This window comes from Polypterus senegalus, chromosome 9 (genome assembly GCF_016835505.1).
Source record: "Polypterus senegalus isolate Bchr_013 chromosome 9, ASM1683550v1, whole genome shotgun sequence".
Classification (NCBI taxonomy): domain Eukaryota; kingdom Metazoa; phylum Chordata; class Cladistia; order Polypteriformes; family Polypteridae; genus Polypterus; species Polypterus senegalus.
Window position 1 is genome coordinate 41,710,031 of NC_053162.1, and position 60,948 is coordinate 41,770,978.

General features: G+C 37.0%; 1 protein-coding gene across 1 annotated transcript; it reads right to left on the reverse strand.

The window, feature by feature from the left end:
* Positions 1-15,600: 15,600 nt before the first annotated feature.
* On the reverse strand, positions 15,601-60,119 carry slc12a3 (solute carrier family 12 member 3). Its single transcript, XM_039762984.1, has 26 exons — positions 59,796-60,119; positions 58,016-58,150; positions 52,551-52,626; positions 51,522-51,617; positions 48,549-48,688; positions 47,087-47,197; positions 45,068-45,179; positions 44,635-44,765; positions 43,278-43,362; positions 43,001-43,155; positions 41,102-41,209; positions 39,760-39,883; positions 39,449-39,550; positions 38,380-38,535; positions 35,500-35,599; positions 35,198-35,309; positions 30,969-31,106; positions 30,660-30,766; positions 30,128-30,210; positions 26,027-26,101; positions 24,568-24,675; positions 24,354-24,465; positions 23,774-23,860; positions 21,718-21,853; positions 21,068-21,135; positions 15,601-17,573 (listed from the first exon to the last, which is right to left on the reverse strand). The coding sequence occupies exons 1-26, from the start codon at positions 60,096-60,098 to the stop codon at positions 17,432-17,434; spliced, it is 3,102 nt and encodes a 1,033-aa protein (XP_039618918.1). The 5' UTR covers positions 60,099-60,119; the 3' UTR covers positions 15,601-17,431.
* Positions 60,120-60,948: the final 829 nt, after the last annotated feature.

Here is a 60,948-nt window from a genome sequence, read left to right on the forward strand (position 1 = left end):
ATGTATCTGTGTCAGCTGCAAGTGCTACTTGTGCAAAGAATATAAAAAGTTGAATAATAGTGTCAATTGGGTTGATTATATATAGATATGTAGCACTTTATTTGTCCCCAGGGGGATATTTGTCAAAATAAATAAACAACATTATCATATTATAACAAACAACCGTCCCCTCTCAAATATACACTAGAATTACCGAAAAGAAAGAAAACAGTCTCAGGCATCATACAGGTGTATTGCTGTTAGTATAAAAGAGCTCCCATAGCGTTTCTTCACAAACGTATGCTGAATAATTCATTGGCTGAAAGTGCTCAACATTAGTTTGTCAAAGAGTGGATTTGGAGCATTGTTCATAATGGCCATCATTTGTGTGTTCATTCTCTCCTTCGCTGCTACCTCTAACAGGTTGGGAGTGAGTCCCATAACTGAGTCTGCATTTTTACTTTGCTTTTTAATTAACTTGAAGTGATATTACTAGTCCAGCACACCACACCGTAGAAAATCTCACTGGCCACCAAACATTTGTAGAATACATTAAGGATGTTACTACCCATATAACAGGTGTGCAAGAAAAAAAAGAGTCTGCTCTGCCATTTCTTATATGGTTCCTCTGTAGGCACTATAACAAAAACAGACAAGAGATTATAGATTTTTTGGGACACCTGAAGGCCAAACTCATATATTGTAAGTAAAATTTGGGTATTGATGCTTCAAAAAGAAAAGAAAAATGTGTTTAAGATGGCAGAGCTTCGGGTATTATAGGCTCCGGACAGGAAGAGGCTGATCTAGGTAGGCAGATATTAGAAGTGATATCAGAGGTGTCATGGTTGTCAATCTTCCGGTCTATTGAGAGACGAAGAGAAAAGACATCAATTGACAGCTCCCTCTGGCTTTCTAGAAATTACAATTATCTGAGCCCTTTTATTTCTTTATATAACAGGCATCATACGGTAGATAAACCGATATACCATGAAAAGATGGTAACAGATGTGTGAATTGCCAGTAGGTCATGATTTTAAAAGCCTTCTCCCTACATGTTGTGACTAGACACCAACCTTGCATCTGATAACATTTTAAATAACAGACACATTTTAATCTTTTCTAAGAACTGGTAGCACCTTTCACACTTCACACTTTGTTGCTGTACTACTCTTTAGCTGTACCTTGTGAATATCGTATCAGTCTGGCTTTTGCGATTAATATTTTCCTGGTATTTTTTGAAGTGTTTGTGCAATTGTGCTGTTATGATGTTGATTCTGAGTTGCTGGGATAAGAAAAATAACTAATTTGGTTGTGTACCAATAAACTTATACATGACTTCATCCTTGCATTACGTTTTGTGTTATTAAATAGGGTGCCTCTTTTTTTTTTGGCCAATTAATAGTTATTGATAAATGAAACGCTGTAGTCTGTCATTTAATAAGTGTGATAAAAATTTGCATGCCTAATTATGACTAATTAGGACACTCAGCAAACCAAAAGACAAGACTACATTGTAAATAATTTACTCCATACGCGCCAGATATTTTCATGGAGGTCAATTTCAATGCACATAGAGTCAGTTCTCAATACCCAGGTTTCTTAATTGTTCTCTTGGAAAAATTTAAATGACTAAATGGCCAGAGAATGATATGCTGTATGTCATTCATCAGAGGGTGTCCCTTTGCATTTCCAGTGTAGTTCTAACCTTCTCAGTGATTATAAACAAACTGCACTTCTTCTTTACTGGCAACTCCTTATACCTCTCAGAGCTTACATAACCAGAAAAAGCATTTATGTCACCTTCATTCTGAACTTCTTAAACAGTGCTTTCTCTCCAGGATATGCAGTTTTGCCTCTGTGGAGTGTCCCTCCAGATTCATTCAGGTCCCTTCCTGCAAGGATAGCAAAACAGCTCTCACTCATTGGATTTAATGACACCCCCTTTTTTTTCCCAGCTTGGTGTATCTGGGTGGGAAACTGTGGAACAAACTGTGACTATATATATTTACATTGTCAGTCAAAGTAAAGTTTTCATAATGTTTACTATTTTTCTGCATTTAAAGATAATAGTGAAGACATGAAAACTATGAAATAACACATTATTATATAGCAACCAAAAAAAGAAATGGAAACTATTATATTTTCACTTTTTGAAAGTAGTTACCCTTTGCCTTGATGACAGCTTGTCACACTTTTCGTATATTTTAAACCAATTTTATGAAGTAGCCACCTGGGATGTTTTTCCAACAGTCTTGAAGAAGTTCTGTCATATGCCAAGCTTATGTCGGCTGCTTTTCCATCACATCCTGGTCCAACTCATCCAAAGTCACCTGCTTGGGTTTAGGTAGTGTGACTGTGGCAACCAGCACATCTGCTGTAGCACTTCATCACTCTCCTTCTTTGTCAAGTAGCTCTTACACAGCCTCAAGGTATGTTTTGGGTCATTGTCCTGATGAAAACAAGTCCAGCTAAGTCCAGCTAAGCATAAACTGGAAGGGACAGCTTTTCACTGCAGAATGCTGGATCATTAACACTAATAACAGTTATTATCAGCAGATCTACTTAAGGTCCTCTGAGGTTAAAAATAAAAGCTTTATGTCAGTTATGTAGTTTTGACACTTAAGGAATTCAAACATCACATTTATTTATTTATTTATTTTTGAGGTGTCTTTAAGACAGTTGAAATTATTTTGTATCTTCCCAGTTATTATTTTGTTTTTCCCTGGACACTGCCATTTTGTGGCTTTGTGGCCATGATGTGCTTATCTATTGCTAGGGAGTATAGTTTAGGGTTCACTGTGTCAGGCAGACTGTATGATCTGGAGATCATGCACAGAGACACTGTTATCTGTACAAAATTATTGCAAGGATGAAGGATTATTATTTGTGTCTATTTCTGTGTGAATAGGAATATTAGCAGATTGACATCAGTTCCAGTTTCATTGGAACCCCACAGCTGAAGCAGATAGCAATGAAAAGAATGACTTCAAGTGCTGTGGTGTATCTCAGCAAAGTTATGTGATATATCTGTCTCATATTATAAGTTAAAGTGGCGGCAACACTAGTGGGAAATTGCAATATTTATGACCATATAATTTTATCATTAGTGCTCAGAAAAGTTTAATGGTAACTGGATGAAGTAAAAATGAGACTCAAACTCCCAAACATAGAAAAGCTCATACAGTATGTGCGGTGTCAGACTTCGGCATTGGAGATACAGGTGGAGGTGGTTGCCAGCTGTGCATCACCTCACATTTCGGTAGACACATACTTAAAGTATTTCATTTTAACTATATGCCATAACCAATATACCAGGTTTGCAAAGCTACCTTTTCTTTTGTAAATATCTGAAATGACTGTATAGTGAATCAATAAAGCAATGTCCATTTTGACAGTAAAATGCAGAGAGAGATTACCATGCAGAGGGTGGTGCTTTTGAAGTCTGTAGCCTCTTGAGTAGTAAAACACTTAGTTAAGCCAGTTATCTGGTGAATTTAACAATGAATCAAATGAAACCTTGCCCCCTTTGTTAGCAGCCAGTAATATCAGCTGTTTGATAGTCATTTGCCATTGCCACAGGTGAAAAATAAAATGGATATAATATAATAAAGTGCCTAGCAAACTCATTTTATTTTTTACACTCTGCTGTATATTGGGAAAAAAATATTTGAAAACCTGCTAAAGCATGTATAACACCACAGCCTTTCCATTGGTCTGTTGGGCCTAGAATAGCGGTGCAGCCAGGTCATTCTATCAGTAAAGAGTCAACACTTTCCAGGCGTGTTTCCAAGACTTGGCATACAGACAGGTTTATGTGATACTGTAAGTGCTACATTTCACTATGAACCAGACATTGGATTTGTATCTGGCCAGTCTGTTATTTCAACTATTTATTATATATTTATTATTCATTTTCTGTGTATGTGTTTTCTCTTACAGCGTCACAAGCAGCTGTAGCCTATGCTGAGTAGAAAGGAGTAATGAACCCTTGATGGAACACAAGTTAATTGTGTGGGATACATCACACATCTAATCACTTATACTTGGCTTAATCACCTGAACATGCAAGTCTGTGGGGTGATGTATGAAACAAGGCAAAGTCCAGAAACTGATCAGGTTAGTAACAGAAATCATATTTCATATAATACACACCTCACTACGTTTTTGGTAGATTGTTGGTTCTGAACCACTATGAATGCAGGTTTTTACTCCATTCAGTTAAGGGTCGGTTTTACAATTGATAATTGGGCACATCTTATATCTTAACATAACTTCTTATTTTAAATTTCTTATGTCAATTCATATGATATCATTAACAATATTAGAAAAATGCATTTGAGTTATATGAACAGTTTTCCTGTGTTTACTTTGTAAGTCATCCTTACTTCTGAAAATTATCTGTAACTTGAATATGCTTGTAAATTATTATTTTTTGAAGGACCTTGCATTGAGGCAATTAAAGGATACGTTCCTTTATAAACAAGGCTATTCGTCCATCCATTTTCAAACTCACTTAATGTAGTTCAGGATCATAGGAACTGCAATCTGTTCCTGCAGAACTGGGTGCAATGAAGGAACCAACCCTGGATAAGAACTCTATATAAGAAAATAAATTATGAAAATTATCATTAGGATGAAAAATACTTTGAATAAAATGTGTTAGAAATTACAATAACAGAGCACTGCTCCATCCATTTTCTGCAGGGGCACAAAAACAAGCTAGGTTTCTGTCTCTGCATAGGGCTTTCTTCTGAATCAACAATGTGAAAGATGTGTAAACAAAAATATCACAATTAAACTAGTTACCCTGCCACTTTAGACTCAGATTTGGAAAATTACTGTTTTATATCACAATACCTTAGTGTCAGATTAGTCTGGCTGTTTATTTTTGAACATAGTTTTTCTTTTCATAGTGTCTCAAACACTTCTATGTTGTTTTACACATCTTGTACATCACTCCATGCAAAAATATTCCAGCAATGTAAAACGAGTATCTAAAAAGCAATCTTAACAAAGGTGTAGCAATACTGCCACCTTGTGGCTTTCGTGATAATTGCTTTCCTTTTTCTGGGCTCTTTTTTTTTGTTTGAGATTCCAGGGAGCTACAGTCTGTCCTGCATGAAAAATAGATTTCAAACCTTCATGGGATACCAGTCCATTGAATAAGTACTCACATTCATATCTACACTGGGAATTTTTAGGATAACCAGTTAACCTAACATGATTTTATTTAATGTAAGATGAAACTAGGGTGTCTTGAGAAAATAAAACATGCAAATTTACCCAAAGGGATGATGTTCAAACACAGATCTCTAAATCAAAATATCTTCTTTCTTTAGCAAAACCAGGTAAGATTTTAAAGGCTGGATGTCTGTTCTGTTGAAGGATGTGCTACAGTGGGTGCTAAAGAAAAACCTGATCTTAATGGCAATGTGAAGAAAGGTATCAACAAACTTTATGTTTTATAGCACCTTGCATAATGAATGCCATTCCAATGTGGTTTACGTGTACATCATATCCATATTTCAATTGCTGGGATCCTGATTCTTGAAGGTTCTGCTCAGAGTGTCACACTAAGACAGTGGGGACACTCAGAATGCAACATTTTGCCTTATAGTCCAAATCACTATCCATAACACTTCACTAAAAGCAAAGGATTTTGTTAACAGCTTGGGGAATGTATAGAAAAGAATAAATAACATTTCTTCACTCTCCTCATAATAACCAAACAATACCTTTTCATCCTGATTAGGTAAATGGATTTTCTTTTGGTTAAGTTGTTTGTAATGTTTGGCTTTGTATAATTATGTCACATGTAAAGTTTTGCAGAAGCACAGAGGTGAACTATATATCACCCTTCAACCTAAAAAATTCGTCAGTCAAAGAATTTCAAAGTGGGATCCAAATACTGGAAAGTAATAAACTTTTGTAAAACTTTGTAACAGCACTAATTTACATGATATAATATCCAGAGTTCTGATAAAAATGTTGTGATATTTATATGAGCAGTACATAGTTTACTTTGTACTGAATGAAGGTCATCAATGTGGCATTTTGTGCCAGGGTGTTTATTTTTGTATCAGTTTACCTTTGTTGCAGTGTCATCATCTGCAGCTGTCAGGAGACAACAGTGCTAGGCAACTCCAGATGTACAAGTTTGCTACTTAGAAATATCCCAGAGGCTCTCCTTTCTTTTGGATTTGATTGCAAACTTATTTATTAAGCTTTGAGATGGGAACAAAGATTAGACTAATTTTGTTTGCATACCAAAATAAATGAGATATGGAGCAATCAATGGCAGTCAATAATATAATAATTCAATCTGAACACTAAACAGTTTGTAAACAAAGCACTATAAGGTACATAAGTTCATAAGAAAACCTACAGAAATTCTGACAGGTTTGCTAAATGGATAAAGGATTTTGTCACCCGAACTGTAATTAACTAAATCATCAGATAAATTATGAGAGGTGGCACAATTGTGGGGATGTATTCACTATTGTTGAGTAATAAGTTAGTTAACTTTTTCATTGAATTTTGGTTATTAGTTTAAGGATAGCAAATGAGCTCCAACACTACAGAAGTGATGGCTGCTTAATGTTGGCAGCTTTTTACACCAGTCAAAATATTGTGGGTTAATAATTCTGGCAAAAATCTACAATTTAGTAACTCATTCTCATATTAGCAGAATTCCACTGGTGTAAAATGAAGTGGGAAATAACATCCCAAAACATAAGTAACACAAAGAGGGTAGGTATGTTCAATCCATTTCATGCAAGATAAACTCTCTTATACCTGTGTAAGGCACTGTTCACCCCTTGCATCAAAATGCTATCCCATCCTCACCAAATTCAAAAGCATTGTTCCAAAACATTACCACTTAGAACACAACTTTTTACAGGCTCAAAGCCTACTACATGCTTCCTGTATGGGTATTGTGTCATCCAAGATTAAATCTCTAGAAATAAACAACAGAGCACCATCTTTAAATTTTGCATATACCTGGATAAGCTTTTGGCATGTTTTTTTTTGGATACATGGATAAAGTGTTTTTTTTCTTTGAATATGGCTGCACCACCTTAGTTCCACAATATTTTTACAGTTCAATTAGTCCTTTATTTCAGAGTTGATTTTATTAACCCAGGGGAAATAATGTTTAGTATTCAAAGTTTATAAGTTGAAGAAGCTTGCTATTTCCTAGCATTTATAGCAAAAGTCTTTGAAGATGATAATCACCCAAATCATGTAAAGTTTCATGTTTGACATTGGAAGTTAATACTTTTCTAAACTGAGAAGTTAAGTTATGCCTCTTTGGGTTTTTGTTTGCTTTTCCGCTGTGGTGACTGCAGCATTACCACACTCCACACATCTGACTTCCACTATTAAAATGCTTACATCATAGCAGAGCTTAGATGTGTAGTTTTGTTTTGTTGTGCATTTGCTCTTGGGTGGGTGCTGATGTTTTTCTGGTTATTCTGACTCCTGGATTGTTCTTGAGCTTTTTCCCTTTGCTACTTTTGACCATTGATTGCTTAACTAAATTTACAACTTGCAGCTTACTTAAAAGAATCATCAGTGTCCATGAGAGTCACTGCAATATACAAGTTTCAAAATTAAGAATAGTTCACTATAAGACAAGGGTGCAAGCATAGTTTGCCACTTAGTGGTAAAAACAAGTTGATGAAAGTGGAAAACAGTGTTTTTATTCGTCATATTAGGATCTCCAATGAATGCTCAGTGGGTTCACATCTGATGAGAAGGACAGGGCATAGTATTTGCATAATATTATTGTCATGCTCAACAAAACAACTCACTGTGGTGAGTACCTAATCTTTTGATGAAATTCTTTTTTGCCAGGAGGCTAGGACTTGAAATTAGGGAAATTGGATGAAGGCTATTCCTTAAAGGTTGTAAGCAGCATTGGCTTTGTGTTACAATGATATCTAAATTATGCCAAAAACAATGTCTCCCACACCACTGCTAAACTGATGCAACTGCTGGCACCAAGTACACAGGACAGGAGGCTTCTTTTGTTATGCACTATATGCAGTTTTGCATGTACATATAAAAGAATAATTTATTTGACCATATCAGAATTATTCACCGTCCACCACTTGTTTTAGTCCAGCACATACATTTCCACTAGTAAACAAAAATGCATGAAAATGTGCCTTTTGTTTGCTTCTCTGTAAAGTTCTTAGTGAGGGATTCTTGATGAAACTGTTTGCTTGCACCTTAGCTTAAAATTGGAAGTCAGATTTTTTAGACTTTTATTTAGCTTAGTAACTCCGGGTCAGTACTGGATAACAAGAATGAGAACATGTTGTTTCAACAATAGTGGTCCTTTGCTGATGAAGTCCTTCCTGACAAGCTCAAAGTTAAAGTCACCTTAGACAATACTCCTCATTAATTATTAGCAACTTAGTAAAGGATGTGTTTATCAAAACTATGAATTTCAGTTTTCACATGCAGTAATTCTAAGTTTTCTGAGAGCGTGTGTGTGTGTGTGTGTGATAGTATATACGAACAATGTTGTCACATGTTCAGAGTGCAGTGATATCCTTACTTCCATGTGCTAATCAACGTGTAGCAAGCCACCACTCTCTGGTGCCATGATTTGTACCTTGAAACTTCTATTTACCTTACCTGAAAAATCTCAAAACACATTTGTCATAGCCTTTATTTTAGAGTGTGCATATGTCAAGGAGATGTGTAAGCCATATGTTCATAGTAATACAGTACCCCAATTTATTGAACATCATAATTCGAATAATACAAGACCTATAATAATTAATAAAAAGTGGTAGCACTGCTGCCTCACAGTATGGAGTTTGGGATTCACATCCCAGGTGCTCACTGCATGGAGTTGTGTTGTGTTGTGGTGTCTGTATGCTTTTCCTCCAGGTAGATTACGTGACGTTTCATTGTAAAATTAGCCATTGTGGGGAAGTGTGTGTGTGTGTGTGTGTGTGTTTGTATGTGTGTGTGTGTGTGTTTGTATGTGTGTGTGCTCACCCTGTGAAACTGTGAGGGACTGGAACCCTGTCCAGGTGTTGTTTCTGCCTTACACCCAGAGCTGGGGTAGGCTATGGCTGCTACCCAATCCTCCCCTGGATAAACGAGTTAAGAAGATGGATTGATGGTTAATTTAAGTAAAAATAAGGAATAATAATCAGATAGATTTTCTTGAACCCTTAATTAATTTCTGGCTGAGGAGCAATGCTCATGAGAGATTTCACGAGATTCTTCCCAAGACACTGAAGTTTTTCTCGCATGCCGTCAGTTTGCTGGTAATTTTCAAGTGACCCAGTGAGTATGAGTGCAGTGGTGTTAGTTATTGAGTGTCTGTTGCCTCCATGGTGGACTTTGGTTTCCAGTAGCTCGATCAAAAGCAGGTGTATAAAACGGGTGGATTATTATCCAATTATTTATGACAGACAAACGGATAACACTGTAGATGCTAAAATGACATAGTAACTATAGCTAAATACACTCACCTAAAGGATTATTAGGAACACCTGTTCAATTTCTCATTAATGCAATTATCTAATCAACCAATCACATGGCAGTTGCTTCAATGCATTTAGGGGTGTGGTCCTGGTCAAGACAATCTCCTGAACCCCAAACTGAATGTCAGAATAAGAAAGAAAGGTGATTTAAGCAATTTTGAGCGTGGCATGGTTGTTGGTGCCAGACGGGCCGGTCTGAGTATTTCACAATCTGCTCAGTTACTGGGATTTTCACGCACAACCATTTCTAGGGTTTACAAAGAATGGTGTGAAAAGGGAAAAACATCCAGTATGCGGCAGTCCTGTGGGCGAAAATGCCTTGTTGATGCTAGAGGTCAGAGGAGAATGGGCCGACTGATTCAAGCTGATAGAAGAGCAACTTTGACTGAAATAACCACTCGTTACAACCGAGGTATGCAGCAAAGCATTTGTGAAGCCACAGCATGCACAACCTTGAGGCGGATGGGCAGAAGACCCCACCGGGTACCACTCATCTCCACTACAAATAGGAAAAAGAGGCTACAATTTGCACGAGCTCACCAAAATTGGACAGTTGAAGACTGGAAAAATGTTGCCTGGTCTGATGAGTCTCGATTTCTGTTGAGACATTCAAATGGTAGAGTCAGAATTTGGCATAAACAGAATGAGAACATGGATCCATCATGCCTTGTTACCACTGTGCAGGCTGGTGGTGGTGGTGTAATGGTGTGGGGATGTTTTCTTGGCACACTTTAGGCCCCTTAGTGCCAATTGGGCATCGTTTAAATGCCACGGGCTACCTGAGCATTGTTTCTGACCATGTCCATCCCTTCATGACCACCATGTACCCATCCTCTGATGGCTACTTCCAGCAGGATAATGCACCATGTCACAAAGCTCGAATCATTTCAAATCGGTTTCTTGAACATGACAATGAGTTCACTGTACTAAAATGGCCCCCACAGTCACCAGATCTCAACCCAATAGAGCATCTTTGGGATGTGGTGGAACGGGAGCTTCGTGCCCTGGATGTGCATCCCACAAATCTCCATCAACTGCAAGATGCTGTCCTATCAATATGGGCCAACATTTCTAAAGAATGCTTTCAGCACCTTGTTGAATCAATGCCACGTAGAATTAAGGCAGTTCTGAAGGCGAAAGGGGGTCAAACACCGTATTAGTATGGCGTTCCAAATAATCCTTTAGGTGAGTGTATATTGCTCAGTGTATACTTAATTGTACTTACTTCTTGCACTAATATGCTTAAAATTTACCATTTAGAAAATCTTAGAAGTACAAGGCAATATGTTTTGAAGTACTGTGCCTACAGTTTTATATGCATATTGTAGTATTTGATTGCCATGCACTCTACTATAATACTGCATGCCACTTGCTTAGCAAGTTAAAAAAGAGAAAACAAATAATTGCTTTTCAAAGCCTAGAAGTGTGTAGAGTTCAGCCTTAATATTCTCCTTGCATGAAGTGCTTGTTGTAACATTTACTTCATGAAAAGGAAACCTGTTTGTATTTTGTTGTTTCTAAACCTATTCTAGGAGTAAACATGCAATCTTTGAGTCATTTAATTCAATTAAATTGAGAGCTGCCAGAAGCTAACCCCAGTTATAGTAGTGTACATGTGAGTTCCCAAGTGAATGAGGCGTGTTATGTACAACAGCTTTTATGAGGAATTTTATATGCAATTCTTTTAATCAGAGATTAGATCTCATCTATATTGAAATCTCTTCACCTCAGGGCTCAGGTTGTGAGCATTGACAGGTAAATAGTCCTGTAAATCATTGTTGAAAAATATGTGGCATCGTGTGTCTCAGTGTTTCAAGCTAGTGGCCTGGAAAAAGAGACCTTATCTTCTTTGACTATCGGCTGAATTAGTCACCAGTAATGGAACTGAAGTTAGTGGTTTAAGCTGAAGGACAGTAAATTTGCAATTTTAAAATGTGATTTCCTTCCTTCTGTGCTCCTAATCTGCCTACATAGCAGTGACAAATAAAAAAACAGACTAAACTAATTATGTTAGCATTTCAAATTCAGGCAAATTCATTTTGACACATTCTTTCTTATTTTAACATCTCCACCATAAGTGGAATCCTAATGGAAAATTCATAGTAGAAGATCTTACCTTCAATACCTCTTTTAATTTTTTATATTAAGTAACCGATTCAGCATTTCTCCAAAGCTGTCCAAATTATTGATATTTTTGCTGAATTTGCTTCAAGTTAGCCCTGATGTATATTTTCTTTCGTTGGTCAAATCTTGGGAAACTTGGATAGCACACCCTCAGGTATACCCTACTTTTATTACTATACATCCATCACACTATATCCTAACTACAGGGTCACGGGGGTCTGCTGGAGCCAGTCCCAGCCAACACAGGGTGCAAGGCAGGAAACAAATCCCGGGCAGCGTACACACACACACTAGGGACAATTTTAGAATCGCCAATGCACCTAACCTGCATGTCTTTGGACTGTGGGAGGAAACCCACACAGACACGGGGAGAACATGCAAACTCCACGCAGGGTGGACCCGGAAAGTGAACCTGGGTCTCCTAACTGCAAGGCGGCAGCGCTACCCACTGCACCACCATGTTGCCCTATTACTATACAATTAATTTATGTTAATATTATTTTTTCTTATATAATCCAGATAATAAAAAATATTAACATGCAGCATGCGTTTTACTCATTATTGTTGTAACTTGTAATATTGATATTATATTTAGCATCAAATTTAACAAAAGCAAAAAAACTGAGATACATGCACACTTTCTAATTAAATGTTAAACAGATCTCTTACTGCTGCGCGTCACCTGCTCCTGGTGTAGAAATACCTATTCTCAGCTGATTGCCATTTTCAAACGATTTTTTAAATTGCGTTCTTCTTCCATTGATATCTGCATGTTCAAATTCCAAAACTATACCTAAGATGCTTGGGGCACCCTCTTTCCACCTGCTAGCCAGATTAGTTCATCACCAGCACTCTCTCCAAACCATCCTGCCATTCTCCACCACATACTCTGTTTGTCTGGAGCACCATACTTATTGTGAGAGATCTGAGCTGTTGCCGGATACCACAGCTGGTGTGTCCAAGGTTAACAGCAGCACAAAATAAGTAAAGACCATCCACTCCCTGCTGCTGAACTGAGAAATTCTATGTGTTTCATTGTCCTTGTTTATATGCAGCATTAGTTTGATTGTAATGTATAGTTAGAGAGAATTTTGTACAGTGATTGATTTTTCTTGTGTGCATTTGTTTTTCTGGGGTGGTTGTGGCCGAAAGTTGAGAATGGATTTAAGTAGCATGACCTTTTTAAAATCTGTATTCACATTCAGTTTAACGGGTTATAGATGGTCATTTTTATTTCAAAAATTGCTGGGATCATGCTTAATATTTTCACCATTCTTTAACATATGGCAGACCATCTTAAAGTTTAAATCCTATGGTGCAGTGTCTGGAAAAAATAGACTCCAATGTGAATTAAATTAGGTTTTCATAATGAAATTTTGACAAGGCTGTTAGCAAACAATTGTATAACACTGCAATGATTAAGTCAACAGACATTATTTCTGATTAGATTAGATTAGATAAACATTATCATTCTCATGGTGAAATTCAAAATTCTATGGGATGGACTACCATCCCAAACTGGATGAAGGATGGTACTTTTCCTGGATGGATGGCCATAAGGAAAGGACAGAGTTGGACTGGCATCTCATTCAGATTTGGGTCTAGTACCTTTCCCAGAGGTGAGGTTTGGTTAGAGGATCAGAAGATGTCTGCTGATCAGGGTTATGTGTTCCCCCTGTACACATGGTAGCAACATCCCATTTAGGGCTCTCCCAAACAAATACCCTCAGGGCAAGCTGGGAATTGCAGTCCCTTGGGACATCCCTGTCAGGGTTTCTTGGTGCTGCCAGGGGGAACTGCAGGGGAGTGTTGCACCTTCTTTGAGGGGTTTCCACATGCTTTGGGAGCGCTTTCAAAGTGCAGTGGATGAGACTACATGGAGGTGTGGAAGGAGGAAATGAAACCTGTAATTGTATTATATTACCTTGGAAGAGGATTTGAATTTTTGTGGAGGTATTACATAAAATAAAACATCTTGTGTTTGAACCCAGGACTGTGCTGTCTAGTTGTCTCTTAGTTTGGGGTGCTGCTATCCCCCCTTGAGGTCACAGTGTATTTTACTACTTTAGTAAGGCAAAAACTTGGACAATTATAAAAGTAAGAATAAAACAGGTTTTAATAACAGAAAGGCATATGTTACCAATACAAATATATAAATTATTTTTAAATAATTTTATAAAGCCTTATGAACAGACATTTACTGGCATTACAAAAAAAAAAACTTTAGTTTCAGTTTAAGATTCCTTGAGAACATTTTCAATATCCTTTCTGAAACAATTATTTCACTTACAGCAGAACATGTACAATATCTTGGCATTATAATTAACATAAAATTCTCAAGCATGCCTAGTGTGAGAGTGTTTCTTATAATTAGTACTCTCTTAATATTTTAACACACTCAAACATCTTTCTCTGCTTGAAACACTTTGTTTTACTTCAAATATTAAAGTGTTCTCTGCTTTCATCTTATGATTAAAATGAAAACTTCCATTCCTTGACTTCATACTATGTAGACCAATTTTCTAATTTCAGCGAATACAGAATGCCCTAGCAATCTCAATTCAGCTACAGCGGTGTCAAGTTTAGATATATCTCCTCCTTTGTGTGCCAGTCATTATCAGATGTGACAGTACTTAGTTAAGTAGTGTCTTGTATATTAGGAAAATACTGTACATGTCCATCTATCTAAAACAATGTCATTTTTTCCACTATAGCTTGAGTTTTTCTCATTTTTATCTTTGCCCATTAACTATATTGTATTTGTGCTACCTAAACTTGGAACATATGATCAACAACCTGGGATAAACATCTCCCTTAAAAGTGTGCTCTGACATTTTCTATGCTCTTCTATTTTCCTTTTTTATTTTTTTGCTATTTTTTTTTATTTTGAGTTATTTCTTTGAATGTGCTGTGATAAACCTAAGAAATCAAATAAATATATATGGCTGATTTTAACCTTTCATAATGATTCACCCAATAGGTTGTCTTATTAATTGTTGCAAGCCTGCACCACACATTTTTCATTCACTGTGATGTTTATGTGATATTTATAACTCCCATAATCCTGAAATGGATTATGATTGTCAGATGATGGACAGATGCATAGGTGAACGTCACAAATTAATATATAAGCAGATGATTACCTTGTTGCTTTAAATATTTGGAATTAATGTTAAATCTCTACTGGTCTGTACTGCAAAGTTTTAGAAAAATATCCTTTGCATAATTCACAGAACAAATTTATTTCATAGAAGCACCATGATTTCCATATCTCTATTTCTTTCTCTTAATTTTACTTATACATAAATCCTAGCATGAACAAAATGAATGTGTTGTCAAAAGCACAAATCACGATTTGAATGCCATATAAATATGAGATAAATTGTTGAAATAAAATATAGGTCATATAACAAATACAGTAAGCAACTATAAACATTAAGCAGCGACACATTGATTACAGGAGGGTCCTATGGGTGGATTGCAATAAAATGGATAACATATAAATTCAGTCTGCTTAGGATCAAGTGGATCTTTCCCTTGTTAAATATTTGAGATATTAAAAATATTGCAGTGAAGAGGATCATCCCTGAAGTGACACTTTTATTTTTATTATCAAAACATTAGTCCATTAAGGTAAAAAAGTGGGCATTAAGATATATGTATGCTAGATCGGTCTGTAATTGTGCAATTGTTACCCTCTTTCATTTTGACTAAAATAGGCTAGCTGTGAAGTGTGAAAAAGAGCCCAGCAAGAAAAATAACATCAGTATTGTCAGTTGTGCTATATACTGTATATTTCACAAGGTATTGACTGCACTAACTAGAAATATTTACAAACACCTTCATTGCCTGTTTCTGTCATTTCATTTTCAGTACTACCTTAAAAAAAAGATCACATTTTGAAAAATAATGTATATGGATAGGAGTCATATACTGTATGTGTATATATATATATATATATATATATATATATATATATATATGTGTGTATGTATGTATGTATGTGTCTGTGTATTGTATAAAAATCATGTTTAGGCACCAAGAACTATGAAAAATCCCCATTTCTAGGACCCTGAGTGGGTGTATGATTTATCTGACTTTAAACATTTGAGAGCCCTTCTCCATGTTACTATAGGGATAAACAGACATTTGAACTTGTAAATTAATTTCTTCTTAACCTCTTCATTTAACTAATTTGAAAATCCAAAAATTATACATTTTGAATTTTAATTAGTTGAGGTGTGGTATGAATTGAATGATGTCATTTTAGACAATGAATCAGATTAAAACTTTGAATTGGCTGTTATTTTCCAGGTAAATGTCTGAAAAGCAGACTCAAAAATATCAAGGCTTTTTTGAGTAAACACAATCTTAATAAAAAGGGTAATATGTTTTGGAAAGTTGTTTTTCTATACAAAGGTACAATGTAAAATCATAAAATTAATGTACTAAAATGTTTCTTCCTGTAGATACTGTATATGTTTATTGTCTATTTAAGTCACTAATCCAGCTTTTAAGTTACATCATTATGCTAACAAATTTAGTAAAAAATAAAAACTATTAAGGAGTATTGATTGTAAAGTTAAGATAAAAAAAGATTTAAAAAAATACAAGTTGTGCTACAGAGATACATTTTATATCAATATTTATAAAGGTGGCATTCCATATGAGTTCAGCTTGACTGCATCCATAAAACTATACAGAGGTTTAAGCTAATGGAGAGATGACAAGCAAACTGAACCGAGTTACCTTTAGATGGTTTCATTTATTAAATTAACAATACAAATTATGTGTGACTTTCAGAAAGAAGTTAGAAAGAAATATGTTTGTGGTGTCAAAAGGATGGGGATCATTATTTCCTGGAACTTCAGAACTTAATACACCTAGGGGTTTTTTTTATAAATTGAAAGACCAAGGAATCTAAATAATCAAGGTGTTAATTTGCAAGCATGTAGCTCCTGGAGCTGTTGAAGTTGTGACTTTCACAATCACTTTTATATCCCTATTATACTGAACCATTACCAGTTTGAAGCAGTGTTTGAATTTAAAGCATTTTACTGAAACATGAAGATCCTTCTTCTTTCTCTAAATATCAATGTACTGCTTGTGGCACCCCTTTAAAAAAATAATTCAGGTTGAATCCAGACCATTGCATATCTGTACATTCTGTACAAAAAACTCTATCCATTGAAGTGTCACACTTTCATAACAAAGACTACCTGAGCCTGTAAATCGGATTTGGATTTGACAAAAATTTTGGAGAGCAGTATCTGTTCAATTCAGACATAGATCCAAAGATGTATTTTTTTTAATTCATCCAAAAGGAATTCCTAATCCCTTTTATATAAGTGCATTTTAATCCCACCCTTAGCCTCTGCATATGGCATGCAGCACGGTATCCGGCGCCTCACCCATAGTTAATAACATGCCAGGGAGCAACCTACCAAAATAATTAACTGTTCTCAGAGTTTCATGTGCTTTAAAATGCAATATGTGCAGTATATAATGCAGTGTAATTTTTCTGATAATCAGGAATATGCCACAATGATTTATTTAATACTTAGCAATGGGAATGAATATAACTGCCCTTTGAGATTATCTTCCGAGGTTATTACACTTACTGTAAATCTTTGGGTTATATAGTATTTGCAGTTAAGAAAGTTTGTTCTTATTCTCAAGAGGAAACACATTTCTCTTCAGTAACTTTATTCCAGGTTCAGTTCTTTGACAGTCCCATGTCAAGATTTTGCAGCTCCCATGAGGCTTCCTTCAAGTACTGTTTTTGTTTGAAGCTTAAAGTTGAAATTCTTTAATGGTTTCTATTGACAGTAGAAAGTTAGAACATTCTCCTGGTTTCCTCGAATTAGGAGAATTGGTGGTCTGAGATCTTGGGATAGAGTCTCAAGCCATGCCATATATAAAGTACTTGGGCATTTTCCTCTTCTACCAATGGGCATGGTTCTGCCAAAAAAAAAAAAGACTGAGGTTAAAGACTACTGAAGTCAAATAATCTTGGCAACACTAAATTCTGATAACAATTTACCATGAATGATGTAAATTGCAGGCATTTTTTGTAGTAAAGCAAGATACTGTATATGCTATGTCTATTTTTATCTCACCAGCTTACTCCAGCAAAGAAACTTTTGCATTAAAGGGTTATTCTGCTCCAGAAAACTGTCAAACTAAACAGATGCTCTTTGTCATGTCCACAGTGAACCTCTCAGTGTTACGTACAGCAAGAGACTACTCACAGTGAAGAAATATCTCATGTTACTTATTTGATAGGCAACATTCTTTACTTGCAGCAATGGCCCTTCTTCCTATTTCTGAACATGCTTTTCCTAGTATAAGGTAGTGGGTAGCTGAAATTTATCTTGGCAGTTTTGGGCAAAAAGCAGGTGCCAACAATGATATTAGACACAGAACTTAACATTGTACAGTATATGTATATATAGTACTTTATTTCCTTTATTTGCTTGTTTGCCATTGATACTAAATAAAATACTGTAAATGCTCCAGAAGGGTGAAGTACCAAGTGTGTTTTATCAAAAAGTAACATATTAACATATTTTCAGATAACTCAAACTTCCATAACACTCAGCATTTCCTCAAACCTTTGCATGACTAAGATTTATGCATTTCCATTATAGCTATATTTCTTTCTGATTAAAAAGTGAATATTGTTTTTATGAAACGGGTATAAAACTACTTAACATATTATTTCCTTTCATTATATTTGTAGGTGCATTAAAAGTCATAGTAGATAAAACCATGAGGATACCAGCATTGTTAATAGCCCATTTTCTTTTGTTTTTATTTTTGCTTGGTAGTTACTCCTTCCTGTAACAGGACATCAGACAGTCATGGACAATGGCTTTGATAGTGACTAACCTTAAGCCATCATATGAATCCACCACAATCATGGTCACCTGCCTTTAATGCTGTGCAACACAGAATGCTCATGAAAGGGCATGGCAGTCAGCTGGTCTACTAGGTAAGCCAGACTTTTAATTTAACTTTTATAAAAGACTGTTGTTATCTAAAGGTTTATTTTATCTGAGATCTGTATCAGATTGAGTTCTCCTCTATTTTATTGTCAACTGCCATTACTGTAATTTAAATACTGTTAAATACTTATACTTGTTATAAAAATGAAAAACATGAAAATCTTCTTATGATTGTATATTTAGTTTTGTTTACATACATACAGTATGTAGCTGTTTATTGGTGTTTTGTATATTACTGGTTATACTGTAAATCTGAGCATGCCTTCATAGAAAAATACTATATGCATGAGGAATGAATTGAAATGAAACAGACATGAATAATGGTTGCCAATGCAGAATAAAATGACAGATACAAAGAGTAGTATCAAGACATAAAAAATTATATGAATATATAAAAACAAAGAAAATAAAAACCTTAAGCACTGAGTGATAAGCACATACTGAATAAAAATTGTCTCTCCTCTGCTGCACCACTCACAAGAGAGTTCCAAACTGCCTGTAGAAGTAACATCAGTCCAAGAACTGTGCATTGCGAACTTCATGAAATGGATGTCCGTGGCTAAGCAGCTGTACACTATACAGCATGCCAGCTGTTGGCTGGAGTGGAGTAAAGCAAGATATCGTTGAACTCTTGAGCAGTGGAAATGTGTTCACTGGAACGATGAATCATGCTCCACAATCTGGCCCTCAGAATTTGGGTTTGGTTGATGCCAAAAAAAACGCTACCCACTCCACTGCATAGTGCCTACTGTAAAGTTTGGTAGAGCAGGGCTAATGGTCTGTGGCTGTTTTTCAGGGTTAGGGCCATGGCCCATGGTTCCAGTGAAAGATACTCTTAATGCTACAACATACAAAGACATTTTTGACTATTTTGCGCTTCCAACTTTGTGACACCAGATTGGGGAAGGCCTTTTTCTGTTCCAGCATGACTGTACTCCTGTGTACAAAGCCAAGTCTATAAAGAACTGCCAAGTCAGTGTTTCAGAGTGAAAGGCACTCATTGCAACAAGCATGATGCAACAAAATACATATAACATAAATAAAAATTTATTTAAAAAAATCCAGATGAGAAAAAATACCCAAAACACCACTAGATACGTGGAGATCGCAATACACATATGAACAGAAATTAAGTCTAATATTGAATGAACAATGAAATATAATATTTTCCTTTCTACACAGTAACACTATTTAATCCTCCACTTTCATTCAGTCAATGACAGGCTTGTGCTGGACCTCCCACCTTGATGCTCTCTCAGGGCTGCCAGCTCCTTTATGGCTCCTTAATTTTAAATAGATAGATGCCTACTGGGTCTAAACAAACACTCCCAATCTTATGCATTCTTTCTTTCTGTCTTTCAGATTAAACCTAACAGTCAGCGGTCTAAGGTATAACTTTACCAGGAAATACAAATATATGCAAGTAATGGCAATCTGTGAAGCAGACACATTTTGCACATACTTTTTAGCCAATTATCTTAAACCTCATAACATGCGGTTTTGAAAGCCCCATGAAATACCTTGCCCATAGGCAACAGATGGAATTGCAATCAGCTGTTCATAAAAAAGCATGGCCATTAGTACCTTGTATAATTCACTAGTGGCCACCTCTGTCAATAAGCACCCCTTGGACTGGAACTAATTCCTCATGCTTATGAGAGCTGTGACTCAGGACGCAGGCCATAACTAGCTGAGATCATAATCAGGACTGTTCCCGAGCACAAGCATGGGTCATTGTAGATATGAAGCTTGACCGATAACTAGAAAGCTTTCCTGAAGTAAGCTAAAGAAATAGCAAATACAGTAGGTCCCCCAAAACCAAACTGTTCAAACTGCCATATTGTATATGGCCCAATATTATATGTGCATGGACAAGGATTGTTAGAAGTATGCCTAAAAAACAGTAGTGTAGACTTATTTACTTAGAAAAACTCAGTAAAAACTAGTGTGGGTCTCATTTCTTCAATATAACAATCAGTTTTTGTGAGCACACTTTCAGTCCTTTATAAAAAAACAGCATTTCTTACTAACCTAATCTTCTAACTTCCTTCTAAGAAACTCACAGGACTACCATTTACATATATTGAAGCAGTAAAATCTTTCATCAAACAAAAAAAAAGCTATATTTCTTATTTCATTAACAGAATTCTATACAGAGACTGCAGGCACATGAAAAATTGCCCTGAGACATAGTTAGGAACAGGCACAGAATTTGTTATATAGCCTATCAAAGGGTCAAGAGAACCCAATAGGTACTAATAAATACTAGTATTATAAGGAAACTGAACAGCAAGTATTAGCAAAGGTGGTTTGTAAAATTACTTTTAAATATTAGTATTAAAAGATAGTAGCAGTATAGTACTGTTACGTGGACAGAATACAGTGAAATTCTCACTTGCATGTCTGTTATATTACTATAACAAGCTTTACATGTTTAATCATACTCACATTGCAATAACGGCCGCATCCCGAGAGTAGTCCAGCAAGATCTCATTTAGTCTTATTTGCCGAAGTGACTGGAGAAGTAAAAGCACAGTAAGTTACTCATGCCCTCACTTTTGCACAACAGTCTTTAACAAAGTCAATATTTTGCTGGGGTTACAGGGGTTCACATTTTATTAGGTATATGTTGTGAAAAGTCAAACAAAAGGAGACCTTTTATTGGCTAATTAAGCTATGCAAGCTTTCGAGGCAGCTCAGACCCCTTCTTCAGGCATTAGGGTTTAGGCATTCAGGATTACATTTTGCCTGAAGAAGGGGCCTGAGTTGCCTCGAAAGCTTGCATATTGTAATCTTTCTAGTTAGCCAATAAAAGGTCTCATGTTGCTTGATTTCTCACTACATTCATAATGGCTAACACGGTACAACACCTTAGTACTTAGGTATATGTTTAAACTTAAATATGGACCTTAATAGAGTTTATCTGAGCTACATATATAAATCGCCCACACTACAACTTCTGCACTTGAAAAACTGAACCTTAAAGGCCACCAAAGGAAGGTCCAGTGTGACAGGTGTTCGATTAAGAAAAGGCAGTGCATCAATTTGTTATATCAGTTAATAATGTTTTTATTCACAGGCAATATGCTTAATTTTACCTTGGCTTTGTTTTTCTGGACTTCTTCATCAGAAATCTTCCAGGGAAATTCTTTTTTCATTTCCCTGATAGTTGCTTCATCTTTGAAGCCATCATTTAGTCTATATGGACCAAGCAGATCCTCAAATCTCTTCACACTGTAAAAGAAATATTAACAATTCTATAGTTCTCTCTACACAATCAGTTTGAACATCTGTTTTGCTTTGCATATGTTGAAAACTAATACCACTTAAGACCATTGAGAGACTGGTCCTGAACTATGTCAGTCCTCTTGTGGTAGATCAGCTGGACCCACTGCAGTCTGCCCATCAGACAAAAATTGGAGTGGAGGAAGCAATTGTCCATCTTCTCCACAAGGCTTATTCTCACCTGGGCAAAGCTGGCAATACTGTGAGAATTGTGCTTTTTTGATTTCTCCATTGCCTTCTGTACCATCCAGCCATCTCTGTTAAAGGGTAAACAGAGATTTGCAGGTGAATGAGCTTATGGTGCCCAGGATATCTGGACTATCTTTTGGGCAAACCAATGTTTGTGATACTCAAGAACTGTATTTCTGATATGGATATGAGCAAGACTGGAGCACCACAAGGAACAGTCCTGTCTCTTTCTCTTAAATCTGTACACCTCAGATTATAAATATACTGTAATACCAGGTCATGTCACTTGCAGAAATTCTTAGATGATTCTGCACTTATGGGGCGTATTGATAAAGGGGATGAGACAGAGTTTATGAGTCAGATGGAAAAGTTTGTTTCTTGGCGCAACCAGAATTGTCTGAATTTTAACATCAACAAAACCAAGGCACTGGTTATTAACTTTCGCCACACCAAAGAGCCTCTATGTTCTGTCACTATTCAATGAAATGATGTAAAGGTGGTCCACTCCTATAAGTACTTGGGGAATAGAGACAGTATTGATAGGTTGGACTGGTCTCTGAACATAAGGAAGCTATATAATAAAGGGCAAAGAAGGTGTTTTTTTCTTAGGAGACTGCATTCCTTTAATGTGGGAACTGACTTCCTTTACATCTTCTATAACTCTGTGATGGTCAGTGTGATTTTCTACGCTGTGGTGTGCTGGGATGATAACATCACTTCAAGAGTGGCCCACCAAATCAGCACGCTAATAAAAAGGGCAAGTTCAGTTATAGGACACACTCTGGACCCCCTGAAGGCTGTAGTAAATGAGAGAGATAAAACTAAACGGGGTTCCATTATGAACATACTGCACATCCCCTCTCTGACACACTAACACTGAAAACTTTGTCAAGAAATGCTACGGGGTCACAGCCAAGTCAGGACTTTTCTTTATTTTGAATTTTTTTGCTTTATACTAATTCCAGTGTGGGTTCATCCCAAAGTGTGTGTGTATTTATTTATTTATTTGTTTAAAAAGCTTATGTAAAAAGCCAGATTGATGTGTCCCTGGGGACAAATAAAGTCCTATCTATCTATCCGCCTAGGGATAGTATAACAAGCACAAATAGGATGCACTTCTTTTCTTTAGTGAAAGATGTCTAAATATGTCTAGAGATTTGTGTACAAGGATACCTAACAGGAAGTATCCAATCAGTTTTTCAGATTATTTGATCATTGTTTTAAGGATCTTCTAGTACCTGCGGACAATACAAAAAGTGAGTATTTCTTTTAGAAGACTTTTATATTGCATGAATTGAAAGCAACACATAAATGAATATAAAATTGGGTGAAATACCTACAGAGAGTACCTTGCTTGACCATGAGATGCATTTGCTGCCAACTGGCCAGATTTACTATTAGCGTGTTTTCAATTACATTTCAGTAATGTTTTTGGACTGCTCTATTACAATTCTTTTAAATGCATGTGTGCTTGCTGTATGGATGTAAAGTTTGCCTGGTTATGTACTTTTTTAGATACTGTTTTGAATTTGTAAATCTTTAAACAGTTTGTACCTGTCTTCAGTAAAGCATGCTGTATAAGAAAAAAAAATTTAATTGAATCCTGTAAAGAGCTTTCTATCCCACTGAATGTTAGTTTCTGGACAGGAGCAGTTAACTGTAAAACAGTCAGAATCTTACTGTTCAGGTCGTGGCTTCTGGTTTATGTCTGGAAGCACTTGGACATCATGAAAGCCGAGTCGAAACTTACTTAGAAGTGCTATTAACCTGAAACACAATAGACAATAGTCAGTGAAAAACCCACAGGCGTTGATGTTTCTTAGTTTTAAATATGTCTTAATTTGGAGACTTGCTCACTGATTTTAAAATTTAATGTTCACAGCATCAATCATGAGCACAATTAAGTAATGCTTTACAGATAAGCAATTTTAACAGTTCTGGAGTCGCACATACAAGAAATGTATAAAATAAAAAAGTTTACTTAATTGGGCAGTGAATATATAGCTGTGGTTATAACACTTGCAAAAATAAAGTTCTACAGATCAAGACATTCATTTGTTTTAAAATGAATTAAGAAGTAACACATGTGTTAAGCCAATATGGAGAAAAAGAGATTCAGAGAGTTGTTCCTAAGTAATCTCTTTTTTGTTGGAATGTACTGTATATGCTTTCCTGATTTTAATGCCACTAATCTCAAATTAAATTTAAGATGAGGACTCTGCCTGGTTAGAGAATTTGGAAATAAAGCTCCTTAACTCACGCTTTTCTTTCTTCATCCATTCTATTGATCTGGCCACCCACAAATACTCTAACTTTGCACTTCTCCCAGCGTTTTCTTCTTGTCAGCAAGTATGGAATAAGGAGAGTCAAGCCTGTTGATTAATAAGCATCACTAATCAGTTGGATGAAAAGCAAAGGGTCAAAAAAAAATGAAGGACTCTCACATATCTGCAAAACATCCAATACTAATATACCTCCATCATCAAACAGCCAATAAATGTCTATTGTTTTTTTGCCTTGTTCAGACTGAAATACTGTGCTCGCCTGCTGTTCAGCAATCAGAGAATCTGGATCCAGTGTAACTGAAAAACACATTTTATTGAGACTGCCTTAAATGAAGAACAGAGACATTAAAATGAAAGCTTAAAAAGCAAAAGCATAAAAAGTTATTTTTACACTGAAGCAAGAAAAGAAGCATAGAGACACAACGCTTCAGCTGTGTAGTCTTTTCTTTTGCAGATGTGCATTGGCACAGCCAGTCAATAACTCCAAATAAAAATTTATCTTAATACAATTGGCAGCTTTACCTGGTCATTAGTGAGATATTGATATAAATGTACTGTATGCAGCTCCACAATGATGGCTTGGACTGATGGAATGATCTTTTTCCCTCATTATTATTACATCTGATTGCATCTGTAGTTTTTGAAAAGATTTGGAAACTTACTTCTTCAAATTAATTTAACTTCTAAGTTCTGATATATGGCAACCTGTCCTTAATCTGTTGTCAAACTTAAATTACATTTCCTTCTATTCTTTTTCTCACAATTGTGGTTAACTGCCTAAGTTAGCACAGTGGCACAGTGGCAGATATTCTAGAACTGAATTGTACTCTGGGATTTACATGCTTTAATGTTTTTTCTCAAGTTCTCTTCGTGGTAGTAATTTTCCTAATGTCATCCTTTATAACAGTGCTTCTCAAACTGTGGGGTTTGCCCCAGATGGGCGCTGAAACTGTACGAATAAATGAACAAGACATCAAAATTAATTTTTTACATTTTTATTTCAAATTTTAATTTGCAAGCATATAAGCACAACAAATGAATTATAACTAAAATTAAAATAAAACATTTCTAAGGCATAGATCTAATGTGTACCCAATATTGCCAAATTGATATAAATAATTTACTGTGTATTGGGTTATTTTCATGATACAACTAACAGCGGTATAATATTTGTCGGACGAAAATACATTCGTCTCGCGCAGATTGATTTCATCTGTGTCCTCGTTTAGATTTTTAAAAATTAAAACATATTTAATCGTTTCTTTACATAAAAAACTAATTAAATAACAATAAATAATTTATTCTTTGTTTTTGGGATTAGAATTACTAGGCATTTTCACAGTTATTAAAGCACTTTAAAAAAAAAAAAATTGCAAATATTTCATCAAAGTTAGCCGAACACATGCAAATCTTACGGAAGTAAAAATGATAGGATACCACGTCACCGCATGAGTATCATACCTTTGTTAGTGGTATCATGGGTTATTCTCATCTATTTTATATTATGCAGGGAACGCAGAATTATTCCAGGTAGAAAAGGGGGGCGGGGGGGAAGGCGTGAAATACGAAAGTTTGAGAACTGCTGCTTTATAAGATGTACATAGCATGAGTGGAATTAGAAATGTGATGACCTTAACATAATACTTACCAGTCCCATTCACAGCAGCTGAAGATGAGCTTCCATTCACACGGTTATCACTGTTTGCTTCAAACACAGGATTCACTGCAGAAAAAGGCATTAACAACATTTTTTCTGAAACATGAGCCCCCAAACTTTTCAAAAAATTACATGGCTCCTGATCACCCTGATAATTCTTCCATGACTTTCTATACCACAACTTTGTTGCCTCAAGTAAAAAAGGAAATGTTTACTTCTTTTATTGCAAACTATCAAAACTACTTTTTTCTGAGGATGCCCTTATATTGAGACTTTTTTTGCAGCTGAAATGAAAAATTCTTGATATGAAACCCCTTTAATAAGGTGGCTGTGGAACTTGATGTCAGCAGTCTGTTGCTTGTGAAAAGCTACTCATTTCATTAGCAACAGAGAATTCTAGGATTAGGCTAATGGCCTGGTTTAATGTGTGTTTTTCACATGTCTTCTTCTTCTTTCGGCTGCTCCCGTTAAGGGTTGTCACAGCGGATCATCTTCTTCCATATCTTTCTATCCTCTGCACCTTGTTCTGTTACACCCATCACCTGCATGTCCTCTTTCACCACATCCATAAACCTTCTCTTAGGCCTTCCTCTTTTCCTCTTCTCTGGCAGCTCTATCCTTAGCATCCTTCTCCCAATATACCCAGCATCTCTCCTCTGCACATGTCCAAACTAACGCAATCTCGCCTCTCTGAAGTTGTCTCCCATCCGTCCAAATTGAGCTGACCCTCTAATGTACTCATTTCTAATCCTATCCATCCTCGTCACACCCAGTGCAAATCTTAGCATCTTTAACTCTGCTACCTCTAGCTCTGTCTCCTGCTTTCTGGTCAGTGCCACCGTCTCCAACCCATATAACATAGCTGGTCTCACTACCGCCCTGTAGACCTTCCCTTTCACTCTTGCTGATACCCGTCTGTCACAAATTACTCCCGACACTCTTCTCTGCCCATTCCACCCTGCCAGCATTCTCTTCTTTGCCTCTCTTCCACAATCCCCATTGCTCTGTACTGTTGATCCCAAGTATTTAAACTCATCCACATTCTCCAACTCTACTCCCTGCATCCTCAACGTTCCACTGACCTCCCTCTCATTTACACACATGTATTCTGTCTTGTTCCTACTGACCTTCATTGCTCTCCTCTCTAGAGCATATCTCCACCTCTCCAGGGTCTTCTCAACCTGCTCCCTACTATCACTACAGATTACAATGTCATCAGCAAACATCATAGACCACAGGGACTCCTGTCTAATCTTGTCTGTCAACCTATCCATCACCATTGCAAATAAGAAAGGACTCAGAGCTGATCCCTGATGTAATCACACCACTACGTCGAATAACTCTGTCGCTCCTACCGCAGACCTCACCACTGTCACACTTCCCTTGTACATATCCTGTACAACTCTTATGTACTTCTAAGCCACTCCCGACTTCCTCATACAATACCACAGCTCCTCTCAAGGCACCCTGTCATATGCTTTCTCCAGATCCACAAAGGCGCAATGCAACTCCTTCTGGCCTTCTCTAAACTTCTCCATCAACATCCTCATAGCAAACATTGTGTCTGTGGTGCTCTTTCTTGGCATGAAACCATACTGCTGCTCACTAATCATCACCTCACTTCTTAACCTAGCTTCCACTACTCTTTCCCATAACTTCATGCTGTGGCTCATCAATTTCATTCCCCTGTAGTTACTGTAGTCCTGCACATCCCCCTTATTCTTAAATATCGGCACCAGTACACTTCTTCTCCACTCCTCAGGCATCTTCTCACTTTCCAAGATTCCATTAAACAATCTGGTTAAAAACTCCACTGCCATCTCTCCTAAACGCATGTAACAGCTCAAAATGATATATTACTTGTACATTGATTACATTAATGCTCTTACTTTTTTTTACTGTTTTTTATTTTCATTTATGAACTAATGATTACAGACCAGTAGCACGTAGGTCACAAATCATGAAGACCTTTGAGAGACTGGTCCTGAACTACAGTATAGGGATCCTCTTGAGGTAGACCACCTCAACCCACTGCAGTTTCCCTATCGGACAAAGATTGGAGTGGAAGATACAGTTATCTACTGTATCTGCTCCACAAGGATTATTCTCACCTGGGCAAAGTCTGGCAGCACTGTGAGGATTACATTTTTTGATTTTTCCTGCATCTTCAGCACCTTCCAACCATCTCTGTTAAGTGGTAAACTCAGAGAAATGCAAGTGGATGAGTCTTTGGTGCTCTGAATAATGAACTTTTTGTCCAGCAGACCACTGTGTGTGTGAGACTCAAGAACTGTGCTTCTGATACAGATGTAAGCCTCACTGGAGCACCAGAAGAAACAGTCCTGTCTCCTTTTCTCTTCACTCTGTACACCTCAGACTATAAATATAACACCATAATGTCACTTGTAGAAATTCTCAGATGATTCTGCACTTATGGGGTGTACTGATAAAGGGAATGAGACAGAATATAGGAGTCAGGTGGAGAACTTTGTTTCTTGGTGCAAAGAGAATTGTCTGAATCTTAACATCAGCAAAACCAAGGAACTGGTCTTTGGCTTTTACTGCACCAAAGGGCCTGTATGTCACATTACTATTCACGGTGTGAATGTAGAGGTAGTGCACTTCTACAAGTACTTGGGGGACCCCCATCAGTGACAGGCTGAAGTGGTCTCATAACACAAAGGAACTGTATAAGAAATGGGCAGAGCAGAGTCTTTTCTCTTATTTGACTGCATTCCTTTAATGGGGGGTAGTGGCATCCTTCACATCTTCTAATAACTCTGTGATGCCCAGTGCAATTTTCTACACTGTGGTGTGCTAGGCTAATAACATCACTTCAAGAGAAGCCCACCAAATCAACAAACTAAATAAAAATCCAGGCTCAGTTATGGGAAAACTCTGGACCCTTGGAGGTTTTAGTGAAGGAGAAAATTAAAACAAAACTTAGTGTCAATTTGAACAGTGCTGCACATCCTCTCCCTGACACAGTAGCACAGAGGACTTTCAGCCAATAAATTATTCAGCAGAAAACAGTCAAGAAACACTACTGGGGCTCCTTTATATCAACAGCAATACACCGGCTAATCTGTCCTTAACATTGCTTGTTGGCGCACACGATGACCTTTGCTACTTGCATGTATTCATTTACATTATTAAGAATAAAGTTTCCATGCTGGATTAAACACATACAATAATTCTAAATGACACTAGGTGCTTCCTCACTATTATTTGATCCCATGTACTTGTAATTTCAAATTGCGCAATTAAAAAAAAATAATAATAAAAAAAACAACAATTATGTAAAGATGGGGTCTGGGCTCCTCCATTGACATGCCATTTGTCCTTTGTCAAGCCCATCTTGCTTCTGTTACCTAACAAGACCAAATATGCTGCAATAATACGATCTATGGAGCTAGGGCCATATTTCAGTGACATTACATCGTGCATCCTTGTCTGTGTGAAAGTTTTTGTCTACGGTTTCACTACATATACTGTATCTGTATTTAACTTCTTGCATGTTTTAATACTACTCTTCTGGGATAAAAACCTGCCTATGCCAGCTAAACTGACAATACCATTCACCCTTACTCATTATACACTAAAATAAGAATAAATAAAGTTACTGTAAGGGATGGGACCTTCTTGTGAGGGACATCCTGTCATTAATTTAATAAGAGATTGCATTTAAAAATTGAAGAAAATATTAAATCAGCCATCTTCTGGAAATTGTAATTTGCAGAAGATGGCTCATCATAGTGTTGATGTGTTGAGGATAAATGTGTGGCCTATCTCATGCCAAACAAACAGATCAGCAGTTCATCAATTGTTATTTTCAATCACTACGATGACCATCAGTGGTTTCTCCTTTAGTGTTATAATGTCAAGTCTATTATATTTAACTTTGCAAAGCCTTCTAAACTGATACCACAACATGTACATGTAACATCATAAATGTCCTTATATTAAACAGTGCTTATATTTACTGAATACAATATTTATGTCAGCCTATTTCCAGAAGTTAAATGAGGCCTTCTTAGCTTAAGTGTAACATTCATAGCAGTAAAATCATAAAGAAATAATTTTGGCACATACTGTGTGCTTGCATCGTTCTTGATATATCCAAGCCTTCCTTCATTCGCATTAAGCAAATGCCATAATTCAAGTCAAATGCATCACTGTAGAAAAAAAAAGAAAATATCAGTTATCAGAAAGTGACCCCCTAACCTAATAAGGTTGGAAATTTTTAATCCTTTGAAATCACCCTAACTTGTCTTTCACTTCACACAGAAATTCACTATGCTTGAAAGACCTGAATTTTAACTTAACTGGAAGTGAACACCTTGTTTTATTCTTAAAAATGTAAATTTTTTGTGATTGTGTAGTGTCTGAAAGGTGACCCATTTGCTCTTAGTGGACTGCCTTAAAAGCATGCAGATATCATGAGATACATTCTAAGTTGAATCTAATTGAACATTTTGGACAACAGAAAAAATGAACACCATGGTGAACAGGTGCATTTAGCAAGAAAGAAAGCAGACAAAGTAATCATCTAAGCATAATATAAATAGTACAGCAACAAAAAGTGTGTGCCAAATCTGGTAAATAATTATTAGATTTCACTTACTGGATAATGCCAATGTAGCTTTCAATGGTATTTGGGTGAGCTGTTTGCCAGTTCTTTTTAAATCCCATCACCAGAACATTTGGCTTGATTTTGCCAAGACCTGAAGCCTGTAAGAAAGCAGGAAATGTCACATTCTGGTCTACATGCACCACATTGTTTAATGAAAGGTCACATTTATCTTATTCCAAAGACCTTGTATACCAAAATTCATATTAGTGTACAGATGATTGGCCATATTCATTAATTAATGGTTTCAGGATTAGAAAGTCTATTATGGAATGAAAATAGCAGATAGTGGGATTACTTTACCTGCATAAGCATCTGGACTCCAGTGCGCAGGTCTTCAGCCACCACGCTGTTATAGAAAGCCTTTATTTTTCTTTTGTTCAGCCACTTGATATGACCACCTCCACTATTCAGTTCATGCAGTTTCTCATTCTGTGAACTCTAGTTTAAAAAACAAGGTAGATAGTAGGTTTATTTTGATGAGCAGAAGATTCAGTCTCTGCAACCTTTTGTCAACATTATGTTTCAGGTGGCCTCACAAGTACAAACTTGCATTTTTACTCAAGATGTCCAGGATTGTGCTCAGTGTGCTCAGTTTTCATGCATCTTTTAACAAACATATAAAGGAATAACTGATATTCCTTCCTGTTGCATATTACATGATGTGAGTTAATTATCCTGTGTAATGTATTGCATTTGTCTATATTTCTCTGTTCAAATAAATATTGTTTATATACAGTCAGCCTGCATAATAATTTACTCTACTTTCAACCAGGAAGATAACAGTGGTATGTCTTTCATTTCCTATGAACATCTGAGTACTGGGGTGTTTTCCCGAACAAAGATTTTTAGTGAAGCAGTATTTAGTTGTATGAAATTAAATCAAATGTGAAAAACTGTCTGTGCAAAAATGCGGGTAACCTTGTAATTTTGCTGATTTGAATGTATGTAACTGCTCAATACTGATTACTTGCAACACCAAATTGGTTGGATTAGCTTATTAAGCCTTGAACTTCATAGACAGGCGTGTCCAATCATGAGAAAAAGTATTTAAGGTGGTCAATTGCAAGTTGTGCTTCCCTTTGACTCTCCTCTGAAGTGTGACAGTATGGGATCCTCAAAGCAACTCTCAAAAGATCTGAAAGCAAAGATTGTTCAGTATCATGGTTTAGAGGAAGGCTACAAAAAGCTGTCTCAGAGGTTTAAACTGTCAGTTTCAACTGTAAGGAATATAATCAGGAAATGGAAGGCCATAGGCACAGTTGCTGTTAAACCCAGCAGGTCTGGCAGGCCAAGAAAAATACAGGAGCAGCATATGCGCAGGATTGTGAGAATGGTTACAGATAACCCACAGATCACCTCCAAAGACCTGCAAGAACATCTTGCTGCAGATGGTGTATCTGTACATCATTCTGCAATTCAGCACAATTTGCACAAAGAACATCTGTATAGCAGGGTGATGAGAAAGAAACACTTTCTGCACTCACTCCACAAACAGAGTCGTTTGTTGCATTCAAATGCTCATTTAGACAAGCCAGATTCATTTTGGAACATTTTGGACTGATTTGACAAAAATTGAGTTATTTGGTCATAACATGGTGGAAGAAGAACACCACATTCCAAGAAAAACACCTGCTACCTACTGTCCAATTTTATGGAGGTTCCATCATGCTGTGGGGCTGTGTGGCTAGTTCAGGGACTGGGGCCCTTGTTAAAGTTGAGGGTCAGATGAATTCAACCCAATATCAACAAATTCTTCAGGATAATGTTCAAGCATCAGTCACAAAGTTGAAGTTACGCAGGAGTTGGATATTCCAACAAGACAATGACCCAAAAGACAGTTAAAAAATCTACAAAGGCATTCATGCAGAGGGACAAGTACAATGTTCTGGAATGGCCGTCACAGTCCCCTGACTTGAATATCATCGAAAATCTATGGGATGATTTGAAGCAGGCTGTCCATGCTCGGCAGCCATCAAATTTAACTGAACTGGAGAGATTTTGTATGGAAGAATGGTCAAAAATACCTCCATCCAGAATCCAGACACTCATCTAAGGCTATAGGAGGCGTCTAGAGGCTGTTATATGTGCAAAAGGAGGCTCAACTAAGTATTGATGTAATATCTCTGTTGGGGTGCACAAATTTATGCATCTGTCTAAATTTGTTATGATGCATATTTTCTCTTAATCCAATAAAGGTAATGTCACTGCTGAAATACTACTGCTTCCATAAGGCATGTCATATATTAAAAGAAAGTTGCTACTTTGAAAGCTCAGCCAATGATAAACAAAAATCCAAAGAATTAAGAGGGGTTCCCAAACTTTTTCATATGACTGTAAGTTAATTATAGCCAGCATCCATCGGAGTCTTGTTGAACCGAATTTAAAGGAGGTGCTCACATTCAGCCTATTTACTACATTAATTTTTTTCAGCTCTTCCATAAGTCATCTTTTTCTTTCGTTTGCCTTAACTGAAATAAATCAATCTTTGAACCTGCCTAGTCACTGATCTCTGGACTTTCTTTAGTGGTGCTTTGTATGTACTGAATTATGGGGAGCAAAACTATACACAATATTCCAGCAGAGGCTTCTCGGGTATGTTATACAGTTTAGGAATTGCCTCTCTTGGATTAAATTTTACCCAACAAGATATTATACACCAGTGGTATAAACTGATAAGTCAATTAAGATTTCTGCAGTGTTTTTCATAAGGTTCACATCCTAGCACCAAATCTATCAATATGTAGCTAGAATACTGGGTGTAAAGAAACAAACAAAAAAATAGTGGGACCTACTGTTGTTTGAATTTTCCAATTATCCAGGTTTTTAAAGTTGTATGTTGTAAAAGTCTGTTTAACTTATCTGATACTATTATAACATTGATTATCTCTGTGTTGTCAGTCCCTAACAAATCTACAGTCTTATGCTTTTTTCTATACAAGTTTTTTTTCTAAATTAGACTTCCTTAGTGAAATTTGTGTGTCACTGGCTTTTAAATAAATATACCTTGCCTTATGTTAGTTAATAGCACCTCCCCTGCATTCCTGAGGTCTTTAACTAATGTGTATGAATTTATGTTCTATTCATTTCATCCTTTATATTAAGTCAGTCTGATTTTATTGTTGTAATGTCTTATTTGTGTGAAGCCATATGCAACTCCAGATGTTTTATTTTATTTGAATGCTTTAAGATGTAAATCTCTTCATTTATAAATTATTTCAGTGTTTGTTTTATCCCCACTGGTTAGTAATTTCAAAACTGTAATTATTTGTATGATATTGCCTCATATGTGGCAAAGGAATAACTTTGTATGTGGTCACATTTATCTTGTCTACTGTTAGCTTTTTAAATTTGGCTTGTAAATCTAGGTTCCTGTCTTAGGTCAGGCCATTTGTTTTTCAATTAGCACAATCAACTGTATACTGTACAGTTTTGGCCAGGAGCTGCTTGTAATTTTGTGCACTGGGCAGACAGCACAATAATTCAATCATTGTTGTTGATATTCACCTGAAAGTACTGTATTTCTCTGGAAGAGCTACCAACTGTGGTAATTTCTTCTTCATTCACAAGAGGAGCTTAATGGTAGCACAATGCAGCGCTACAGTCTTGCCTACCAACTACCCCAAAGGTGTCATAGTCACTGTGTAGGTGAGGCACATCTAGTTCTAAGGTTGATTTCCCTGGACTGAGAACACCAGGTTACATCGAACCTTGATGCACCTGGATCTACGTGTCTACACAATCCTGTCTTAAAGGGCATCCATCCATCCATTACTCAATCCACTATATCCTAACTACAGGGTCACGGGGGTCTGCTGGAGCCAATCCCAGCCAACACAGGGCGTAAGGCAGGAAACAAACCCCGGGCAGGGCACCAGCCCACCACAGGGCGCACACACACCAAGCACACACTAGGGACAATTAGAATCACCAATGCACCTAACCTGCATGTCTTTGGACTGTGGGAGGAAACCCATGCAGACACAGGGAGAACATGCAAACTCCACGCAGGGAGGACCTGGGAAATGAACTCAGGTCTCCAAACTGCGAGGTGGCAGCGGTACCCACTGCACCACCGTGCCACCCTATCCTAAAGGGCAGGTTGGAGAATTTTTCTAATTCTGTTATTACAATGGAGTCAGTAATTTCATCCTCAGATTTTGTGACACCTCTAATAAAAGTACATTCATGAATCTGAGAAAATCCAGCAAGTATGAAACTGCTTTGGCTGAAAAATGAAGAGCTGTTTACCTTACTGTTAATTGTATCTCAATAGTGCCTCTCTGTAACCTGTTATTGACAGCAGATGGAACCTTCACTCTTATTTGGATGTATCTGGTTAGCACACTTGTCAAAAAAAATATAAAGCCCCAACAAATCTATGGACTAACTTATCCAAGGAACGTCCTGTCAGGTGCATGTATAAACAGATTTAGGTAAACCCTTTGTTTGCAATAGTTACAGATATGATACTGTTGTTGTTTTATAGCAAATTCACTTTGTAAATAAAACAATATTTAAAAAACACTTACAATGATAACATTGCCACAAATCATCAGGCTCAGGTGTTTTGTAAATGTTCCAACAAAGTCCACCACAGCAGGCCGGAAGTTAGGGGGTCCAGTGAGTACCAAACATTGTGGCCTACGATAGAGCATAGTCAGGTGTTTTTATGTAGGGGCATTTTTGTCAAGATTATTCTTCAACACTTTTTATAAAATATTTGAAAAACATTGAAAGCTAAAAAAGCAGTAGATACTTAGAAGAGTTTCAATGCATCACCAATCATTATAAAGTGATTTTAATGTTTCTTACTAAAACCCAGCTACATTACCTATAATTTTTGATGTGTTCATCCACTTCATTTAATCCAACAGAATAGGAAAGTGCCATGTTGTATGAGCCTGCTTGAACTGAAGAACCCCAGTTCACCTCTGCAAAACCATTGAGTAAAGTCAGAATCATATATGGGTGAAATTGTTTCACAATTTTACACTAAGCTCATCACTTGTAATAACCAAAATGCATGTCGGCACAGCAGTCAGAGTTTCTGTGTAGTAGCTCTAGTGATCGGAGTTCAATTCCTGACATTGTTTGTGTCTTTTACACATTCTCTCAAAGCTCTTAACGCTTTTTTTATCTCTAAGAAATGCAAGCTAGGTTAATTACCATCACCAAACTGGCCCTATAGGAGTGAGTGTGGCTGTGTACAAGTGTCAGCTCATTGGATTCATGATCCAATGTGGTGTTGGTTTCTCCTTTTTGCAGGACATTGCTAGAACAGACTCCAGCTGCCACAAACCTATGCCGAAAATGGCATATTCAGAAAATGTATAAATCAATTAATAGATAGATGTGGAGGACTAGAAATTCAGATGTTTTACTTTAAGTACGTGCAATGTCAGATTAATTATGGAACTATAGAAGTATATTTCCAAGATACATTTTCTGGACCCACTTCATTACAAGGTCATTTACAGCCAGCCCAGAGACAATCCCAGCATTGTGGTGCACAAGACAGAAAACAGCATAAGACACGATGTCAACCTACACATTGCACATTCAAGCACACCAAAAACCATGAGAATTCAAAGTTACTAGATATAATGTGCACCTCTTTGTGACTTGAGAGGAAATTGGAATAACCTCTTGGAAACTCAGTGCAGATAGTAGTGGTGCAACGGATCACTGTTGATCCGTGATCCGAACCGATTCCTGTTCACGTGATCACTTAAATTTAAATTAAATTAAAAAAAATTAACCAATTAAGTTAAACGCACGTTCCACTGTATTTTGCGCGTGTCTCTCGCGCACTAACTCTGCCTCTCTCTCGCGCACTGAACTGCAATTAAACTTCTCTCACGCACTATCTCTCGCGCACTAACTCGGTAGCTCTCGCGCACTAACTCTGTCTCTCTCGCGCATTTTCGCTCGACTTTTGTCCGGTTTGTCGATTCATACGCGTGGTCATGCACAGGGGTAGCAGTTCTAGCAGAGGAGCTCGACAAACCTCCAGCATCATTTAAAAAAAGTTTTAATCAGTAATGTAACTTTCCCTGCAGCATCAACAGAAGCAGACACATCTCCTCAAAAGAAGTCGGCAATGGCGGAGCTTTTTGTCGAGACCTTTGCACAGAAGAACTTGGTCAGCAAGGCTTTTGCTGACACCATCAAAGAGGAGGTGGTATCCTATGAGGCAGCAAGTGGCATTCCAGTCGATGGTGATCCACTGACTTGGTGGAAAAGCAACGAATGTAAATACCCTCACCTTGCCACAATGGCAAGACACCATCTTGCTGTGCCTGGCACTTTAGTGCCTAGCGAGAGGGTGTTCTCAACAGCAGGGGACATAGTTACAGTAAAGAGATCTACACTTTCCCCAGAAACTGTAGACATCTGCATGTTTTTGAAAAAAAAACTGAAATTATAAGCTCAGGTCTGCTTTGCTTTCTTTCTTCTTTTTTGATGATGTGGACATAAGCTAGTTTTTATTTCTCTCTCCATGTTCAAAGTAAGAAGCAATGATGCCTTAAATTGCATTTAAAGTTGTTTTTTATTGTGTCCACATTAAAGGAAATAGTTATCATGCCCTATAATGCACCTTAATTTGTATTTATATAATTGAGTGGAATGAGTCTTGAGTTGAATGTTTTTTAACGGGCAAAAAATACATAAATAAATGGAGAGTTAAATTTGTCTTTTTTTTTTTATTTATTTTTATTTTTGCTGATCCGAAAATTGATCCGATCCGTGACTTAAAACCGTGATCCGATCCGAACCGTGAGGTTTTTGATCCGTTGCACCACTAGTCAACATGGTACAAATTAAACCCAGGTCCCTAAAGTTTCACAGCAACACAATACATAGTGTTACATTTAATATATAACTAATAAATTATGATCCATATTTGGACTTCTTCATATTTTAATTTAGGAATATAAACAAGATCAAAATAAAAATTGCAATATGCCATTGATTATATAAAATGGAAAATACAGCAGTGTACAATAATATGCAATATGTAAGGAAAAATTGTAATCACAACAGGGTAAATGACCATCAACAGATATCTGTGAGGTATTTTGGCATTAGGATATTGATAGATAATTGTCCATTACTCAATACAAAACTGTAAGAGGCTGTAAGATGACAAATACAAGAGAATGTTAGAATAAAGTTTTGCATAAAGGAGTAGTAAGTGCTGCTTCTTGATTGGCAATTATGCAAGAAGTGGTGTTGAATATCTCCACAGTGAAGGAAATGTCTACCTCCACATTCCTCACCCCACTCTATTCTCCTCTAAGGCTCAGATCTGTTTAGGATTCTTCAGAGGGATAAGGGAAATAAAATTGATTCATGATTTGTCATATCTAAGGAAGCAGAATGGACAAGTACATCAACTTAAAGTGTATGGTGTATGTGACAGAAGTATTTGGACACTTGTAGTAGTTATGGCCACAAGGATCGCTATTAATCATTTTGGTATCAATAACAAAGATAGCTTAGTGTTGAATAAAATTCATGTAGTCACAGGAGGCAATTTTTGATAAATTTCAGAAGTTGCAAATTATTTCATGTTTTCTGTGCCCTGATGACCCTGTTTTCATTTCATCAAGAATATACAAACAATTACCAGTCTCAGGTCTAGTATTCTGCTTTAAGAAGAAATTAAATAATTTGACATGTTACTTGATAATAGTCCATTTTTCATTACCTGGTTTCTTGTACAGTACATAGCACAGAAGGAAGATGACAATACCAATTGCAATTAGGGCAGCCCACCAGGTTAATAGGAACATGATGATAACTGAGACAATGGCTCCAAACAGAGAAGCCCACTTGCTGTAATATTTGAATGATGGCCGCCATCCTGCAGAAAAAAATGGTTTAAAATTATTTAAAATGACAAAAAATATTTCTGTTAGATTCCATATTTAAGTCCATATTTTTATGGAAATGATGCAGTTAAATCAAGTCCCTTTCTTATATTATTTGTCTTTCTGCATAACTGTATATGCCTTAAAACACATCAGTCCTCTCCATTTTATCATGTTGCATAAAAAGGCCTTTCCCATTGTACAGTTCAATTTTGATATATACACAGCTAACAAGAATATGTTAATGCAAAACACAACACAACGTCATCAAAACACCAAAAAGTACAAAGAAAGGAAACAATAAGTACACCTAATTCTTAAAAGAGAAAATGGAAAACATTCCCAAAATACATTTTATGTTCTGCAAATTGTGAGACCATTATTTTCAAATTGTCAGTGGTGCTGTCTTTATAATATTTTCATATCCATATGGGTTTACTCTGGGTAGTCTGGTCTCCTGCATATTTCAAAGGCACGTAAGACATATTAAATTGCTACTTTAGATTGGCCTAGTATGAGTGAGAATACCCTTAAAATGACTTCTTATACTCTGCATATAAAGATACAATACATTTTCAAATCATAGAAAGTTGTGTTCATTGAGCTGGTAACAACTACCTTAGATGTCTGCCCTATACTACAAATTGCACTTGTTCACATTGCACATCAAAGCATTTAGCACAGAGAGAAACAACATATTTGTATTTACAAAACCAACATAAGAGGGAGACAACTATAAACATTGTTAAAGTAGCATTCAACTATTGGCCATTCTTTAGAATCAACAACATAAATGCAATCTCTCAGAAAAAAAGCTACTTTAGAATTACATACAAATGAGTTCAGTCTCTTTAGTATTGTAGTTTGGAACTTTACCCTGTTTCTATCTGTAATGGCTAGACTTACCAGGGGAATTTGTGATGGATGCATGGAAGCAGCTAAAGTTGATAAGAGCATATGAGCACAAGAAGAAATTGGAGATGATGGGTGCAATTGTGTTCAGTTCAGCTGTGTAATTAAATCAGAAGCACAATTAGTGAAATTGCAAATTAAAAACTTAACCAAAGGGTTAATATATTTATCAGTATTGTAGCATGCAAAAATATTAACTTAACAATATTATAACAGAATATGTTTATATACCATCAGTGCCTCTAATCTGTTAAGTAAACAGAAAATAATCAATTTCTACTGTTTATTAACTTACAACTACTTACCAATGAGAATAAAGCCTACGGCAATGAAGTAGGTGAGCAGATAGCCCCTGATTGGCTCATCGTTTCTTCCATAACCTTTCCCAAAGAATCCAATTAAAGGGTAAAGGTTGTCCTTGCAAAGGCACTTAAAGCACATAAGAGAAGCAGGACAATGTTTTAGTTTACATGCTACAATAAATAACCAGCACTCTTAAAATCCTGACAGTAGGGAAAAATGGTTAAAAGGTTAGAAGTACATGGTTGTTGGTTCAATTTCCCCACTATCCCCCACTAACTGTGTACTATGTCAATTAAACAGATTTTAGGTTAAAGTATCAGAATATTCACATAAAAGGGCATATGGCACATGTGTTTCAGAAATAAACATAATTAAACAAAGAAAATGAACCACAAAAGACAGTTACGTTTTCATAAATAAAACACTTCTACCCTTGTTCATACCTGTTCTTCACATTTAGTCATGTGGTACTGGAGCCTAATCTAGAAACAACCAACCACAGATGTGTTTAGGCAACACAAGCATGACTATGTGTGGTTGTCCACCTTAAGGGTCATCAACCAAACCATTGAAAAATAAGGAAAACCAAACTTTCAGCTTATTTTAGCATTTAGTGTTCCTCCTTACATATCCAAATATCCACCCCAGGATGACATTTTAGTAATGTCACTGCCACATATGCCAGGTATTAGGCAAAAAAAAAATCAATCTGACAAAATGCCTGCTGGTGCAAATTTTTTATCTCAAGCAGCAATGCACTTAAAGATAGGAAGAGGCATGTAAATTCCACATAGAAGACAGGCAAGTACAGAATTGAACTGAAGTCTGAGAACTATGTGATACTATCACTAGCTATCATAACATGTCTAGACAGTCTGTTTGGTCAAAGCCTTGACCCAAGGAACTCATAAAATAATTGTGCATTACAACTGTTTATCACTCTAGCACAGCTCAGTGTGATTTACAAACATTGAAATCATTTTAAGGATGTTCTTTAAAATAATACTGTATATAGCCACTGTCTCTGTTCACCCGTACACCTGCTTTATCTACCTTACTAATATACTTTATTCTACTTGCAGGCTTTCTCAGATATCTGCATAATATCCAAAGCCTTTACATATTGCAAAAAGTTTGACGAATTAATTGTTTTTTGTTTTTTTCATGTTTGTTTATGTGCAGTACACAGTGTAGAACAGTAATTTTCTTTATTAATAATCATTTGAACATCTCTTGCTTTCTGGCATCCTTTGCAGCATAGAGTTGAGATTTCTTATGGATATGTACACCAAAAATTGATGGATGCAGTCTTTAGTCTCATTCAAATAAAAATATGATAATAACCTGGAAGACTTTAGGCGCTGAAACAAGACAAGCCAAGGCAGATGAAAGGGTTGCCCCAAAGATGCCAGCAGTGATCAGAGGTGCAAAACCTGATACCATGCTCATAGACTGCAATGAAAGTAAAACAAAACAATACATAAATACAATGCATATAAATAAAATATAAATGCCAAATTCAAACTGTATTGGAACTTGTGATGTAAAAAGTACAGTGTAACACTTTGTTATTGTAGAGCAAAATATAGTAACTAACTAAACAAGGTCTAGGAGTTATACACATGACCATAAGCACTTAGAGTTCTCATTTGCTTTCTTTTTATGAGCCTGTTGTGGTGTACAAAATCTGTAAATTTTGGTCCATATTTTAATTATATTTTGCTCAAGACAAAACAACAGATGAACTTAAATACAGGTCACTTGCGTGAGCAGTTAATATTAAAGGCAATCTGTTTTCATGAATTGTATTAGTAATCAAAGCACAGTGACATCTGTTGCAACAGGACTAAATTGTTTTACAGCTTGGGAAAAGAAGACATGCTATGGTTCAAGCTGTACCCGATTACTTTACAACCTACTAACAGAAGGAGATGCTGTGGGACTAGAAATTGTCAAACCAGTTTACAGCTTGAGACAGGAGATTGGTAAAAAACATCAAAAATTGTATTGCTTGGGAAAAAGGACATACTCAAACTGATAAAAGAGTTTGAGTAAATTCATTCATTACATTGACAGCCAGCCAATCTGGTGCATATAGCAATCATATCTTGCAAAACTCCCGTAGCATTTTAAAATAAATATGATGGACTAAATGAAGAGAACAGAGCAACAGAAGAAGAGGACAAAGCAATGTCAGAAAAAGAGGGCGAGAGTGATGTCAGAAGACAGGACGAGGGCAATGTCAGAAGAGGGTGCCAGCAACGTGCGACTGTTTCCATCTGATTCTCAGCAAAGCATCTCATGAACAACTTTGAGTGCTAGATGCTTTCCTGCGACATTCATCCTTGACATCTTATATTAAATACACCACATTTTCATTTATGCTTTTCTCTACTGGTATTATTGCTCTTTAATAATACCATGTTGCTTTTAACCTTCTATATTTTGACTTCATATCTAGAGTGATTGAAGTAATATGGTAATTTTTGTTAAGAGCACCTGGAGCAGTTGGAGATTTGCCATACGCTCTGATATGCAAGGTTTATTAAGGCTGAGGTTGTGAGCTCCACCCAATAGCAGGCAACAGTACGTAAAGTAAGGCATTCTTGGTTGATAAATGGCCTATAGCCAAGGATGTTGAGCCTTTGTATGTTTAAATGTATTCCTAGAGAGTGAAGTAATATTTAGGTCTGAGATATATTTTAAATATTGTATATTGTTCATGCCAATAATAAGTAAGTCCCTTGAACTGTTAAGAGAGTGACAAGTTGTGTTATTTATAGGGCACTTGTGTGGTTAAAAGTGCTAGAGATTAGCCAGCTGTATGTGTGTCATTCATGGGGCACTGTTGTGGTTAGGGACAGTGTGTATGTAAAGTCTCTTGAAGTGCTAAGAGAGTGGCAAGTTATGTTATTCATAAGGCACTCGTGTGGTCTTAAGGTGCTAGAGATTAACCAGCTGTGTGTGTGTCATTCACAGGGCACTGTTGAGGTTCTTTGTGCATGTGTATATCTATGTATGTGTGCATTAATCTAAAGGTGAAACAGCAGACCAACCCGGTAACGAACCTGATGAGTACACTTATCCCTGAAGAAAATAGGTAAAGGGTAAGTACAGGGAAATATCACGCTAACACAGGGCCTTTCCATGAGAGTATACACTAAGAAGAAAACAATATAATCTATACCTAGCTTATCATCATTAAGTGGTCAAGCACATTAACTTGATAACTTGATTAACTACCTGATAGTAGTTGATAAGTCCATACTGGCAATTTTCTTGCTTAGCACAGTCAGTAAAGTTCCACCCATAATCGCATCCTAGTCCTACGCAATCCGTTGAGGGTGCCAATAAAGTATCATTTAGGTTTCCTGATGCATCACGAATAACACAAGATCCTGACAAAAAATGTCAAACAACTAATCAATTTCATCTTTCTGAAACAATTAAGTATTTCAAAAACAGGCTGCAAAACACAAAGAGAGAGTCATTCAGAAATAAAAGCGAAAGAGTGTCTTACCAATTGTAGCAGAAATCACCAGGTAGGACACTGTTGTCCAGAATATAGACATCATAGTTCCTTTTGGAATTGCTACTGTAGGGTCCTGTCATTTATAAAAAGAAGACACAGATCAGTCAAGAGGTAAAACCCTGCCACTATATAATAGCACAGCTTAAAATAAATCAATCCTTTAATTTATTTGCCCCTTTTTAACAGTCTGTTGCACAATGTCTGTAGTAAAGCATACTGTCTGTAATAAAACTAACAGCCTTTAAATTATATAGTACCTTTCTACAGTGAACACCATCGCAAGGTGTTTTTATACAAACATAGTATAGTACTCATTTCTAGAGCATGAGTGGGTTAATTGACTTTCATGGAGTGATACATCGCTTCCCAGGTCGTCCCTGCATAGAGTTTGCATGTTCTCCCCACATCTGTGTGGGTTTCCTCTGGGTCCTCCGGTTTCCTCACACAGTCCAAAGACATGCAGGTTAGGTGCATTGGCAATTCTAAATTGTCCCTAGTGTGTGCTTGGTGTATGTGTGTGTGAGTGTGTGTGTGTGCACCCTGCCCGGGGTTTGTTTCCTGCCTTGCGCCCTGTGTTGGCTGGGATTGGCTCCAGCAGACCTCTGTGACCCTGCAGTTAGTATATAGCGGGTTGGATAATGGATGGATAGATAGATGGAGTGACACAGTGAGTCATGGGAATTTCAACTTCAACATTTTAGCTACCGGATCACATTGCCTTTCACACAGAGTCCATATTGAAATGCACATTATGTACATTGAAACCATACTTTATATTGGAATGTATACAGAAGGCCTACACAGTATACTTTAACACTCGACTGAAACATTGTACTACTATAAACTATTAGTGTGCATTAAGTACTAAAGAACATACACAATGATATAAAAGAAGCCCTGTGTCCTGAAACACATATATGGCACCTTAACAACATGTACTCTTTAGTGAAATGATAGCACTAAAACATGAGCAATATACCAAAACACATGACCTTAAATTGAAAACTGTATTCTTTACTGAAATATATCCCCTGTTCACTCTGTCAGCATTCACTTACCATAAAAGACATGTAACATAAATGTATCCATGCCAAGATTCCACAAGACGATAAACTGTTACGATTAGGGCATATCCAGTTCCCATACTGAGTATTTTTTTTAATTTATTATGATAGTCAGTGCATATGAGGATGCCTGACCACCATTGTATGTAGAAACAAATGGTGGGCCAACAGCTGTTTAGTCTGGAAAGTGGAGGTATCACAAAAAGAAGGTGTCCAACTTTGGACACAAGAATGTGGATCAACACCCTTTATCCACTTTCTGAATTCCTGTGTCCACCTACCTTCAAATCGCCTGAGATGTTGGCCCCTGCTAAGATACCCGTTGCAGATGGGAAAAAGATAGAGAACATGCCAAAGAAGCTACCATCTGGTCCTCTCCATTTTGGCACAAAGTTTTCAGCAAATATGTCAGCTGAAAAAAGATAAAACTAGTCAGGAAATAAGTTAAATACAAATGCTTATCAAAAGGGTGCCTACAGCAATAATATGAAATCTAATTCAATGTTCATTAAAAATAAGCAACTCATATAATAAAAGTTAAGGAATGTCATGGCTATGAGTTTTGCTTTCCGTTACAATTTCATGGTGTCTCTGGTCTCATTTTAAATATCTTGACTTATCTCCTTGCTTTTTTTGTACTAACATTCCCTTCTTTCTCCGGCATGGCTACAACCCTGCAGTCTTCAAATAAAATCAACATGTAGCCCCACTTGCCTCTATAGCTGAAAAAGCCTTTAGCTTGCTTCTCTGGGGAGGCTGGTATGAGAGTCCCTACTATGTAGTTGGCGAAAGACACCATGATCACAATAAAGAAAAGAATCTGGGCCTGAAAGAACAAGAGCTTCATTAATTCACAACTTGCTACATAAGAGGAAATGTCAGTAATTATATAAATTGCCCATTACATGCAGTAAATAAAAAATAAAGGATATATGCCCAGCTGCCAAGTCAATGTTTACCTTGTTGATGTGACACTTTGTTGTTGTAAATACATTCACAATGCTAGAAGTTATAAGTTTATAGTCATAAAGTGAGTTGAAAAAAAGGAAGAAGTGCCACTGAAGTTAAGGATGGCTAATCAACCGTATCCTCATGTAATAACATATGAAAAAAGTAAATTCTCTTTATTTCGTTCGTTCTATACATCTATTTTTTCCAAAATGCCTTTTATATCACAAGTGCCTATTGTACCTTAAGAGAATTTCTGAAAGGCAAGAACCAACCCTGGATATGATACCAGCTCAAATTAGGACATAACCACTCATACAGAGCCAACCTAGAGATGCTAATCAAGTTAACACATTTCAGATATTGGAAGAAAATAAAGTATCAGAACAAAACGCACAAGGACATTGGCAGAATGGGGAAAGCACAGGATTCAAAACAACATCTCTCAAGAGGCAGACCCACTAACAATGTCTTAATATACCACCTAGACCTTCATTTCAGCACTATTTACTTATTTGATCAAACAACGTATTTATCAAAAAATAAAAAAACATTTTGAGAGAAAGAAGCATTTAATTGAAACAGTACTGTGTTATTCACTGAAATCAAGTACCTCCATCCCTTTCATACTTTTTTTTAATACTTTTAGGGCCAATGCTCATTGCATTTATTATCTCATAGCAGAGTATAGTATGCATTACCTGGAGTGACAGCTATGTGTTTCTAGATCAATTTACTGAATGTTTTTCTGTAATTTTTGTCTTATGCCCCAACTCTGTCTAACCTCTCTAGATGGAGACTAAGCCAAAGGCAATTCAGGTAGATGTGCATAAGGAGCCCTGGAACATGGATTATGTAGCTAACAGGAACAGCAACACAGGCACATTCTGTGGAATTTCTTTGTCTTAATCTTCAGCTGTGTTAGGTGACTTTAAATTGGGAGGTTGTAAGACAGTGAGAATCAAGAATATAGATTTAGATTTACATTCAAAGAGAATTAGAAATAAGAGTGTGCATGTATAAAGTGTTCATTGTGATGGACCGATGTCCCATCTAGTGTTCTTGCTTAGTGCTCCTTGCTGATAGACTTATGCTCCCTATAACTTCATTAAGGGTAAAAGCAAATAAATAAGTGGATATCAAAATGTATAGGCATTAACTGGTTTTTTTTTTGGTATTTCACTTTCTCTCTTTAATTGCAACTTTACAAAATAGGAGGTTATGGATGAATATTTTGTCACCTGAATGTTAAAATGGATATGGCAATACAATAGTCAATATCAGGTAAAGATTATGTAAAAGTGTTATCCCACCTGAAGGAGTGTTCTTTCCTTTTTTGCATTTATATTCCATTTTGCACATTTGTAGCTTTCCCTCCTTCCTTGTCTATGCAACAACTGAGTATTATTTACTGAAAATAAATTGTACCAGGCTTGTGAGGTCTCATAGGTTATTACCACATTGATAGCACAGTACCTCATGTATCTCAGTTGATTAATTGGGTTTAGATGTATCCCAGTTGTTTATTGTGGAATCATGCCATGATCCATCCTAGGTCATACATCTTGCACTGTGGTAACTGCTAATGGTCAGCTGCAAACCTGCAATGTATGGATTACAAAGGCCCACAGATGCAGCCTCCTAAATTACTAGTTAAAGGGACAACTTCCATGGCCAATCTTTCAGGGACTGCCACTAAGCACTGCAGGCGAAGCCTACCAAAGTCACTACAAACTGCATACTGTAATTTTATATATGAAAAAGAATAAACAGACCAACACAGACCTTTGCCTCCCATTCCATTCCAGCAAGTGAAATGCCAAGTAGACAGGTTACAGTAATGACACCAACAATTCGGATGTCGTTTGTTGGATCTACAATAGTTGAGTCATATTCCTAGGAAGAGATAAAATATTGAACTGGTCAGCTTTGAAACATAAGTGGCAGCACGAATGCATATACTACATGTTAGTATTGTCATGAATTAGGAGTCTCAAAATACATAATACCAAAAATACTTCCAAAAATGCCCACTAGAGAAGGATATTACCATCAAACTTTGGCTAGTAATAAAGGTAAATAAAGTCTTAATAAATAAAAAGATTTATTCTGCATAAAATGCTCTTCCACAAGAGTTAAGTTTTGTAGGAGCACAAAAAGCAAAAGGAGCTGCCTGTAACACAAAAGTCAACCCAAAGGAATCAAGTCCCAATACAAAGCAGTAAAGTAAAGAAATAGTAAACTCCTAAGCACACTCAAGATGAACTACCAGGAACTGCGGGAGACCCTCTGGATTTATAAGTAGAGGACAATTCCTGGCAGTGATTGGCAGGTTGCCCCAGTTCTTGGGCAAACCACCCACCCTGTACATGGAGCAGCACATGAATATAAACACAACCTATAGCAAATAAGCATAAATACAATTAATACATACAAAAGACTCAAAAATTAATAAAGATGTATTGTGAAACAACACAACACACAAAGCTAGACAGAAATAAAAATAAATGTGGTCATATTAATTATATAGTTAAAGGTTGATATGGTAAAAGATTGCACAGTAGTGCAATGGTGTGCACTGCAGCCTCAAAGTTCCTAGGTCTGAATCCCACCATGATCACCATCTTTTAGGAGCTGGCATGTCTTCTCTGTGATCATAATTTTTAGAGGTTAATGAAGAATCGAAATTGGCCTTGCACAGGTATGTGTAGGTGTATATGTCCGTGCAGTCTGAAATGGACTGACATACCATCCAGGATTTATTTCTACCTAGAGACTGATGCTTCTGTGTCAAAAAAAGCAGGCTCATAAAATGAGTGGATAATTATGGAAATTCTGATGTATAAGATTTTAACATGACTGTGCATGGCTAATTAAAGGATCAGTATGATTACTGAAAAGGTAAGATGACAATTTCACTTTTTAGAAGTATCTGTTTTGTAAAACCACTTTCTCCAATGCAAGGTTGCAGGGAGCTGTAACCTAGGCTGGCAGCATTGAACCCAAGGCGGAAACAATACCATAGTAGTTGCCAGGTGACCCAAGCTCACTTATACTTGGCCAATATTGAGTCAACAATTGTTCCAAACCAAAGTAACTCTAACCTTGTAGACGCAGAGAGGTTGAGAAAGCTTAAACTCAGATGGGGCTGATTGAAACTGGAGGCAGCAGCAAAAATCATAGTGCCAATGTGCTGTCCCACTTTTAAGATATGAATCATAAAAAGTGAAGAAAATTAACATTTTACCTTCAAAAGATCCCGGACAGTTTCTGCAAAGCCCACTGTGTGCATGGCCACAGCCACTGCATTTGCAAATGCAAAAATTAATCCAATGGATCCTCCAAGCTCTGGCCCCAAACTTCGAGAGATAAGGAAATATGTACCTCCTGCAGGACATTTAATCATAGACAGTTTTTTAGAGGGTGGCATAGTTGAGTAAAGAATTGATCTGTATTCAGGTGTGAACTTTGGCTCAGACAAAGCAGCATACTGTAAGCCTGGAGGTTTGTCTTTGCCAGATTCACTTATCTGACAAGATTGTGTGACAAGAGCAAGGAAGGGGTTGAAAAATATTAACAAAGCACTCATAGGCTTCAAGGTACACCAAGTAATGAGTGTAACCATCTCTTTACTGACTGGGTGATAAACTGGTTTTCTATGACATCATACTTAAGCAGCCCTTGCTTAGGGTATCAAGCTCTGACACATTGCTTTACCTACCTGTATATTTCACACTTATGAGGCACTAAGTCTCAAATGAAAATGTGAAACAGCACATCATATGAGTGGTGTGCAAAACCTCACTATTAGTTGAAATGCCTTAATAAACTGATTTAAATGTACATATCTTGTTATAAAAGCACTGAGTCATGACAGACAGGTCAAAATGTATGCCCTGAAGGCTGCTGCTGGTGTTGTGCCATTTGTAGAACATAAGTAGGTGCATGGATTCACTAATGATATGCTTCCTTGGAAAACCTTCCTCTGAGTCACGGGCTGCTGGTGACAATTAGAAAATCTGCAACCAATCACCCTTGGAAAAAATGTGCCAGAATTATACTTTTATTAAGTATATACTTTTTATTAAGTTTTAACCTGCAGCAAAATGTTTTTGCTCCACTTTTAACTGTGCATTGTGGCTACAGTCAAAAGTATTCTTTGACAAATGCTTAACGGTAGCAGTAATTAGAATTGGTTGCTTAACCTGTCAAGATCACAGCTGGCATGCAATGATATAAGCCATAAGTTCACATTAAATGACAAGACAATTTATAAAGTGATGCTTCAGAATTCTATACGGTTGCATAGTCCCACTGCAGATTAATCACCAGACTACAAGCAACCCAACTTACCCAAGCGTGTGGTACCTCGTAGACTTCAGGAAAATGAGCATTGAAAGAGACTCTCTAGGAGTACAAGCTGAGGTTCAGGTGCAGCTTTCCTTCACCTTCCAGGAATGACTTAAATTCTTTTCCAAAGTGAATAAACAACAACCTCATCCTTCTACTCACCATAACACTTAGACAGCAGAGAATACCAGACTAACAGATGTGCCTAAAATGTACTTTCTTCACAACAGGTTATCGCCAAGTATCCTGCTCTTTGTGTCCCTCAAGTTTGAACTAAGAAATCACAACGTTTTCTGTGCTTTCCTGACAATTGTAAATTTGTAGGTGAGAAACTAAGCACTTTGCTGCATGATTTCATCAACACAAGGCTGGATTTAAGTGTTCTACAAATACATCTATATTTGAATATTTGAATATTTGAATAGATAGATAGATAGATAGATAGATAGATAGATAGATAGATAGATAGATAGATAGATAGATAGATAGATAGATAGATAGATAGATACTATACATCTATAGTTGGTAAACAGGAACACTTCTGCAAAAAACAAATACTTTATTACTGCAATTCATGTCTTTAGGTGCTTTAACAACTTCCAGTAAATTTCTCAGATTACCCCACTATTCATCTCCCTCCATTAGCCACCAGATACAGCCTGCACTAGGTTGTTACTGGGCTGGTGGTAAATCTGGCCAGGTGTGCCACAGTTGTGTCATACTGTATGTAACTGTCAGATTGTTATAGTGAGCCTCTGTTAGTTTTCAGGCAATGCTTGCAACAATAGTAGTAAATAATCACTCCTCTATAGACATTATGCAGCTTTTAAAGCCTGACATCCAGTTGCATCGCAAAGTGGAAACAACTGGGTGGGTAAGCAATAGGCCCCCTTGAAAATTAGAGCAGCTTGGTTTAGTGATGATCAAACTGAGTTCTGGGTGAACTTTAAAGGCCCCCCCGGCCAATAACTTTGTATTGGTAAATGGATGGAATAAAAAAATAATAATAGCAATTACCTCTACAATTTCCTATCAGCCATTTTCTTAAGTGGAACTTAGGAATTATTGGTGTCATAAATAGAAAAATGTATTTATATGGAGAAATTATGATAATAAAAAGATATGGCCAGCTTGGCACTTGTGATTTAACTTTTCAACTTGTACTTTAAAGGGTTTGGCATATGGTTGTCTACAATTGTAATACTGCATGTATCCTTTATTGTGTAAAAGCCCCTGCTAAATAACTAAATGATTAAATAACTACAAATCTTAGGTTCATTTTCTAGAGAGTCGGTGCCCACCTGTGGACCCTTGTGTTACTTGGCTCTACCAAATCTCAAACCACCAGGTGTCACTCATTAACAGTTACAGTGAAAGCCCGCTTCATCTACAGCCACCCAGGGACTGAGCTGGGTGGACCTAGAATAGACCATTTGCATTAGTTTTACAAAAAAAATTCCAAACAGTGGGAATGTTTTGAATCTCCTGTAAAATTACTAAATTCACTAAATAATTACTAAATAATTAAATTCACTTCCTAATGTTCCAGCATTCTCTTTTTTGGATTACTTTTATTTAAAATAAACAGGGCAGGGTGTTTAAGGGAATAAGGCAATGAGTCATAGTCCAGTCCTCACCTCCAGCTCCCTGTGTAACTGCAACTAAATCAATTAACCTGTCATTGTGCTATAAGTTTGAGATTTATGCACTGCTTTAGGATAACACATCCCCTACATACCATACTCAAAAATATTTTATTTGAAAATGAGTGCATTCCCCTGTCTTTTTTTCCTTTTCTTTGTCATCGACATGCTCCTCCAGCAGCAGTACATCAGGTATGTCCCAAAATATGTAAAAGGTTTTTGCCTACCTCCCTTGACCTTGCCATTGGTGGCGATTGCAGATGTTGATAAGCCTGTGATTCCAGTGATACAGGAAGACATGATGATTATTATCCATGTTAGACCTAAAAAGAACAACATTTTTAAAGGCATGGAATCACCATCAATGCAGAGGTCTCACTGGGCAGGAAGAGCCATGGAATTTCTGATCCGCACCTAAAAAATGAAACTTCTACAGGAAAAAAAAAAGAAGACTCCCCGAGCTGCTATGCATTGTCCACACTGCAAACCTGGGACTGGAGAACAGTGCGGCTCTCACCTGTCACTAACCAGCCACAGCTCTCTCAAGAATGTCCATTTCCGTCTGGAGAACTTGCTTTCTTATGGCGGTAAGTGCCTTTTATTTGGTTTAGGTAAAATACCTGATTTGACTTTTCCATTTGTGGATATCGCGGAAATTGACAAACCCGTTATGCTTGTAACTGTTACAGACATGAAGACAATCAACCATGTCAGGGCTGTGGAAAAATAATAATAATCCACATTGTTAGAATTCTTATGTCAGCTGAATTATTTGTTCATACATTTTAAAACTTTTCTTATATTGGATTGCACGATATAATACGTCTTGATAGGATGCTCAAAACAGACTGACCAGGCATCAACTGACATTGTGTACTTGCTTGTGGAATGTCAGGCTTAAAAAGCACAACAAACATTTATGAGATTTGTCTGGGCTTCAGTCAACTACATATGGCCATTACTGTAAGCTCTCCATGATGTCTTCACCCTGAATGCACAATTGGCATCACACACAACTAGAATTTGTGTGACAGCAAGAGGAGCAACTGACTGTTATGCCTGGGAACCACTGGAGCAAAGTCAAAGAAAGGGATTCTATAGGGGTATCCAGTTATTATGAAGAAGAACAGAAACATTAAAAAACTCAAATAGCAAGAGAGAAAAAATGTGTTCCATTAAAGTGAAAATTATTATGTTGTTTACACAGAATTAGACCCAATATTACAGATGAACACTTAACAACAAATTATACATACCAATGCCAGCTTGGGCAGTAATCCACGGCAATCGTAAGTACAAAATGACTCCCCAGATATTGAGCATACATCGAATCTGCAGAGGGTAAAAAAAAGTAAAGTGCAAAAATAGAGTAAACTGTTAGATATGGGCAACAGAAGGGGGGAAGAACACTCAAGCTACTGACAGGCTAATGGGTATACATAATGTCATTGCTGTTATTACTACTATTTTTATTTGTACTAAATTTTGTATTATAATTATATTAGGCAGCACAATATTTAGTGCTACTGTGTCACATATCAAGTATCTTATGTTTAAAGACCTTGACATCATTGGGACTGCCCTTGATTGGTTTAAGTCCTACCTCTTAGACAGATTATACTATGTGTCCTGGTGAAGAGAGGTGTCAAGGGTGCACCAGTCAAACACGGGGGAGCCACGAGGTTTGGTGCTGGGTCCTCTTCTCTTCTTTCTATAGACCTCCTCACTAAGCTCCATCATCCTGCCCTATGATTTTTTAACAGTGTTATGCTGATGATATTTAGATGTCGATGAGGACTACATGGTATCAATTAGATTGTCTGCCTGTCTCACTAATATTGTAACATCGATGAAGGAACACCATCTCCAGCTCAACATGGCAAAGACAGACCACACATTTACACTGAAGTAGAAAACTGATACTGTGAACCTTGTCCAACTATTTACCACCCCATCACTGTTCACTTCGGCTCACTACCACTGACACACACCAAGTCTGTATCCAGCCTTGGGATGGTGATCAGCAACCAGCATACTTTCACTGACCATGTTGCAATGGCTTTTCAGTCTTGCAGACATCTGCAAGGTTAGACCACATCTGACAGACTATGCAGCACAACTCCAGGTCAACTCTTTGGTCTTGTTACATCTAGACTACTGCCACTCTCTGCTGGCAGGAGTACCAGCATGTGTCACCAGCCACTTTGGAAGATTGAAAAGGCAGCAGCATGTCTAATGTTTAACCAACCAATGTGGGCACATGTCACTCCTCTCTTCAGATTACTACATTGGCTCCCTATAGCAGCACTATTAATTTCAGATCATTGATGCTTGCCTAAAGAGTAGTCAATGGATCAGCACCTATATACTGTATATGGGGCACTTGTGAGGTCTTAAGTTGCTTCTCACCCACTCAAGTCTGCTGATGAACAGTGTCTGGTAATGCCACCCCTGTGTGGCATCATATCTTCAATCCAGACCTTTAATGTGTAGCTCTTAACTGGTGGAATGAACTGCCCACCTCCCATCAGAAATTCTGTGTCCTTCAATGTGTTTGAGAACCATTTGAAGACCTGAGCTCTTCACTTGTGATAATCAATTTTGTACCCTTGTCCTGTAACGCTTGTTCCGAAACAGTCCCCTTGAATGATGTTTATTCAATTATGTTGACCTCTACTTGAATAAAAGTGTCTGCTGAGCAAACACATGTAAATGCAAATGGATAAATGTACTTCCAGGATGGGCTTCATGCCTCACAATTCCAACACAGATTAAACATGCATGAAAGTGTAAAGATGGAAGAAATACTGTATTCTTATTTATATAATTTCTATTAGATATTGTTGAAATGACTATTTCAGTTAGTGCTTTTTTACATGTATTAGCATTATTACGGTTATACTTCCATCCATCCATTATCCAACCCGCTATATCCTAACTACAGGGTCATGGAGGTCTGCTGGAGCCAATCCCAGCCAACACAGGGTGCAAGGCAGGAAACAAAGCACGGGCAGGAAACCAGCCCACCACTGATGGTTTTACTTGTGTTGTTATAATTTTTATTACTGTTCTTGTTGTAATTGCACTTTTGACTATTGTTATTATTACTTCCAATAATACTCTGGTGTTACTATATGCAAACAAACATTCCAATCCCAAAAGAGCTTACATGCAAAATTATTAGCATTTTTTTCCTATCTGTTCATGACGGAAGCTTGAGAAATAATTCCAACTTTGAGAGGCAGTGTACATCTTCCTTTGATAACAAACACATTCTGCCCAAGCATGCTTTAAATTATGGCTTTTATTTTTACGCAATGGTATTCCTTATCAAACAGATATCCTGTCCTGTCCTCCAGCTGCACCAGGGAAAGCTCCCACTGTAACTGAAGGGCAGATGAGGACTGCTTGCAGGGCGTCAAAAGTACGTCAAGCTTCTGCATTGTTCCAAGAGATACCTGTGATGAGCAGTATTTTTATAATATCACTTTGAAATTAGGCAACAGCGCTCTGCCATCCTCTTCCACACTGTGAACCCTTGAAAAACACTTACTTCTGTGAGCCTTTTGTGACTTTTGAAGGCTACACCATCATGCTAATTATAATTTTTGACTATACATAGCTGGATTCAAAGGTTCTCCTAAATCTGGTGGCTGTGCTTCTATCCCCACACTGTTGTATCCACAACAATCTTAATTTTGTAGATAATTATTTGAGCTTTATTTAAGAGCTTAGAACTTCATGGTAGAACCATCCACTCATCCATTTTCTAACCTCCATTATACAGGGCAGGGTTGCCAGATAGCTTTTGCCCAACACGACAATGACTGGGCATAGGGCAGGAACAACACCTGGATGGGCTGCCAGCCCATTGAAAAATAAACACACACCCACCCACACAGATGGGTCAATTTAATGTATTTCCAGAAGAGTATATTAAGTAGCGTAGTGGTAGTGCTACTGCCTCGCAGTAAGAAGACCAGGGTTCATATTCCTGTTGCTCACTGTGTGGAGTTTGCATGGTCTCCCCATATCCATGTGGGTTTCCTCCAGGTGCTCTAGTTATCTCCCTTAGTCCAAAGACATTCAGGTTAGGTGGATTGGCAATGCTTAATTGGCCTGTGTGTGTGGCTGGGTGAGGGTGTGTGTCTTTTCACCCTGTGATGAGCTGGAATCCTGTCTTGGTATTATTTCTGCTTGTGCCCCAAGCTTGCTGAGATAGGCTTCAACTGCCCAGTGACCCTGCCGTGGACAAGCAGATTTAGGAATTGGATGGTTCTACCATGAAGTCTTAAAGAAAGCTAAAATAATTGTCTACAAAATGTACCTAATATCTTAGATTAATTTAGCATAGGATGCAAAAGTAAAAAACACTAAATATACTTTAATTCAGTTCTTCTCATCTTATTTACATTTGTAAATTTTACATGCTAAATTGGCAGTATTAAGCTGACTTTACCTGATTTATTTAGATGTGTTTAATACATTAAATTTGTGTTTTCTTTACTCACTAAAACATGGGGCTAAATTTACCCCAAAACGTTGTGCAAATTTCTGTCTCAATTTTTATGGATAAACCATATACCTTATTTTTATTCTAATTTCCATGAGCTTATTGAATCATTCTGGCTGCCTCAAAACTGAACCAAACATATCCAGTCCCTTAACTCAAGAAATATTCTCACCCTCTTGGCCTCTTCTCTACAGCCTTGCTGCTACTTTTCACGTTGTTAGATAAAGCTCTTATGAACCTTCTGGAATTTGTCATTATTGGGTGCATTTTTATCCATCTGCCTTCAGTCACCATCCTCTTCTCCCCTTTACACTTCACTCCTCCCCACTCCTCAAGTTCCTCAAGTGTGACCTCAAGTTCCATTTCTATGCTGAAGTTAAATATCTCGTCATCAGACTACTCCAAAATTCACCCACACATGGGAGATTTACACTCATTCCTTTTTGATGTTAACCCAATGAGATTTTTCCTAAACTGTGCAACATGACTTCTTCACCTTAATATCTTAGATCCTACCAACTGCATTCTTCTTCCCTATCTAAGAGTCATCTTGAAATCCTTCTGAAGAGTGACCCAATTATCACCTGCACATATGGGAGCATTGCCATTCTTAACTTCTGGACTTGGGTCTCCTTTTTCTTTCCACATGTGCTTTGCAACATCTTTGCAGTCACTCAGTTGGATAACTCTAAGTTTCTACTTAGAAGCATTCCATGTGAAATATCAAACTCAGGACAGAGAGTTACCAAATGCTTCACTCCTAAAACCCCTTAGCTGTCATGAGCACACTGGACCATACTAATTTCAGAGTCATCTTTACTTTTCTGCCACCCACTGAAAGCCCAGCAATATCATAGAGCTTTACTTGTCCTGTATTAAACTGTGCAACAAATGTGATCCCGAAAAGCCAAATTCTAACTCCTCTTCTCACTGCCCATTTTCTGCAAATTCCAAGTTTTTGAATATCTGCCTTCTGTATATTTCATTTTTTATGTTTTTGGACTTTTTTATATTATTTTTTATTTATGGTATTTTAATGTGATAATGGGGGATGCCACTTTGGCACCATTTTGGAATGTGGTTTCTGTCTCTTGTCACCATTTTGTGAAGTTCTCTATGGCCTGGCTTTAAGGCAATGCCTGTTTCATGGCATGTGGTATAATGAGTCATCTTTCTCCACCTACACAAACTGATGGTCTGCTAAGTTACTTTATTCAAATCTTGAATAAAATTGAAAACAGACGACAAATGCATTGTTAGTAGTAGTTGAGGGAAAACATTAATGTTACACTTAGGAGTTTTGCAGTGGCATTTTGACAATCATTTTGTTTTTTTGCTTTGGCTTTGATGATTTGATGTCACCTTCCTTTTTTGCTGTTATAAGCTTTGCCAGTCTCTGATAATGAATCTTCCTGCCCCTTACCTCCTTTTCCTGTTCATACCATTTATCCTTAACTAAAAGATCATTTTTTTTAACACTAAGCCTTTACTGAGCTTCACTCTTAATCTTTGTCTGGATTTTCTTCTTTTTCTCCAGTTTCCTATATCTCACATCCTGAATAGGCTGACTGGCCTAGTGGGAGAGAGGCTGATTGTGAGTGCGTGTGACAATGTGGGCTGTAATCAACTGGCACCCCAACCCAGGGCTGAGCCCTGTCCTAAACCAGATGCTGCTAAAATAAGGCTCTTTTTACCAAATCTCAATAATTGAAATACGCAGGTCCAAAAAATAATTGAAGTTTAAATCTTTGTCCACTCAATGTCTTGTTATAATATGCATTCTTTGGTTACAGTATATTAAGTAACACTTGGAAACTGTAATATTTCAATTGCCTTTGGAAGGACACTAAACCTTGTTTACTATGAAAGGCATTCTATAAAGAATAAATTGAGTGAATAATACAGACAGTTGTGCTATTTGAATAACAAAAAACTTCAAGAGATAAGTACATCGCCTTCACTGGTCAAGTTCTAATAAAATAAGAGCACAGATATTTATAAAACTCTTAGAAAATCAATTTAGGTAATTGGAGTCTTTTCTATTTTTCAGCATCTGGACTGTGGGGCACCTGAGCTACCAAAAGATAAATGCTGCCAGCCAGCCTCTGGGCATAGCTTCTCATAATATGCAGAAAGTCCAAAGCACCAAGTCAAACAATAGCACAACTCTCACTAAATGAAATATATAAAAAAAAATGATTTATGTACCATAACACCTTTGATCCATCCAAATCTGACTGGTTCACCTGAAGGCTTTTCTTCACTTTGTTCATCTTCTCCATCTTTCTTTGCCTCTCCGTCAGCACTGTCTGTGTTTTCATAAACGGGTGGCAGAACTTCATCCTGTGCAAAGAACACAAAATTACTGCTCTGAGAAGTACACACACCAGGTAGTAGTCACATCAAAAGTGATTACAGGCTGTGAACTCACCCTTTAAAATACGTAGCCTTTTCTATTCAGTAGATATTTATTCTACTAAAGACATTTTCTACAGGTGTTCTCTCCACTAAAATGTTTGTGAAGCTTATGAAGTGAAAGCTTGACTTTTAATAATTATGAAACCAAGATACATTGCAAAGTAAATGAGAACAGCCTGTGAACACTAAAATATCTAACTGATATCTTTCTGTTGCTATAAGCACCATCTTAAAATAATAAAATATGTATTTAATAGAGCATACCAAGTACCAAGAGTACCGCTAATCCTTTAATCAAATGAAGCCAGTATAGACTCTGGCTTATGGCAACCCAGTAATGCAGCAAGTAAGGTAAGAAAATTGATAAATTTGATTTTTTTGTTACATGAAAAGTTGTGCTTTGTTTTAATTTGGTTACAATATGGTTAAATAGTGGTGCTGCCTCACAATCCATCATCTTTGATTCAGATCCCAGAGATGGTCATTCTCTGTGTGGAATTTTCATGTGCTGTTTATGCCTGTATGGGGGTATTCCTCCTACATCCCCAAAGAAAAATAATGGTTCTTAAAGTGGCACTTTACTGGATTGTGTGGTTCCTCTTAGAACCTGTGCTTGACAAAGAACCATTTCATTCTAGGAAGAATTCTTTGCATATAAAATCAGCTCTTTCAGCTTTGAAAGGTTCCTAATATGTGGACAAAACAGAAATCTTTGATGTATAGTAGGAACATTAGTAGGATAGATCAAGAAAACCTGTACTTAGCCTGTATTATTGTATGCATCAAAGTCGTTTTTAAATCAAGAACTCATTGTAATTTCTCAAATATGTTATCTATTTAGGCAGCCTGTAACAGACCTAAATACATCAAAGTACTTTCTGGAACCTTCATATGGAAGGTGCTTTGGAAACCAAAAATGGCTCTCCTATGGCATTGAGTGGCACCTTTATTTTAAGAGTGGAGGTTTTTTGGTGAGCTGATGACTAAAAACTGACACTTAGTGCAGGATTCCTGAAATGGATTAAGCAAGTTAAATGTGTTTATGTGTGACTGTTTGTATCAATGTGCAGTGTACTGGGCTCAAAGAATAGTGAATTTTATAAGAATAAACTGAATACTTCATATTTTGAACCAATGATAATCGGCTGATGAATTATTATAACTACAAAATAACTGCAAAATTTCTGAGTGCAAAATATTGTTTCTGAATATTATATTCAAACTGATAATGTGAACTTTTGTTTAAACATAAAGTTAAGATCAATATAAAACATGAAAGACAGTAAGAAAAAATGTGTGAGAAGTATCAGTTCTGCTCAATATGGTTATGCTCATGTGAAATACAGTACTCATAAACATGCACATGTGCGAAATTATTATTTCTGCGTATCATCAAGATAGAAACCCTATCTATCTATCTATCTATCTATCTATCTATCTATCTATCTATCGTTGATAGATCCATTTCTGTTGATGTTTCAAACGTTTCATTATAGATAGACACAGATCTACAGCAGTTTCTAACAAACCTTCCTGGGCAATTGATAGCAATGAAGCCCTGAACGCTCACCTGGCTGAAGGTGTGCAGCTGCGCCAGGGAGGGTCGATGCGTGCGGCTCCGACCCGGACCCTGTGTGTTCGTGTAGTAGTCGTACTTGGGCACCGCGTCCATAGTGTTGTAGCCGAAGGTCCTCATGCTGAAGGTGTTGGTGTGGGTCGGGCTGTCCGGACTGCTCATCTCGTAAGTGCTAGAGTCGCTCTGCGCGTACTGGTATTTTGCGCTGTCATCTGCGCTTATTAGCGTGCTAATCGTGAATCTGCCATGAGCCAGGGGAGGATCAATGGTGATCTCAGGAACTGTGAGGTCTGCCATTGATCACCTTGTTCCGCTCGCCGCACACCGTGGCTCAGGTGAGAAGAAAATAAACCTTCTGGAACTCGGACGCTTTTATATAGTCGCCAGCCAGCTCTAGCCGGTCCATGGGGCATTGCGTTATCTGAGCCCTGGAGCTTGAAATGGTGGGAGCCAAAAATTTTTGTACCTGGTGAAATAAAGTGGCCATTCTAACGGCGTTTTAAAGTTAGCTGCGCTTTAAATGTTAGTGCGCGTATACTCTTGACAATGTGGCAGATAAGAAACGAGCGTCCGAAAAGGCTGGAGACATCGTTTGACTGCTCAATGCAAAGGCTCAGCATTAGATAAGATTTAAGGATATGTGCTGTTTTTCTGCATTTTAAAGGAAAATAAAGGCAGGAGTATAATGGCATTTGTATGTATACAAGGATCGTAGTAATCTGTCTCCAGTTATATATTCTAATTGCTCTTCATTTTTTCCAGATTTGGTACGAGTTTGCCTTACTTAAACCAATTTAATTACACACTTTTGAGTAATTTAAAGCACTGTTCTTACATCTAAGAAAAAAGACTGCTTGAAACGTTCCAATACTTATGAACCTGTAATACTAAATCTGTTTACGGGGTTGTTATCTTGATAATGCTTTCTGGTCATTATTACTTGTAAAAGGCTATATAACATTTCACGCTGTGTAAAATAAACATTCATTTAAAAAAGAAGACTGGATTGTGAAACACAAAATACTTACGATATAAACATACTTTAAATGCCAGAGCAGAGTCACAGAGTGCGTTATGATTGCATATGACAGCCTGTCTGACATAATCTTATCTGTGCTCTCTAGTGTCATCTATAACACTAATAACA

Coding starts and splice junctions, on each gene's coding strand:
- slc12a3 (XM_039762984.1), bottom strand. CDS start 60,098: ATGGCAGACCTCACAGTTCCTGAGATCACCATTGATCCTCCCCTGGCT. Junction 43,156..43,277: donor GGTGATTTCTGCTACAATTG/GTAAGACACTCT, acceptor ATTTTTTGTCAG/GATCTTGTGTTATTCGTGAT. Junction 21,136..21,717: donor TCCAGAAAAACAAAGCCAAG/GTAAAATTAAGC, acceptor TTACTTCTCCAG/TCACTTCGGCAAATAAGACT.